Source organism: Poecilia mexicana, unplaced genomic scaffold (genome assembly GCF_051168715.1).
Source record: "Poecilia mexicana isolate PSO_F unplaced genomic scaffold, ASM5116871v1 scaffold_15, whole genome shotgun sequence".
In the NCBI taxonomy this organism is placed as follows: domain Eukaryota; kingdom Metazoa; phylum Chordata; class Actinopteri; order Cyprinodontiformes; family Poeciliidae; genus Poecilia; species Poecilia mexicana.
The window spans coordinates 28,433,692-28,505,780 of NW_028263384.1; the positions used below are offsets into that span (position 1 = coordinate 28,433,692).

Here is a 72,089-nt window from a genome sequence, read left to right on the forward strand (position 1 = left end):
ATTTTAGGGTTTTTGTTGTGGATGAGTTCCCACATGGATTTAGCATCTTGGAAGACAAGGAAACTTTTGAAACCAGATCCCAGAGAGGATAAACTTCAAAACGTCAGATTCATGTTTCCATGGGAACCACATCTTTTTTAAAGATGATTACATCGTAGTTCCACCTCTCTCTCTCTGATCCGCAAGTCAAAATTACTTCATAAAATTGTCCTACAGTAAATTTTAGACTAAATAAATATCATTAAATTGATGTACAAGATTAACTTTGTTAAATGACAGAGCAGACAGTACCACCTGGAGTTATTTAAAATTAAATTTCCAATTCTAGTTCCTACACATATGGAGCTTTCACTGGGAGTCCAAATGTCAGAAGCCGCTCTTCTGGGATTTGATCACTGATATGCTTGAGGAAGTGGATGTTGGTTGAAGGTGTACGTTTATGTTCTTAGGGTAAAGGTTTACAATGCTCTTTGTGTTGGTTTGTTGCTTATTCTCCACAGGGTTCTGAAGCTCATCTGAAACCCAGTCCTGATAAAAGACAGCCCACAGTCTCCTCCCAGTGGGAAGCTCGATCAAAGGAAACACTGGTGTCACTTTGGGGAGGCGTATTTGGTCAAGCACACAAATACATTTTTTTTTATTTAATAGGCGTACAAGAAGCATACAGTAGAAGCATACAGTAGAAGCATACAGTAGAAGCATACAGTTCTATACTTCAGTACATGTACTCTTCTACAATCCAAACTGGTTTCTGGTTGCAGCTTTTCCTACTCGTGTATAAAAGGAACAATTTTCTATGCAATTAAGTCCAGGCAGCAACATAAACATGATTATGTTTCAGCTGTGTATTTACTCCCAGTGTGACCTCTGCACTAAGTCGGTTAAGCACTCGGATATTTGCATGAGGAGAGAAACAATGTGGCAGTCATCTTACAGTTCTTTCTATTTTAGTTTTAGCTTAATTTGAGCTCAGTGTGTTTTCATTAAAACGCTAACATGTAAAATCCTGGCATTAATTTTTTACTTTGAGAGCGTATTTTTCTCAAAGGGATTTAGCTCTTTAACATTTGCATTTTAAGATGAAATTATTGAAATTAATGTGTGAATACAACTATGTGTATTTGAAGCCTTGTTTTCATTAAATGATTGCTTAAGCATCTCCCAATTAATGGGAGCTCTACGTGGCTGTCAGGTGACAAACTGACTACAAAAAAATCCAGTTTTGGTGACAATTTAATATATCATTATTGTTTTTCCGTCTTCGGTTAATTCTAATAATGCCTCACTAGAAATAAGACAGCAACACAACCAGTCACATCCGTCTTGTTTACCTTCAGTGTTGTACCAGTTCATCCTTAACGTGAACTGGATCAAAGTCTAATTCATGGGTAATAAGTTCAAGGTTTAATTGCAGAGGAAAACTGTAGTGATTTAACAATCCCATGGCCAAAATTACAAGATTTGCTTTAAAATGATCAATAATTTTGCACTGACTGACTTGGACCCTTTTGGAATCGGGCAGTTTTTCAGTTTTACTCCGTGTTTTTGACTTTGCAATTACAGATGAAAGTGAAAAAACACAACAACAACAACAACAAAAAAAAACACAACGCTAGATTCAGTCTGCATTAGTGAGATGATAATAAACTGGTTCAAAGTAATCCAGATTACAAATGCAGTCTGAATAGTTTGTTCTGTAATCAAGATTACAAAACATTAAAATATAATAATTGTAAGCATGACAGGACATGTGACCGCCAAGGTAACCACATGAACACACTTAAACGCCGAACAAAACTAAAAAAATGAGCACACAGGGAAACAATCAGCAAAATCCACCAGTGTTGATGGTTGGAGCATGCTGTTTCAGTTCACATTAAGTTTAAATCCAGCATGTAAAAAAACCCCAAAAAGCATTGCTAAATTCAAGATTTTCCAAAAAGAGTTAATGTCACTTATGCCCTTGCTTATTTGAATAGATTTGTGCAGAAAACTGTTTACATATGACAAAAGTGTGAACTACTTCTGTATATAGTGAACAGTAAAATACTTAACACATTTAACTTTGTTCTGAATCCGGTCAAAGAGCAGAGCCAATCGGCATTCTGAGCAAAACATGTGTGTTTTTTATTTTACAATATGAGACTTACTGAGACCTATCACAAAGTTGGAGCTTGTAGTTCAGGTGTAAAACTTTGATATTACAAGAAAATTCATCTACAGTGAGTTTTAAAGAGCTGTAAGTTTATTTCTCTGAGCTGAGGAAAGTTAGATATTGTATTTTACATCTGCTGTGCGTCATATGAACAATAAAAGAACTGAGTAATAAAACTGCAAAGTGGAGAACATGAGCAAAGATTCCAGGATCATCTTTAATGAAACTTTTAAACCCTTCATATAACAGGAGCTTTACTGCATCATATAAAGCAATAAAAGAAAATCTCTCAGGTATTTATGCTTGCAATCATTTTGAACTGTGAAATGTGGAGGAAACATTGAGACGTTACAGTATATTATGGGACAATGTAGTTGGGAAGGCCATAGAGAATGCAATTGTAGGCTGCTGGGGTGAGAGCTGAAGAGTGTTGAACTGTGTTTTCCTTTGAGTCAGCGCTGAGATCTTGATCTGCAAAAAAAAAAAAAAAAAAGTGTCTGGTACTGGAATGATTATGTAAAGTACTTTTCTGGAGCGAAGTCATATATACAGTAGAAATAAAAAAAGGTCTGTAGAAGAGATTAAATAAAACTGTCAGAAAGGATTCAAACTTTTTCCAGCTGTAAAAAACATTTATCCCACACAACTGATCAGGGAAAATATGTGAAACGGTGTGTGCGCATGCTTGATGGATACCTGGCTGAACTACATTTGGATGCAATTCCATCTTTCAGTAACTGTTAAGACGTTTTCAGCATCCAACACCTTAAATTTGCATACTCTTCTCTACAAATGTTTTTATTTTTTACACTGTGAGAAAATCTCTCACCCTCCCACCGTCTTCAGGAGATCTTACAGATTCTCTGTCAATTTTAGTTCTAAATACCAGATAGGCCTTACCTAAAACTTAAAATTTATTTTATAAAGGCATTATTTTGTTGATTTGAAGGTATGCATTTTTATTTTTCTTCAAAGATTTTTGGTTTTTCAAATTAAAGGCACAAAGAATTTTGAAATAATTAATTAAGATTGTTTTGGCAGGATTTAGCAGAGGTCTATAGACCTTTTATACTTGGTGTGATGCACAAACATATAATGAACTAACAGACATGACAGTGTGAGGCTGACTGAGGTTGAGAGTGGAGTGCACAGTACCATATGTTTCTGTGACCTTGTGATGTGACATATCGGTATGCTCCCGTCTCTTCAAAGCATGGATTGCATGGCCAGAGGTCTCTTTGACCCTCAGCATATCTGCAACGAACAATGACACAAACTATGGAAAAACTCTGGAGGGAGAGAACAAAATTATGTGAAAGTCAGAACCCAAAAACCGTGAAAAAGATGTCATAAAATGTATTTTTCTCTTTCGCTTCTGTCTTAAAACTAAAGATCGGGTTTTCAGAGGGAGAATTCACCAATGCAGCATAATCTGAATTTATTTAAATGTGCAGTTTGTAACTTTTATATTTAAAAAAATGTTTTTTTTTTACATATTTGTTAAAACTCTCACCATGTCGTTATGAGACAGATAATCTGTCTAACTCCTTCACCTTTACCCTGAGCTGCTATCGCCATCTGAAGAAATGCATCACTCCTGAATCGTTCCTACCAAGAACAACCAACCAGAGCTAGCTGGAGCGTCTCAGCGCTGTCAATCAATCTCATGTATTCGCTGCTAATAGTGGAGAAATAATTAATTGTCACAGGAAAACCGTTTATCCATCATTGGTGGTAATGCTAATGTCATAAGGTGTGGTTGGTGGTGGTGAGGAGAGACGCTGAGACCCAGGTTATAGTGATGATGAAGATATTTAATGAAGAAGATGCTCAAACAGTCCAAACACAGGCAGCACGGCAGAGACAGGCACACAGCCAAATACCGGTAGCAACTGATCAACAGGACTGGGAGACGAGAGCTAACACAAACCAGGACTAAGCAGTACAACTGGCGCGAACATAAGACACAGTAGTCAAACGACGAGGACCCGACGAGGAACACAGGCAACAGGAGGGTTTAAATACACACGGGGTAATCAAGGGAATGAGACACACCTGGGGAGCAATCAACGGGGAGGACAGGACAGAGACTCACAGGGAAACAGGACTGAACACAGAAAACTCAAAAATAAACACAAAGAAACACGGATCTTGACAGCTAACAAAGGGGGAGTGGGAGGAAAATGAGCAGCGCTATATGAAGGTGTAATTGACAGCGCTAAGACACACCTCCTGGCTGTGATTGGTTGTTTCTAGATAGCACTGGGAGAAGGCATAGGGGTTACATTTTTTCTCAGACTACCTACCTCACACCATATTGTCACGACATTATAGAAGTTAGATCAGGGGTGTCAAACTCAATTTCACCGAGGGCTACTTCAGCATATTGGCCCCCCTCAACGCGCCACATTGACGGTACAAATCAGGAGTGCATCCCTGCTAAAACACACCCCAGACAAAAGGTTGACTTCCCTCATTCAGTTCTGTAGAGGCTTATAATGACTCAATGGTCCAGGAGTGTTAGAGAAGGAATGCATCTAAAGCTGCAGATGGGAGCTCTGGAAAACTAGACTTGGGCAGCCCCAGCATAAATGTATAAAAATACAATGTTAAAAATAAATTAAACACCACCTCATATTGTTAAATAACTGATTTTATGTATTGAAGTTTTAAATATTGCATTTGAGTTTCCATGGCCTATAAAATACTGGGGGTCCACATGTGGCTCTTGTTGTCTCACTGCACCCCAAGAGATGCATAACCTACAAAAACCATTTCTGTCTGGTTTTGAACCAGAGACCTTTTGCGTGTAAAGCAAACATGATAACCACTACACTACAGGAACTGAACTTCTCTGCTTTGTTTCAGTTTGAGGTTCCAAAGTTGATGATGTGAGATGCAACGCATGGAAATTTCAACTGAGGCTTGCACTCAGATGCCTGGATTCAGAGTACAGACCATGACACCACAGAACCCTTGTTGACCTTTAGTAAACACCTGTGATGAATAGAACATGCAAAATCTGTTTCTGTCTGGTTTTGAACCAGAAACCTTTTGCGTGTAAAGCCAACGTGATAACCACTACACTACAGAGACTCATGGTATTTGCAGTGTTCCTGGTAGATGATCCACATTTTGTTAGAGACTAATGTCAACGATGGGCATGGAACAATGTCAAATACTTACAGATCCTCTCAGAGGGCAAAGTAACTTGGTGAACAAACTGTCAGACTTATACTTGTGTCCAGTTTCACATTATAGTCCATAAACTAAGCCTGGGATCAAAAAATTGTATTAAAGATGTCATTAGCAGAGACAAATGGTTCTACAGAGACTTGGCTAACGGGCTATAAAATAAAATCAATACTTACAAATAAAAAATGGTTCAAAAATAAAATTAACACATTAAAATAAAAAATATCTGTGAAATACAATCAACACTTGAAAATTAAAAATGGTTCAAAAATAATATCAACATTTCAAAAATAAATAATGGTTCAAAAATACAATCAACACTTCAAAATACAAAATCTCTGGAAAATAAAATATTATGTATGTTGTTTTGAAAAACATTAGAATATAAGCACCTTTATCAAATTTTCATTGTGGTAAGATCATGTAAGTTCTTCTTAAATCCAAGGAAACTCAACAGTTTGCAAGGTAGGTGAGTTAGCTCAGCAGGTTAGAGCACCATGCTGGCAATCCTGAGGTCATCGGTTCAATCCCCATATGGGGCAATTCATGTCTAAGGTCTTTCAGACAATCAACACTTCAAAATAAATAAGGGTTCAAAAATACAAACAACACTTCACAATAAATAAGGGTTCAAAAATAAAATCAACACTTCAAAATAAAAAATGGTTAAATAAAATCAACATCTCAAAATTAAAAATGGTTCAAAAATAAAATCAATGGTTCAAAATGGTTGTACAGAGTCATGGCTTAAAAAATAAAACCAATTATTATTTTTTTTAAGCGCATTACAAACCTTTGGTTGAAATGACACATTAAATTCACATCTCCATTACAGACCAGAGAAAACTAAAGAGAATGCAACGTTGTGTTAATCCATTTGAGGAGCCGGCAGTTTATCTTGAGGAAATAAATGACGATGCAAAAGTTAATTAGACTGTAACATGCGCAGTCCGCTGCTCAACCACTGCGGACTGCGAAGACTTAGAAACCGCTGGAAGTAACTCATCCAGCGGATTTAACAAATGGAGCCTTCTGGGTGCACGTTACCCAGGAGAGCGGCGCTCTGGAGGAGCTGCAGACGTAACATCTGTCCGTTTCGGAGAAGCGAAACCACGCAAAAAAAAAAAAAAAAAGAAAAAAAAATCCTGGTAAAAGCGCACACCGGACCACACAGGGTAAAACACTCAAAGTTCAGTTGATCAGACAGATCCAACTGACTGATGAATTAGCGCAGATTTTTCTGCAGATGGGAACCAGGAGGAAGTGCGTTCAGACCCCAGCGGATGAAGTGATGCTAATTTAAGTGAAGTCGCTTAATTTAATTTATTAAAAGTTATTGGGACCTCAGTCAGTGGTTTTTGTCACTACGAGAAAAATGTTGATACATTTATCTGCTTAATCTGTAATGGGATCTGGATTCACGGTGAATATTAACTAAACCGCATAAAATGCAACTAAATAGCCGATGTTAATATGATTGTAATTTCACGGATAAAAATAGTACATGACCGATTTTTTTTTTTTATGTTGTCGGTCAAGATAACGTCTAGCGCGACCTGCCGCCCTGACACCAACTCACAAACATCTTCATTCACAGTCTTACTTGTAAATCCATTTTTCTTTTCTTGGACGTTTTGATGTTAGCTTGTCGATGTCTCAGTTTTATTCGCTGGGAAAATCAATAAGCAGCTTGAGGTGACTCTGCTGCTCTCTAGTGGCGAGAAGCCGTAATGTTGGCTGGTAACAATCGGAATGCATTGTGGGAGATGTAGTTTGTAGTCAATTCGTGCTCAAAACCTATTTTAAGTCAATTATTGGCCTATAAAATGCTGGGGCGGGCCACATAAAATGACATGGCGGGCCACATGTGGACCGCGGACCTTGAGTTTGACACATGTGAGTTAGATAGTGCAACTTTAAGGTTTTTACTATTTTTAACCAGGAGTCCTAATAAATATGCAATTACAACGTTGATTGGCTGCAACCTAACACTGAAATCCTTCAAAGAGAAGCTCCTGGGTGTGTGCACAGCGGCAACAGAAACATGAGGAAATAAAGCACAAATTTAACACGTACTGTCCAGCACAGCAGTAAGATCTTGTGCTTTCTGTTTAAGAGTGTTGTGCCACTGGTTGAGGACAATGCAGCCAACACCAGTCAAACTCAACAACAGGGCGGTCTCCAGGGGATTCTCCAAGGTCAGCAGGTCAGCACTGTAGGAGACAAAGGCAAGTTTTTAACCACATAAAAAACACAATGATAATATAGCCAACACAAAAACAAAGCCACTAATGAAGATGAGGGCAGACTAAATGAAAAAAATAAAAATTGGTTGAGAATATTAAATACCTCTTTTGACTTTCATTGTTTGATGGGAGGACTTTCACTTTGCTCTGAATCCGGTCAAAGAGCAGAGCCATGCGACACTCTGAGGACAGCAAACGCCATTATCAGAAAAACTATTTTCAATAAAAAGAAACAAAAACATCACAAATCCTCCATCACCCTAAATCTTAGAGTGAACTAATACGTTTTCACTGCATAGTGTACAAAAACCTGATCCTTTGAGGCTTTTTGAGCGTTAAGGAAATTGAGATAAAACCAATTTCATTTACAGATGGCTAAAAATAATCTAACTGTGCCATGTCCTAATTGCCAGACAGATAATATTGACAGTGTATGCTGTTGAGAAACAGCTGCAATTCAGTCCATGTTGACGGTCACACTATAGTTAGCAGCACTAACGCCAGACTGCTGGGTGGCCCATGTGTCCGGCCTGCGGCAACAAGCCAGTCAGGCCTGACACTATGCCAATCACTCTGGAAAATTAGAAATATTTGTAGACTATCTTTATTTGATGCTGTGATCATTTTTTGAGGCTTTTTGATAGCTATCAGGTTCTAACAGGTAAATCTTTATTTTGAAATCTTGTTTGAAGCTTTGGGACAGAGAGAAATTTTGATTTTCACAGTGAATCTCAATTTTAAATGTTTTTTTAAACATTTCCATGGTGTTATTAAGCTCAATAAAACAAGGTGAAAGTTTCGAGGATGTTTTTTAATTTTTTAATGAACGCCGTCAACAGTTGTTAAAGGGATTAAAAATCTGAAGAACCAAGAACCACGTCTGCTTCAGGTAGTAAAACTAAATGAAAAAACAGATTTGAACACTTCTTGATAAAAAATAGAAGTTTATGTATATTAACATAAAATCTAAACCACAGATGTTTAAATGATGTGCTTGCTAAAAGGACAGATTTATCAAACTGTCATATAAATTCAACAGAAATTAGTCTTGCTTTCTGTTCTTATTTGCTTAAAGCATGTTGCTGTACCAAGTGTTGGGAATGTTTCATCTTGAGAAATTAAGGTTAAAAATATTATAAATCCTTAAATAACTAATTACATGCAGCAGCAACAAGGGCACAAGTCGTTCTTTGCAGATGATAAATCTGTATTCTCCAGTTATTTTTTAGCAGAGCAAACTTGACAATGTAAAGGAAAAACCTCATGTCTTAAAACCACATCAGTTTGACCTTCTGCTTAAAACGGTAAACAATAAGAGGTCTTCACTTCCTCACACCACTAACAAGCATATTTAAAATTTGAGAAATACAATGGCTGGACTTTGCACATTCTAGGGATATTCATGTTTGCATGCTTTATGCACCATGTCAATGTAAGATTGTCATGTCTGAATTAAGTTTTCTTACGAAGTGGAGAGCTTGCAGATTTACTTTAGATTTAATTAGTTCATTCTTTAGCATTCAGTTATTCTATTACTAAACATGAGTTATTTCATTAAATCTAATACATACATAGTTCAGCTAAACTCATCCTTGTTGTTTGCATTATTTTTGTTTATGCTTTTGGTTCATACAGAGCACCTCAAGTCAAGATATTTAATCACTGATCTCCCACATTTGCAATACATTTCTATTGTCATAAACACAGAGGAAAAATTATGAACTGAAATGTTCTGGGTCCAATACCTGTTAGATTGAAGGCTGCGACTTTGGCAGGTGGAATGCTCACCAGCAGTGGATCCATCCCCATGTAGATGAAGGCACTGCACTTGGACAGGACCTGCTCCATCTCGAAAATACTTAACATATGTAAACATTTGTTAGTGGAGAGCAAGTGTCGTTCTACTTTATATGTTACAGATAATCTCAGTAAAAGGTTTCAAACCTGGGTCTGCTGAAGAAGTTCTTCCACAGATGAGGGAGATGATGCTTGTGGTGTTCTAAAACCTCCTTCATTGTTGAAGTCAGTTTGGCCCTTTCTGTGTTAAAAAGAAAAAAAAAACAAAGTTTAGATACAGTACCTTGTATCTCTAATCTGCAAACCACACAATACTGTTTAAATGTTCATGCTTCCAATGTTTGCTTAATGAAAATAACATTTTGAACAAGTTGAGTGCAGCAAATATGAATCTGATCCTGAAGTTGCAAACCTGGGTGACCATTACCCACCAGAACCAGATCATGAAAACAAGTCAAGCTGGTCTCATCTGGCCTCTCAACATCAAGATGAAAAACTAAGGAATTAAGTTACTTTTATCTAATGATGCTCACTACTGGAGACAGAAAGAGAAATTGGCAAATCAGGATGATTTTCAGCTTGAATGACCCAGATCGGTGAAAGGTTGGTTGGAAACTGAAAACATCTTTTTCTGATCAGTACACACAAACATACCCAAGCGCTACAGGTGGCACGAACAGCAAGACTTTTTGGTTTGATTGCTTTTAGTGACTGAAACAGATCAAAGTTTCCAAATTGTATGATCAGAGATTAGAAATGAAGTCAGAGGAAACACAAAGTTAACAGAAATCAGTTTTCTGTGGAGTCATGTCAGACTGCGGCTTTCAGACAGTGAAACTTCAGCAGATAACAGAAACACAGAGCTCATTAAAGTTGCTCTTTTATCTTTTTGAACATTCAGCTTCTGTGATGGAAAATGCCAGATCCTGAAACGCTGGCTAACTTTAGTAAATCTCAGCTTTAAAGTAGGAGTCAACATTTTCTAATGCTAATCACTATGAAGACATCTTAAAATGTTAATTCTGTAGTTATTCTGTCTATCATAAATAGTAGTATGAGTAGTAGATTTTTTACAGCGATTACTCTCTAACATGCTGGAAGATGATGCCTCCGAAAGAAAACACATTCTTTTACAGAGCATACATTCAGACATACACCCTTAGTCTTGTCATAGTGTTATTATTATTATTATTAGTTTTCTTACCACCCTGGCCTTCCTTGTAAGGGTCAACAATATCTTTAAAAGGTATTTTAAGGTAAAAATATGACAAACTTCATTTAAACACTTCATACTTAACACTGAACTAGTTTTGGGGGGTGAGAGACATTTATTAAGCAGTGTATGCTTAATAAATGCATGCATATACTCTGTGTTTACAGAGAGGCAGTTATGGCACAAGCTTGAGGCATTCCAACCTCAAAGAGATGGATCTCATCACCGAAAATAAAAATACTCTTGGAAACACTCAATTATGAAAAAGTTTGATTTCTGGGATGCCAAGAATGATTTTTCCACTGATTATTGAAAGGAGAATGGGTTACTTTTGACATGAGATAAAAAAGATATTGATAAATTGATATTCCTTCAGCTGTTTTTATCATCTTTTGAACAAATAGGTTGGTTGAAGAAAAATGATTTTACTCTAAAAATACGAGACAAACCAATAATTTGGGGGTAAACTGTACATACAACTATATAAGTGTAGATGAAATATTTGTTGGCACTACAACAGTAGGACAGTTCTTTTGATTTATGAACAGCTTCTTAGATGTTTCTGGTATTTTGATAACATATTTACTTGATTAGCGTAAAATGTGAAATCTCACCATGACCCCAATCTTTGGCTCCGTCCAAATCATTTTTGATCAAGTTGGAAATCTGGCTGGGCTTTTTCAAAAATATTTATAGTAAATCCAGAAAGAAGAAACATCTTGGTAAAGCTGAAAGACCACATTAAACCTAAATCCACCAGACAAATAGATGAATTTGGTTTTAAGTGTATATAAAAGAGGGAATTGTTTAAATTTTTCTTGATATTAAAAGAAAAAATGGAAACAACTTATTTGTTCAACTTATAATTTACTGGATGCCTGGTTCATCAAACGTGTGCAAAGACATATAACATGAAAGACAGTAGAAGATGTCTCTGTTCTTCATTCATGCTAAATTAATTTTTCCTGAAAATGTAAAAATCAATATAGAAATGTCCTTACCTTAGAAACATTTCTAAATATAAAGTCACATGTAATGTTTTGTAAAAGTTCAGCTTCATCAGAAAGGATACATTTCAAGTTTGTTGTGTCCATTGTGAATGTGTAGGAAGGCAACACAGGATTGACAGGTGTCTGTGTAAACAACAAGCTATTAACACATACAGCACAAAAACACATACAGGTGGCACAACACACACTGAATTTCAAAACAAGGTATCGACTGATGCATTGCACATATGCACAAACATCTATAACATCTGTCAGTATAACATGAGGCAATATGCAAGTACTACCACACTAAAGGTTAGAGTTAAAGAACTCAAAGGGAAAAACAGCGGAAATGAAAAAACAAACATAAAACTAGTGCATGACATCATTCGTAAACATTCTTTGAGGCTCCAAACAAGATCTTTATGAAAACACATTATGTAATTGATTGAAAAGCTGAACTTAAAAGGCAGGCGTAAGGAAGTTAAATAAGTGGCAACGCTGACAGCAGGGAAAAGTTATATTACTGTCTGTATCTGGCAGGCCTGGATTAATTTAGCAAACTCACTTTGATGGCTTTGCCTTTAACTCCCTTCTTCTGAGCTCCCTTGCCACCTTTGGTCTTGGTCTCCTTTTTGCTGTCACTTTCAACTACAACAAACAGGAAGCAGAGTTAATACACACACTTGTCTGCAGGCTAGTTTACACAGCTTTTGGACAGATTAAAGACGGAAAACATCTTCCTTAGAATGTATTTGCAAAGTCAGTGGCATTTATTTAGGAGTGTTGGTAAAGGTAGTCTGCAGGAGGCTGCCTCCATCTTCCTCTGAAACTTAAAACAGATTCTTCACTTCACTCTTTATATTTAATTTCATTAAAACTGTCTAAATTGTTTAAATAGATACACTAAGAAATGCAATTGTAAAATTTTCTTGTTTAATAAAGTATGATTATTTTTCACTTGTGGATGCAACAGTATAGAGAATACATTATACATAAAGATATAAACTAATAATCTTGTGTATTTAGTTTTATAAATTCCTAAAAGAAGATAGATTTTAGATTGTGCCATCTATCTAACTTTGTGGGAAAAAACAAACAAAAAAAAACAAAATAACAATGACAACTTTGTCATTTATGTCGCATTTAGATAGTGATTGATAAATACACAAACACAGGATGATGGATAAAGCTTGTAATTTTTCTAACTGTTAAGTCACACACACATACACCTTCACTGTTAGCATTTTAAGATCCAAACTTTCCAGTGGTGCAGATATCTGCAGGATGGGAGCTTGTATTCCACCTGCTTCGTATTCTACATCTATTAACATGTTGCCTAAAGGACCTAAAGCATTATGTAAAGCTGTTTCATATTTGGGAAGTGGCTTTACAGAAATATGTCTAGAATAAAAGTTTAAAAACAAACTGGGAAAAAATATTTCGCTTAAATTTAATAAAAAATCACTTCATTAGTCTTTACAACCTGTCAACAAACAACCTGTCTACAAACAGAGATAACAAGTAGCTTCAGTTATAATTGTTCATTTATGCAGTGTGTTACCAATACTGAAAACATACACAGAATGAATAATAACCCTTAAAACTATAATTGGTGTCCAAATAAGCCAAAACATATGAAAATGTTTCGCAGAGATTGCATCAGATAAGACTGAAATGCATGATTGATGATGCTGCAATGTTGCATAATTTGTTGCATTCTCTCACACACAGTCATGTAAATGTGTTCAGAGCATACTTTGCACATGTCAAGATGAACTTCTCACTAAGATTCGAGATCAGTAATTATTCAGCCGACGGTGAAACACTTCAGCTTAGTTTGTCACAGGAGTTCTTACTGGTAGTAATGGGTATTTTAAAGTCCAAAATGTTTTTATACCGAGCTCCCAGTTACTGAAACAAGTTATCAACTTTTTGGTAGTACATTCAAATGCTGATTACTGACTACACAGTCTGAAACTCTGAATCCGATTAGTTTATTCACTGGAACTGTTCTATGTCTAAAAGTAAAGTGAAAACAGTCTCTCTGGGTCTAAGGAGAGAGTTTCTTACAAAATAATACAGTTTATATTTATTGCTTAACAGGAAATACCACGATGCAAAAGTACTATGTCTCATTTACATATTTATTAAGGTTTTTCTTTTCTTGTCATGGTTAAGATTATCAAACAGACTTCAAAATCAAACAAAAAAATGCCTAAATAATTAAAAAATGCAGTTTTCAAATGACGATTTTACTGATTAAGCAAAAAAAAAAAAAAAAAAAAAAAGCCAAAAGATCTCCTGTTTACAATTTCCCACAGGCCAAGCAGCAAACATGTGAGAGAGGAACACATGACCAGGAACCTGGTCAGAGTTAAGGAAGGCATGTCGAGCTAAATGCAGTGCCATCTTGGAAGTGACACAAGCTTCTGAAACTGTGCCAGCATCTTAAACCAGCACTGAAATCTATTCTCTATGTATCTTTCATACCTTTCAGGATTTGTTCTCTACTGAGACGACTGAAGAAAAGCTGCAGAGAAAAGTCTCGAGACACAGAAGCCAGGCCTTCCTTTTGAAGGAGAGGCAGCGCTTCCAGAGGCAACTCGAGCAACTTCCTGTCAGCGAGGACCACCAAATGTTCTCCACTGTCAACTGCAAGAAAAACATTTCAAATATGTTTTATGACTTTAAAAATTGTATTTATAAAGTAGTAACACAGTAGTAACTCTCTGTTGTGACTTTGGCAGAGTCCTATTAGTCATCAACATTCAATGTTAACATATTGGCACATGTATAGCAACAATATCACCTTTCAGATTGTCTTAGGAGAAACTTATTTCACATGATGTTGTATTTGAAAGAGGCTAAATACAAGTGGCACTAAACACTTTACCTAAGCTACATTTTTCTTCTTTTACATGCTTATGCTCGTTGTCAGAGATGGGTGGAGTGATAGTCTGGGACCTGATGGAAGAATAAGGAAGACAAATATTTATATTCCTGACAGAAATGCAGAATAAAGCATTTATAGGGATCACAATAAGCAGAAACAGAAAAATACTCTTTAGAACGCTAAAAAGTGCCAGCAGAACCTTTTCTGAATTTCTTCAAGCTCGATGAATTTTACGTGTGATGTTATTTTATAATACACATAAAGCAGTCATTTCAAAATGCAGATTTTCATGTTGCATTTCAAGAATTTGTTACAAAAAGTTGAAAATGCTGCCAGTCTTCCAAAAATATGGCTCCCCATCTTACAAGCCATAGATAACAGACAATGTAATGTATTCCTTTCATCAGTCATGTCTGCCTTAAACCTGGATGTCACTAAAAGACACAAATGATATTTATCAAAAGAAACAGTCCTCTGATCAGATCTTTTAAAACTATGATGCTTAATCTGGTTAAAGGGTTTGAAAACTTCCCACTGGCACTTCAAGTGTCTTCTGTAAACCCACTTGGACTTTATGAGATTTTCAACCACAGACTTCAGTGTATTTTAATGAGATTTTACACAACAAGCCAAGTGGAAGGAAAATACATGGTTTTCAACAGCAACAACTAATCTGGTGAATACAAATGCACCCGACACTTTTCAGATTCTTACTCACTGTAAATGTTTAAAAGGATGCTTATATTTCCCTAAAATTCACAATTACACAGCACCTTATGTTTGTTTTTCAAATTAAAAACTCAATGAGAAACATTGAAGTTTGTAGTTGTGATACGACAAGAAGTATATAAATATTTTTGTAGGTCACCTGGTGAAAGGGAAATCAAACTGAGACAGAAGAGGATTCAAATAGGCCTCCATTTTTTCTACTATTTCTCCGAAGTGAAGCTCCAACTCTCTGTCTCTCGTCGTGTTCTGTGTGTGAGAACAAGACAGACAGTGAAGGCAGTTTTCTTTATTGTTATTCAGAATTTATTGCTTGTCACTGCTGATTACTATCCTATTCAGCTACATGAAGTTTGGTAATAAAAATGAGCTGTCCCAAGTTTCCCCATTAGGTAAAAACATGTTTGAGATAAGAATTACACCAGAGTAAGCTTGTTTATATAAGGGCTGATCTGTTTAATACACGGCCAAAGAAAAGCCTCAGCGATACCTGATGCACCTCGGACGTCTCCAGCTGGCTGGATTCATCCTTCAGGACTGAATGTTTGTTCTCCAGGCCAAAGACCCGAGTCTGCTCCCTAAGTGCCCCCAGTGCCTGCGGGCAGACTGAAACCTTTGCCACCTGCGAGCGTGGCACCAGACCTGCAACAACACAAGTGACTAACAGTCAGACATGCACACTCACATAAACATGCAGGCTTTGTAATTGGTCCCCCTGAGCTCCGTCTGCATTTCTCTCTCTCTCTCTTCATGTGTCTGATGTTTTTGCCTCAATGCCTTCTCTGCTTAATGAACTTCTCTTTGCTCTCCAGCCACAACACATTCTCAATTCCAACACAGCAGCTAGGTCACATAAAACAATCAATAAATTGTGTAAGCTACTCGCTGTCACATCCAGTGGGGAAGAGGTCAAAGGGAAAGCATGATTTTGTTTTCTTAGCGTACAAAAAATAATTTGGCACATCTTCCTTTGAGATTGTCTTCTTTTGCAATAATTAAAGGATGGAAATTAGGAAACCTGTTTGAGGTGAAGTCTTTGCTTTTGGATGTTCTGGAGCTTTGGTTGTCTCATAGAAGCCCCCATAGAGTTCAGAGCTAAAACAAAATAAAACCCATGTATAAATGGAAATGTTTAACTGGGTAAAAACTGACTTAAAGCAACTGAGAGCAAAAGATTTACCCGTCATTGGAGTGCTGAAGCAACAAGATGTTCATGTTGGGAAGGATGTTGGACAGGATGTCCAGGTGGTTGGGAATAATGGACAGATGATGGAAGGCCTGCATAAAAATGCAATTTCAGGATTTCAGATGAGAAGAAAAATTAGTTTCTATGTGGATGTATATGTTTGGCAAAGTTCCTGCAACTTTCAGTTAAATTCAGGTTTTAGAGTTTAGAGTTAAGACCATAGTAATTTCGTTTTCAATATAACGCGAGAAAAAGATTTAATCGAAGAACAGTTGATCGACAAAAGATGGCTGGTGAAAAAGTGTGCCCGATAACATAACTGTCTTGAGTTATGTGGTGTAACATTTGACCTTTTATTTTATAAAGACTCTTTAGAAATGAAAGACTCTTTTATTATAAATTTTAAAAAAGCAAAGCGAAAGAACAGCAAAGTATATTTATACGTTCCTATAAAATTGACATTAAAAATGTGATACTGCAAGGATTTCACTATCATTAGTCAATAGCTAACATGCATCCTGTTGTGTTTTAAAGTCTGCAGCATCTTTGCAGAAACCAGTTTGTTGACATGACTGAAATTTATAATTAAATATATTTGCAGCCAGTTGGTTTATGTGATTTAAAACCCCTTCTGCAGATTAGAAGCAAACATCATAGTAGCACCAACATTATGCCACCCATGAAGAAAGTTTAGTGGAGTGCGTGTGACAGCATCTATAAATCATGAGGGGTGCTTAGTGACCCTGTACCTTGAAGAGGTGGAGGAGCTGTTCCTCCGATCTTTTCAGCATGCTGCTGGATCTCTTTTCCTGGGAGACGAACAGATTCCTGTGGAGGCTGAGCAGAGCTGAGAGCTGGGACACAGAGGTGTCAGCGCAGGCACAGCTCAGGAGTTCGGCCACCATGGCAACAGTGCAGCAGCTCTGGGAAAAAGGAGTTAGACCAATGATTTCATTAAGGGACAATATGATGCGTCATAACGGCTGTTTGCATTTAATTCAGGCTATATGCATCTTATAATTATTCCAACAATTAGAGACATGTACTATGTGATGCTCAGTCAACCTGCGGCAGTGCAGTACCTGAAAAAGGGCGAGGTATTGACCGGTCTCTGTAGGGTCAGACTGCCCAATACAGTCCAATATATGAAAGGAGGCCTCGGCCAAGATGGCGGAGGGTAGGTTGTGTTGCAGACACAGCCTGGTGGACTCAGACAGGACTTTACTTGCTTCAGCCAGCAGTTCCTGTGCTTCGTCTTTCCACTGCTACATCACAATAACGCCACAATTTCAAACGAAACATGAGATCACCGACCACAGCCACCAAAACAATTCTCAATAAAAAATAGAGACGCTCGAATGTAATTTGGTTGTTTGTTATTTTCTTAAAGTTTTGTATTAAACTCTAGTAGCCTGTCGCTCTACAACACGTCCATGTAATTCTGCAACATTTGGCCTAAGACCGTCTCAGTGCTGCCCTCTTTCTGCATTCTTATTAGTTGTGCAGGAAGCTCTTCTTTTGGTTTTGGGTCTGGCTCAGAGCCAAAGATGTACAGTTGTACAATTGCACATCTGTTAGCAGCCATTTTCATGTGCAAGTGTAAACATTAAGTTGTGGGCCGACAAGACAGCTCATTCTGAAAGGAGCTCAAAATAGGCAAAACTGACCAGACTAAAATCTCATGATCTAAGAATGTGCAAAACATTTAATGAGCATGTGTGTATGTCCCATAGACATTATCAAGGAAGTATAATAGGTCACATTTAAGATGTAGTTGTTAATCTTTGAGCTATAATTTATCCTCCAAAGTGTTCCCACATAATAACTACATTATCCTTTTTTATTCAGTCTTAGTGAGATCAGACGGTTTGAGCTTGAAGATCCCAGATTAGAGAGAAGTCAGAGCTGATGAGGTCAGTTGACAGGAGGCACATACCTGCTGCTCCACACCTCTGTCAGAGGTCGAGCCCGGTTCTTTGCCGCTTGAATCACTGCATTTCCCCGAATTCTCCTCTGCCGTGGGAACAGAGTCCGGCAAAGCATCCTACAGCACAAAGATGTTTAAAAAACACCAGTTTTCATTTTGATAAGAATGCCATCTCCTTTCAAAAGCCAAAATGAAAAGGAAAATCTAAAATCTGACTGCACATGTTTAATATTCACTTACCTGCGTATGTTTGTGCCAGAGAGCCTTCACATACATGGGCGCTCTCTGCATGGCCAGCACTTTCAGGTACCTCCCCTGCAGATTCAGGCAGCGAGCTTGGATCTCCATGTTGTCTGAGGTTTGGAAGTTGAGTGCAGACAGCTGGCTGAGGATCATCTGGCCCAAGGTTCTGTCTGTGCACTCCCAGTCCTGGATAACACACAAGCAAATTAAGACTAAATGTGGAGATGGATCATAACTAACCCAATTACTGTACTTAGATCTGACATTACGGGTGCTCAGAATCTGGCAGAAAAAAATTAAACAGTTTGGAAACAAAGTGCTAGCAACAGGTTAATATAGTTTGGAAGAAAGTCCTTTTCACTGTTTTTAATCAGGGAATAATGCTGCTTTGCAAAGAATCACAGGCATCCTGCAAGAAAAGGTGACACACTCCGAGTTTGAATTCTAATAAAAAAAGTGAAATGTATAAATATACAATGCAATGTTTAACACAATTTAATCTCAGATTTTTCAATGAAAGAATAAAAATCAGAACTAAGGGTCAGGTGTCCTTTTTTCATTTTTATACAACTTTGTGTTGGGCTGTCAAGTAAAATTTGACTGAAAAACTTTGGAGTTTGTCATTATGTAACAAAATGTGAAAAGGCATTTTGCTAACTATTAACTATTATTTTAGAACTATTGTAAGTGTAAACTGACCCTTATGGGGACCTTTTAGCTGAGCGCCAAGCAGGAGCGTATATAGAACAAGGAACAACATGTTTATCTCTTAATGATTTATTCAGTTTCAGAACCAGCTTCAGCAGCAACATCCTAAAGTTGTTTAAAGGCCTTTTGTCTGATTTTATCCATGCCTCACATTATTGTGGATACATTTTAACTACCACAATATTAGTTAGTAATGACTGATTTGCATAAGTGATAAAAAGGGAAAACTTCCAAGATGGCGTATACTTTACAGGCACTGGAAACAAAGGGTAGCTTCATTTTCTTGTAACATGAAACCACAGTAAGAAGAGCTAAAGTTAGCGATTTAAAATAGCTTAGATTAAGACACTGTTCTGCAACTTCCTCTTGTTTTGAAATTTATTCTGTCTGCTCTTGAAAACAAGTCTGAGAAATCAGACAGCAGAGATTATCCAGACCTCTGAATTTCAGTCTTTCTCCAATGTGACCGATTGTTGAGAAAGCAACATCTGTGACTGCTGACCAGCTCCGGTCCTTCTGACCTTCACTAAGCACAGATGTTCTTGACTACCATCACAGACGCGTTTGTGCCCATGTACAGTACAGCCTCATGGAGCCTTTCTGATTGGATCAGTGCATGCATCTCTGAGGCTGGAAAATGTTAACATTTGGTTTTGTGTTTCCATGATCTGAAAGAAACTTGACAAGGGATTTTACTGACTGGTTTGGTAACTTTGTTATTAAGAGTACTGTCATAAGAGTTCATAAGCAGTCTAAACTTCTTGAAGCATTACTGTAAATCATAGGTTTCTTCTACATTTTAACAGTTGTTAGCATTTGTTACTGAGTGTAACTTCTAAATCTCTTACCATTTCTGTGGAACCCGGCTCTGGCGAGTTCCTTGTGAAGTCTTCCAGGATGATTTCAATAGTCGTCTTCTTTAAACGGGCAAAAACTTCCTGTGTCTGATTAGCGCAGATCTCCTCCAGAATTTCCATGCACAACTCTGTCATGTACACTCGCAGGTCCAAAAGTTTTCTTATGGATTTCTGCGACAGGTTGCAACTCTGGAGAGAGTGTGAGAACTAATGTTAAATTCACATCTAAACTGAGAAGATGTACACAATATAACCAATATTCAAATCACATCCACCTGCAGATAACTTAATCTTACTATAAAAGCAATGATGTCAAATATCTTGATGTTATAACATCAAAAGGTGGCTCTTCAAAGCATTGTTTCAGCAAGGATGAACACAAATGCATTCTACACAATTCAGATTTTTATACGAGAAAAGAAAATGAAGACCAAGTATAACTTTTCTTGCCACACGTTTATTAAAAGCTTTGTTTCTTGTCTGTCACATAAAATCTTGATAAAATTGATTTAAGTTTGGGGATAACACATGACAAAAAGTGAAGAAGTTAAAGCAAAATCACTACATATGATTAGACAAGATGGTGATAAATGTGAAAAAACATCCAAGAGGGGACAGATGTAAATTAAATCTAATTTAATCTTCCTCAGAATGATAAATGACTTTGGCACATGCTTTCTGAAGATGGATCAGTAAGCACAAGAAACAGAATTTGCACAGCAGCTTGGTTGCCAATTACGTGTAAAACTGGGCTCTGGCTCCATCTGCTGAAAGCTAAGGGCACAAACATGGCTTCTTTCCACTGTGGCTGGAGAAAATCCTCCACACGACATCTCATCAAAAAATCAATTGAACCAGGATTTGCAGCAGCTATGAGAACTCATAAATCAATCATTTTGCTCCATGATTCTATCAACATTTGACTCAAAGTTTCAGCCAGCAGTATGGCAGTCCATCTCTGTCACAGAGACTCTCAGGAGACTGAATCCACGGTAGATTTTTTTTTCCAGTGCTTGGAAGATTTAAACTTCCATCTGCTGCTGACATATAATACTTTGCAAAGCTTTGCATAAAGGACTTAAAATAAATCACTCAAATGAATTACACATTTTATTTCTTTGTACTAGGTACAAGTGGGTTTCTAAAAGCAAAATAACATCCTTCTTCCAAAACAAGCTCAAGAAAATCTAACTACAATGACAACATTTGCCATCTGCACACATTTTAAATAAGCCAGCAGTCTTCACCACAGTGAAGGCTCTTACTGGAGCCAAACTATCAACCTCCAAAGCTGTTCAGATTAAGCTGTTTGTTAATAAACTTCCCTAAAAGTTAGAAACAATCTGTGAGTTTTTATTATGTGACAAAATCACAGCAGGACCTTTATAGCAGGTCTCAGCTCAAAGGAGAGGACTGTCACAGTCCTACACAAAATGTGCTGCTTATGGGATAATTAACTAGTCCCCATGTATAAACTAGATCAAAATAAATGGTGGTACCAAAACAGTCTTGCAGAAGTATTCATCATCTTTCAACTTATTTACATTTTTGTTACATTACAGACACAAACTTTATTAGGATTTAATGTGAGAAACCAACAAAGAGGTGTAGATTTGTATTTATTTTTGTTTTTTTTTCAATAAACATTTCACAGTAATTATAGACTCTTAGGTATCTATGAGCTTTGCAAATCTAGAAACAGATTTTTTTCTCCATTCTTCTTTGCTAAATAAACCAAAAAGTAGTTTGTTTTCTAGTCTCTAACAAGTTTTGTTTCAGGACTGCCTTGTAAATATCTTAATCCATTTTCCCACCAGCTTTCCTGTCTCTGCTACAGAAAAGCATCCCCACATCATGATTGTGGGGTTGGGTTTCATGGTTTCCAGGGTGATGAAGTGTTTGGTTTCAGTGAGACTTAGCAGAGCAAAATGTTCTGTTGTCGTCTGATGTGGCCAGATCTGATCTTCCACATGTTTTCAAAATGCAAAACAAACTTATTATGGGTTTCTTTCAACAGTGTCTTTCTTGGTAGGTTTGCAGTCATCTTGTAATCTTTACATTTTTCGATAATAGATGGAACAGTCGTGTGAGAGGCTCAAAGATTGGGATATTGTTTTATAAGCTAACCCTGCTTTAAACTTTTGGAAGCACAGGATTCTATTTATGGATATGTTAATAAATGAGTCAAAAAATATTCCTGCAACAGCTTATTATTATTACAGCTTATTATTATTAAAACTCTAAAACACTATAGTTTTACAGTTTGCTTTATGCTTATACTCCAAGTATTTTTAAGGATTTGCTCTCTAAACCTTGTGAGCTAAACATGTTAGCAGCTGATGCGAATCCAAAGATAGAAGGATTCTCCGAACATGTGAGATGTAATCCCTCCCACGGTTTCTGGGAGGACATCATCACCTGGAAAGCTACGTTCTGAGGGAACACTTTATTTACCTCCTGAGGCGAAAACAGCCTCTGAGCACTTAGTGTCACATGTTCCTGCTGTGCGACAGCCAGCTGCATTTGGGACAGGGCATCAAGCAGGTATCGATGTCTCCTCTCTACGTCAGTGACCTTTTTGGCCAGAATCCTGCAGAGAAATAAAAATGTTTCTAGGAAAAAAGGAGTGAATTAACCTGGTGAGAAAGCCTGTGTTGTTGTTACTGTTGCTTAATTAGACAATAGTTTCTGTTTTTTAAATATACACTTTCAAAACTGCTAAAAGTTTCTGTTATGCTGTTCTAACGGTTTAAACTCTTTTTTATATAAGATCCTGGAGGAAATATTCCAGTGAATGAAGGTTTTCAAATGGAACACTGCTCTCATCTACCTCTCATCCACTTGTTGCTGCATTTTTTCCAGTTAGCTGGCTCTAAAAGAGCTCAGGTTTTCCCTGCTTACAAAACACTTTTGGCTGTGTAGAAACATGTCCAGTTGCAAAAAACAGCGTGTAGACTGTAAAGGTACTGCTGCGTTAATTAAAACTACATTTGATGAGCTTTGAGGAACACATTAGCTAAAAACTTATTTTCAAATAACATTTTTAGAACTGTGGAGTCAAAAATAATCAGATTTTGCTTGCAGTTAAATTCAGTTTTGCTCAAAAAGCTGACCAGTGGCCTGACCTCAGACCATATGCACAATTTCTATGTGCCTCTGCTGCCTGTTTTCCAAAGCTGAGCTTGGTGAGACCATCTGCAGACAGTCTGAGTGTCTCACATGCAGCCATTAGCCTCTCAACAACCTCAGTGCCGGACATCTCTGCAGTCGTAGCATTAGAAATGGCTCGAACACATTCAACTGCACCTCTGAAACAAAGCACAACACCCTGAATTATACCATGTTTATATATGAGCATAGTAAGCTTAAACATTCTTAGAAAACATGTTTGAACTTGTAAATGTGTTAAAAATAAGTGGTTCAGATACATTAGATTTGACCTTAAGCAACCATTAGCAGATGCTTATTTTTAATTTACAAATCAGTTAAAAATAATGAATAAGTCATACTAACCACTGAGGCCAAAAGTTAAACACTGCTGAACATGCTTAGAGGTTCGGATTTACCTATTTTCTAAAGAATTGATTGTTGATCTGAGCTCTTGAACTCTGTTTACTTGCAGTCCTGCAATCAGCTGCAAAGCCTCACAGCCTTGTTTGATGATCTGATCAACCTGTAAAAACATAAATATGTTATTATGTGAGACAAGTTTGTAATCTTCAGTCCGTGGGTCGTTTCATCACCTTGGCTTGTGAAGCTTTGTCTCTCAGTCCCATCACAGTCGTTACCCTGGTGAGAGTGAAGTGGTACCAGAAATCATGGTCACCCTTGGGGGTTTGGACTTTATCCAACAGAATCAGAGCCTGAGCAAAGTTCTGCTCCTCACAGGCAAGAGCTGCCAGACCTACTAAACTTTTTGCTTCAGCTCTCTCATCTCCAAGTTCCTGAAAGTGTATAAGTGCAAAGAAACAGTGTTGACCTGTTTTACTGGGATACCGTGCAAAAATGTGTAACAATTAATAAATGAACTCACATTAAAGACTTTAGTTTTCTAAACATTTCACTGAATTATTATGTGACAAAAATTAAAATATGAATTTTTGCTAAGGCTTTTTACTGATTATATTTATTGCAATAACGATAAAGCAGCTTATTGGAAACGACTCGTATAAAAAAGTCATATAGAAAAGGATTTTGGTTACAGATAATAAAATACCTCGATTTCACCAGTTTAATATTTTTTTTAAAAGCAACTTTAAAATTCCATCTCATTTAATGTTTTTTTCTAGATAAGTTTGTAGGAGCTAGTTGTCTGCACAGGCTTCAGAAATAATGAATACTTTATTTTTAACTGATTACCAGAGTGCTTCAGAGACTACAAGCTGGTAAAAGTAGATAGACAGTGAACACAGAAAGGTGATGGTAATCATGGACAGAAGAGCAGAAAATAAGAAAAAGTATTGGAATACATTTTAGTTTTTAACTTCTAAATGCCTGTTTTATTGTGAATTTGCAAATGGAATGGAAAGTAATGGCTGAATTCAAACACAGCTAGTGTTAGCTAATTTTTAAACTTACTCTAGCCACCTTGTGGGCCTCTCCTAGAAGTTGTCTGGTTGACTGATAAAGACCCAAGCTGAGGCAAACTTCTGCTTTTTTCAGCCAAATATCATGAGAACTCACATCTGCACCCAACTGCCCAGAAGAAATGTGTTCATCCACTTCAGCTTTCTGAAAATTCCCAACATGCAGAACAGCAACATTTAAAACTAACAGATGTTTACGTATTTTATATAATCAAGATGTCCAAAAACAACTGAAAGACTTAGAAAAACCTTGAATGGATATTTTGAGAAGCAGCTGACCTGATGGTACACTGTGCCAAGTCTTCTCAACTCTGAAAGAGACACTTCTTTGCGGCACCTGCAGTAATGATTTGAAAAACAGTTTTCAGAAAGATGTTCAATCTTTAAACTTTTGCGTGTGAGTTTACATACTTCATTTGTTCGTTTACTTGGATTTTACTCAGGCTTTGAACCGTGTCCTGGTATGGTGAATGGGATCCAAAACCCAGCTCAACGCATGTGTTCACAATTCTAGTTCGATGCATCGGAAAAACAATTAGAAAAGTAAATCTTAGATATGAGTTGGCTAAATAAGCAACCGAGTCGCTGTAATCCTGGAGCACAAGGAATTGGACTGATTGAATATTTCATGCAATATTTCAGTCATTCCAGATCTCTAATTTTTATGAATATTTTTTGTTGACTTTAACTGAAATAGATATTAATACATCTGCTCTTAGCTGCCTGTGGAGACAAAGGAGACAAAATCTTAAGTGAAAGTCATATTTCATGCATATTTAAATGTTTTACAGCGTCTATATATCAAGGCACAAATTCAAACAACCACTGGTTTTAGCAATGTGGGTTAATAACAGGTTTAGGAAATAAACTAGTCATGCTGTATATAATATTTCAGTGTAATTGATTCTTTTTCTTTGCTGGTTGACTTAAAAATTAAATGGCTCTGATTTTCATCAGGATTATCACACTTACTTTAAAATCTATAGTTTACAGATTACTACAAAGTTTAGCTGATTTTCCTAATATTTTAGTGGGCTGGCTAAGAGCACCTCCTAATCTTCTTACTTTTCCGTCCGAAGCAGCAACACTCCTGTGTGAGTGACTTTCTCAGCATCAGCAGATCTTATTTACCTAAACAGCATGTAACGTTAGCTAGGTCTGTGTGCTAAAATACCTGGGTAGTATATTATAAACCTGCATAAAATATGTTGGCCTTTATACATAGCATTCTCATATAATTTCTAATATATCAGAGAATCTTATAGGCTGTTCAATCTGATCAATAAACAAAAACATCTATGAATGTCTGAACTTTTCGCATGCCCTACTGTCCAAAAGAAATGTTGCCATTTTTTTTAACACCCAGTAAATAAATTTTTAATGTCCACAGCAGATGTTGTCCCTTTTATTGAGACTTTACCTGAGTCTGTAGAGATCAGAGAGACTCCTCCTCTCAAGCAGGTCAAGAGAAATAATCTCAGCAAGGTGCAGTATGGGCAGAGTGAGATGGTCGAGAGACAAAGAACAAAGCTCTCTTTCCAGCCGCCTGAGATAAAACAGGCTTAGATTCTTCAGAAAAATACACAGCACAGAAAAATAAGGATTTAGAATCAATAGTCTTCCATCACAAACATATGAAACATATCATTTTATACATGGATTCATATCAGCTAAACAAACTTCCATCTATCTGATGTTGTTTAATGTCAACATGTTGATCAGAGTGCATTACAACAAGACAGAATGTAATTCAGAGGAACCTCAATACAATTAAGCACTATTTTTATGTTGCAAACATAAGAAGTTTGAGTGCTGTAAAGATTTTTGCAAGACAGTGCTGCCTAAAAGTAAACCACAATGTTGGCTTTTCTTTAAAATATCTACTGTTAAAAATAAATCTGAGTCAACAACACGTTAAAATCTGAAAGTGTCCTACATTACTGATGTACCTGGTTTAAAAAGCTGCATTTGTTGATGCAATGGGGACTGTCGGTGGCTTTGAATATCTGTCGTATGTACTCAGGACAGACATAGTGAGCCCATTCTTTCAGAGTCGAAGGAACACTTTCATCCACTGTAGGCATTTCTTCGTCTTCTGTCGAGACATTCTGGTCACACAGAGAAGAAAGACAGCTGACACTTATCTTTATTTCTTTTTGTCAAACATGTACCTACCGAGATATAAACAAACCAAATTATTTAAATAAACGATAATATTGTTTTGAGACAATTTTAAAGTAATGTATTGATAATGGCATAATAATGCAAATTCACTCTTTCAAACACTGATGAACTTAAATTTGTAAAGAACACTTAACACTGGAAGGTATTTTAAATATTCAAAATTAAACACAATGACCAAAAACAATAGATAAAACAAAATAAAAAACGCACACAAACAAAACCATAAATAGAATGGATTATAAAGTTTCTGTAAACTAAACAATCCTTCAAATAATATCAGTCTTCAGAATGGAAATTATCAAGGTAATTTAATTCATCATGAAATTAATTGTTTATTGTGACAGACTTAAGTATATATATGAATTAAGTAAATTCAGTGACTTACTTCTTTGTCTTTATCTTTGTCCCTATCCTTGTCTTTACCTTTGTCTTTGCCCTTTTCTTTGTCTTTGCCCTTGTCTTTGCCCTTGTCTTTGTCTTTGCCCTTGTCTTTGTCTTTGCCCTTTTCTTTGTCTTTGCCCTTGTCTTTGCCTTTGCCTTTGGCCTTGTCTTTGCCTTTGCCTTTCTTGGATGCATCAGTGGGAGAAGGGATTGGCTCATTCTTCATCATCTCACTTAAAATCTCAGAGGCTGTCGCCAAAGAAACCTGCCACAAAATATGATGAACTGTACATGTGACTCATTAAAAAAATAACAAAATTAGCTTAAATGTTTTTGGTTGATATTTACACTAAGACTATAACAGAAGTGAGCGAGAAGTAGTGAACCAAGACTAGACTCTACTCTTGAGGAACCCCATAAGTGAGAGGATCTGTTGAGGACTTCCAAAAAAATGGTGGTAAAAATATGGTAAAAATGGTGACGCAGTACCTGCCATATCTGAAGAACGAAGGTATAGGCTTGAAGCAGGTTTTGCTGATGCTCAGGTGAAGTCCTGTCCTCCATGATAGCGAGCAGCGTGTGTGCCTGTGTCAACTGGTCAAGTGTGCGCACCTCCTTCAGGCTAGACAAGTTTTGCGTGAACTGTCCATGGACTCCAATCAAGGACTTGGATTGCTCTGTCTTTATGTGCTTTAGCACACTTTCATCTATATATGGAAAAAGATAGTGAATTAGAGCTTTGCTGGGTGCTGGAAACATACGTAACCTGAGACGGCTTTGTTATGATAAAGAGGAAGATGACACAATGAGTCCAACCTGGTTCTGCTTCTTGCTTGGGTTCCAGATGTAGGAGGATATCTATGGCCCACTGAACCGGAAGTTGAGCGTCAGATTTTGGGAAGTTGTGAGAGTACAGCCACCCTCCAAATTCAAGCAAAAGGTTGACCTTTTGCCACTCAAACTCTTTGCTCTGTTGGCAGAATACAAAATGACAATTTTACTTCTGTACACCATGAATATTTACTTTGTAGAGCCTATTTTTTCCATTCAAAAGATGCAACTTTATTCCTGTTCCAGACTAATGCTACAATATATTTTTCTACACTTAAGTGCAATGACATGGCAAGTCCACATGATGGTGGTAGAGACTTTTTATCCTACTTTAAAGAGGCCCTTACTGTCAGCATAAAAAGAAACGGTATGTTGTATTATACCCAGTCTTTAATTGAATAATGATAACCGTGTTTAAAACTTTTCAAAGATCAAAGCAGTCTATCTGAATTCATCTGATGACATTCATTTTTGTTGCTCAGAAAAAGAGAAGCGATACCGTGAGTCTTCTGATGGCGTTCTGGTAGCAGGTTAGCTGTTGCTTTAAAGTGATTCCACACAGAGCCGCCTGGTGCCACATCGCTGAACAGCACTCTTCTCCCTCCTCGTGTAACATCTCCATGTCAATCTCTATGCATTCTCCCAGGCGTACTTTAAGCAGTATGCGAGTTTTGAAAAGTATTCTGGAAAAACAAACAGAAAGACAATCAAGAGCTCTCAGGTTTGTACAATGCCTCTGGTTTTGCAATTTAATGCATTTGTAACTTACAGCCGATGCTTGCTGGGAGTCATCTCACTTATAGTGTTGTCCAGCAGCTTTAGAGAACGTGCAAAGTCTTCTTTGTCCATGTAGATGGAGACCAGCAAACGGATAATGTTTGCTCTCAAACAGAGTTCTTTAGTATCTTCTGAAAAAACATAAAATAGCAACAGATGTTTAGAACATGCAGTTCTAAACATCTGACTCCACAAATCTGATTTTAAAATGACAATAATAACAACGGCATTGTTGGAAAAAAACCCCCGACATCCTCACTTGGAATCATTGTGGTAGCAGCACATTTCTTTGGAGTTTCCTCTGTTCCCAAGAAACAGAAGAACAGGAAAGCTTTTCTAACTATAGACTGAAAGTTGGATTCAGAGTAGGTAACTCGGGCTGAACCCGTATGCCACAATTTTAAGAAATGTTTTTGTCATAAACCTTGAAACATGTCATAATTTTCTTTCAGTTCCGCAATGATGCAGTGCTATCACATAAAATACGAATGGAATACAGTGACTTTTGTGGTTGTAAAGTGAAAAACTTGAAAACAGTTCAAGGCGTAGCAAGACTTGCTAGCCACTCATAAAAACAAGCCCCCTATAGGTCACTTAGAGTTATGATCTTTTCATCTGTCATGGATTAAATCAGCTGAACAAATTGAAACTCCTTTTAGAACTAACTTGTTGATCCATCACTAGGAATCCCCTGAGGCATTTCCCTCACGGTCCATGATTTTCTCTTGCTTTTCTGAAGAGAGAGAAGGGACAAATTTACACGTATATCTGGAAAGAAAAACAAAACACACGACTGTACTGTTTGGCTGTGGATGAGCTAATGCTGGACAGTTATCTGAAATTCATTGAGTTTTTTCTTAAGGCATACAATTAAGAAGATATATCATGTACGTTAAAAGGAAGTGTATCAAAGCAAGTGGAAACTTAACTTCAGTTAATGGTTTATCTAGTTATAGTGTCAATATTCTTTCTTCATTGAACTGTAATTCATAATGCAAAACAGCTTTAAATGGCCTTCAGATGACGTGCCTTGCTTTTCCCTGTCAGGCAGGTTAATTAGGTGGTAAAAAGTGGCACTTAAGAAAAAAGCACCACAGAGGAGCATCTTTCTAAATTCTCACATTAGCTTCTATAATTAAAGATTTTAAACCATTTCTCAGTTGAATGACTTCAGCCTCACATGCTGAAGAGAACACACTCAGAAGTTCCTCTGCGCCACACTACACAACTTTTTCATTTGTTTTATTTCACCATCAATTTAAGATAATAGAGTGGATCTTATTGCTGCTATCCAGCTTAAAAGGTTATACTTGAGTGGTAATTTGCAGCACTGATTTCATTTCATAGGAATCATCTGGATGAAATTGCAGCTGCAAGTAGGAACAAATGATTAAATGGGTGAAGCATCAACTGACTGTTTTAATAAAAACAATATTTCTAGCTCTTGAAGTACTAGATTGCAGTTTGTGATTTTTAATGTTTGAGTTGAAAGGTTTTTGTATCTTGCAATGATGCAACATGAAATTTCAATGAATTTAAAAATCAACAATTGAGTGCATAAGTTACTTTCTCTACACTGCCACTAACATTTGAATAAATGTTTCCACTAAATTGCAGAAAAAAAACTGTTTTATCATAGTCCTGATATTCTGGCAAGATGTTTGACATGTCCTTTATGATTGGCTTACAGGTCAGCATAATTCTTAATTGTTCCATAGCTTTGTGGTGGATGTGTAGTTGGAAAAAAGGTGTAAATTTCACAATATTTTACTGCAACATTGTCGGGTACATTGCTGTTGTGATACTTCTTTGTCATATTATTTTTTAAAACTAAACAATCTACAGATGAAAGTTCAGGACTCTATATGAACTGGTGCAAATTGTGATGTTCACAAGGTCAATTTTCTCTACAATGGCAGGAATTTCAGTGGCTTGAACTGCGTTACAGCATGAAAGATGTAGAACGGTGGTCCTGGAGCTCTTTTATGCCATTATAATGCAAAATAGATATGCAGTACTGAGATAGTGGGATTACCGATTTTCTTTCATCTGAGGGTGATAGATTTGACCAGGAAATTAAGAGTTGGAAACAGTTGGATGTTCAAAAAGGATAATGATTCCAAACACGCATAAAAACTGTTTGGATAATACTCAGTCCATGTCATAAAACCAACCAGTTTAAATAAACTGTCAATTGTGCCAAGAAAAATCCAGTCAGAAGAATAATGGTGACTGTAAAAAAAGGTTTGCTTGAAAACTGATACAAAACATTTACTCAAATATTGAGGGAAGTGTATGTTTAAATTTGAACCTGTAAGTCTAATTTTACCACTGAGTGAACTAGAGAAAAATCTCAACCTACTCAAGCTTGTGGTTCAAAATCAACCAACACTGTAACTTCATCTCTTCACATTCAGAAAACAGCAACTAAAAGCCTTAGTGACATAAGAGCCCAGCTGAACGTATGCAAACTTCTGACTCAAATTGTGAGCAAGAGTACAACGGAGATGAGATACACTGGCACTTTTCCTGATATGAAGTAGGATATTAAGAATCTTCTCCAGGTGCTCCTTGAGCCACCATTTGTCCCGAGGGCTCTGTGTCAGCGGCAGACAAGCGTTCCAGAAATGCCCAGCAGCTGTGACACACAATTCTTGACTGCCAGTTTTCTCTGCGAAGCTATGAAAAAGGGAAGGAGAAAAAAAAAACAGTCGGATTAAAGCTAAGCCTGAGGCATTAGTCGACATATCAATCTATTCTAAACAGTACCTGACACCGGACAGAATCACTTTCAAAGCTTCCCTGTATCTGTCAACATTTCCACTGCTCGTGCAGACGAGGCTCAAACCCCTCAAACAGGCTGCACTGCTCAGCATCTTGTTCACAGCGGTCTCTTCATATCTAGAGATACATGGCAAATAATAAGCTAACAATTAATCCATCAGTCAATGAACTAAACCAAAGAAACATGTAAACTATCAGGCAAAACTTAAGTCCAGTTGCAAGCCCTTGTTTAGTGTAATTCTCCTGATGTGCACAAGATGTCCTTCTTTCCCTCAGACAATCCCAAGGAGAAAACGTCTCTAGCCTTCATGAACAAACCTGGTTTGTATCAAAGGCCTTTTCTCTACAGTCTTTCTGAAGAACTGTGAGAATTAAAAACAATAACTGCTCTGAAATAGCTAAATCTTTTTTTATTATTGATACAAAATATAACTATTTACATGGATTAAACCACTGATTCTTAAAGTGTCTTGAGATTACTTCTATTATAATTTAGAGCCATCAATACATAAAGTGAATAAATCTGACTTACAGAAGACAGGGCGCTGTAGTGAGACTGTCTTCTGCAGCCTTCTCCAGTTGCAAAGCTTTCTCTGTGCAGAGTAACACCAAGCTGTGGTCCTGGGCGCTGTGACAGAAGGCAGCCAGCTGGCACCACACCTGCAACTCCACCACAGCATCGAGCCAGCTGCATTCAGACGCCATGCCCGCCAGCTTCAGGTGAGGGAAGGAGAAAAAAAAACAGGGAAAAGGTAAGAAGAGGTTCAGAGAGGAAACAAGGGAGAAGACGTGACAGAAGGGAATATAATCAAACTGAAAGAGGAAGATTAAAATATGAAAAAAGAGCAAAGGAAGAGGATATTAGAGGAAATCTAAAGGGCAAATGTAAAGGAAATGAGTACAAACTAAAGTAAGAAAGAAATATTTAAGCAATCAAGTCTGATACAAAAGTAGGAGGCCAAAAAAAAAAAAAAACTAAAATAAAACCAGTCCACATCTATTTAATATGCATATAGTTGAAAGAAATTGAGGAAAAGGTCAAGTTTATTTTTGGGTGCTTTAATTTGGAGGTGAGTGTAAAGCTGCTGAAATCTCCACCGGATCTCAGATCATGCATGCAGCTCTCAGTGCAGTAGAGAAACTCAAGATACCTCTGAGATTTAACACATATTTTTACCGTTGCTCTTAATTAATTAATGATTCTTCATTTTCATTGATTTACTTTGAAGATTAGAACGGCTGATAGAATGAATGTGTCTTAGGCTGTGTAAAGTTGTCTCTGCAACAACATAAATAATATTATAGAATTAAGCAGGAAATAGGAAAACTGAAAGATTGCCTTCTTATTTGGCAGGAAGGAGGATATTAAAAAAATCCAACAACTTTTGTTTCTGAAATATGAAATACTTTTAGTCAGTAGTGACTGAGCTGAGGCTATATAAAAAGTATCTTCTACTTAAAACAGTCTATAAATCTAAACTCTGTGTGGCATCAGTTGCTGACCAGTTACTGTCTTTATTGGAATGTAAGCAGATTTCTTTAGCTTGTGATGGTGGATTTCTCATGTGAAACTCATCAGAGGCGAGAGTTTTCTCTTTCAACTGAGCTCTATCCTAATCAATGTTTGCCAAAAATTTGTGCAAGAGATTTCCACTCTGCTTTGAGACAATCCGTCACTTACTTATGCAGGAGGGAAGGGCTACATTTATGATATGCAGCAATACTTAAGAGGTACATGCTATGTCAATGACAGCTGGTTTCAGTCAAATAATTAATCAAAATAAAACTGTGATTGGCTGGTATATGCGAATCCCATGCAAAACCTGTACAAGCATTAAAGCAACCAAATTCTACAGCCTCCGTTGATAAATGAGAGCCAGCTTCCACAAAATAAGAAAAATATAACTAGAGAAAAAAGGACTGAAGAGGGCTGCACAACAGGAAATAGATTTAAAAGAACAGCTACATAGAGAGAGGAGGGCCAGAGAGAAATGAAAGAAAGATAAACATAAAGACAGAGGAATAATGGAAATGATTAGGGAAATAAATCGGAAGGAAATGGAAAAGGGTTGATGTGTAGACCTTTCAGAGAAATTCAATTAGCATTAAAAAAAATAATGTAGCGCTCATATTATGACAAAAAAAAACCCCTCTTTTAATCAAGACAGGAATATCATTTCTCAAAGAATTGACACTTTATGAGAAACTGACAGATTCATAAGACTCATAAGGTTATTGAAACATCTGCTGCTGCCATCTGGGTATCAGCTACAGCATGAAAACACAGACAGGGAGGTACATACTGTGGAGAGACTGGGAACTGAAAAATCCATAAGCTTTGGATGCCTATTGCAGTTAAGCATTTCCAGTCCCACCAGCACACGACTCATCGCCGCTACTTCCTTATTATCACTCTGCAAACAAGAGGGAGAACAGCGCTGATTGCTTCAATTCAGTCCTCTGTTAAATATGCACCAGTCTCTTAGGTGTGATTTCAGAGGAGTCCACAACCTATATGTAGATATTACTGCACATAAGACTGAAACTTTGGGTAACACTTTATTTGAAGGGGGTGAATAAGACTGTCATGACACTGTCATAAACATAACACCTGTCATGGACATGAATAAGCCTTCATGAATATTTATGACTGTTGTCATAAAGCGTCATTCGGTAAATTATGACACTTTTAATACAAAGTTGACATTATTCAAAATCTCTTTGTTATGACAACTTGACATTAACCAAGAAATCATTACTGATATAAATTTGTTATAAAAGTATTACTGATTGCACTTTAAAAATTAGGTAACTTTATGTTATTAAAGGTAAAGTTTAAACAGTAATGATTTCTTGGTTAACAACTCAATTGCACTTTTTAGCACCGAATGTAACTGTGCTCAGGCCTGCACTGGCTTTCTACATCACCATTTGTATTAATCTGTAGATATCCAGTCCATAAGTAAAATCAACTATAATACATTTGTAATACAATTTACATTTAGAAATTTCAAACATAAAAACAACCAAAACACAGTCATTAATTATAAAAAGTTTGAAAGAGAAAAGCTTCAATGTCCTTTTTATGAGTTTCTGTGGTTTTCAGGGCCCTCAGGAGGCAAATTCCAGGAAAGCCCATCAGTTGGAAGTTCAGTCCGGATGCAAAGAAGGGATGTGGTGCAATTCAAGTCATTTCTTGAGGAAGGTGGAAGTATTATCTTAAATGCACTGGTGAGTAAAGGGGCAAATCTCATATTGTATTCTGGCAGTGATCGGGAGCCAGTGGAGGGACTGTAAAACTCGTGTTATGTGATCATATCTTTTGGTTATGGTGAGTAGTCTTGCCGCACTGATTTGAATGGAATGTATTTTCTGGATATTTTTATTCAAAATTTCTGCAAGGAGTTGCAGTAATTTAGTCTGGAAGAGATGAAGGGATGGAGCAGTTTTTCAGTGTCACGCTGGCTGAGTGAAGTATAGAGACCTGCAATATTTTTGAGGTGAAAAAAGAAAGGTGGGTAATATAGGAGTTGAATGAGAGCAAAACATATTAATGGGGCTTTTTTTTCCCTGAAGAGGCACAAAGAGCATTAGCACATTTTATTTTCTAACAAAAAAAGCTTTAAACATGCACTCTGAAGTTCTTAAAATGGCCTGAAAAAGTCGTCTCTTAAAACAACATTCTCAATTCCTGACATGGCTGTTCACCTGAAACCAGAAGTAGTGAAGCATTTTAGTTTTGCCATTTGTGAAAAAGCTAGAAACACAATTTTGGTTGGATCATCTGGAAGGCAATGCAGTCAGAAGCAAATAGCTCTATAAGTTCATTTTATACATAGCAGTACATAGACTGCTTGTAAAAGTCACCTTTTGCACAAAAATCTCTTTGGTTTTGTTCTCAGGAAAATTACATCATGTATTTAAAAAAATCTATGGATTATTCGATTTTTAATGCATCTTTACAAATGTAATATTTATAGAGTTAATAAACTGTACACATCATACAGAAAAACATCTTTATGTGTTCTAGAGACAATATTTTTGTCATAGAGCATAACAATATTATATAATATTTTCAACAGGGTCAAAAATACACCTCAAAAAATTGTTAAAGCTGAAAGTCACGTTCACCTTGATGTCACGTATACTGTAAAAAGATAAAAACGGTTCTTAATTAATTGTTTTATTCTTAGTGCAGAAATGAAAGTGAATGACAGTTTGTTTGAAGTAGATATGAAAGCACTAGACATACAGTTTAAAAATGGCATCACCATATCTTTTAATCATCTCTGATTTATAAAACAGACATAAGAACAAAACTGTCAGTACTTTGATGCTTTATGTATAACTAAAATTTTCGTTTCAAACTTTGAACAATTCATCTAAATCATCATTTAACATATTTATCAAAAAACACAAACAATTTCACAGCATTTAAAGCATTAAAGACGTGTCTGAAGCTGAGATCTGACATTATTTTAGAGTCTTCTGGTGACATTAAATGTGTTTGGTTTCCAATAAACAAAGGAGAATTTAAAGAAATGAAGTTAAACAGTGTAAATTAACTCTGAACAAATGCAGTCAGACAAACTAATGATACAAACATAAAAGCACATTTAGAGATAGGAATACAAACATCCATTTAATTTCTGGTTCATCGTAATGTAAAATGTATTTACCTTATTTAATTAACGTCCATATAAAGTAAATTTTTTCTCAATAAAGTTTCTCATGAATAGAAATGCATCTATTAAATGATTTAAAATTGCTAATACTGTTTTGATAAACAAAAGCCGTTACAGTTTTTTGTTTGTACGATGCATTCTCTAAATTCAGTTTTTTCGTGTAAATTTTGTAAATAAAACTAGATACAAAAACCAATCAGCTAATTTATATTTCATCATCCATTATTGAATGATGCTGAGGAATTTGCAAACCTACTTTTTTTATCTGTGGATAATCTGACCCAGTTTGACTGATGAATTAAATTCAACTTCATGTGGTTAGCTTGGAGAGTTTCATATTCCACAAGAGAAACCTGAATATAATGTATTTTAATGTAGAACTTGTTTGCTGTAAATGAACTGTAAATAGTCAAGATGTAGTCAAGCGAGTATTTTGACATTAATACCTATTAACAACGTCCACTAGTCTGAGACTGCACTGTAATTTGTTCTGATAGATACGTCCATGATCGTGATTAAAGCATGGAAGACAATGCACATCAAAGGTACCTTATCTTTGAATATGTCCAGCTTTACGCCAATCTGCTGATGCAGGAGCTGCTTTATCTGCACCCATGAGGTTAACGCCAGTTTTCTCACTGCAATTGGAACAGTCTCCCCAGTCGTGTCACCACTGGATAGGCGGAGGGCATACTCACACAGCTAGAAGAAAGTGCAGAGAAGACAACTGGGGCTCCATCAGTGAGAACTTTGTGTACTTTATACTCACTAAGAAGCAAATGCAGTAAAAAATAAACGGCATTAAAAAACAAAAACACAGAACTGCATCAACCTGCATCTACTCTTAAGATATTCCTGAATACGTTTTTAGTCAGTAAGTAACTTTAGTTAGAATATGCCCTTGGCCAGTAGGCGACCTGAGGACCTGTTGTGACCTCATAGTGACTTCTCATGTGGTATTTCACCAATCCACATCAAAATACACCACAAAGGCCCATTTCTACGTTCTCATTATAAGCAGGCATGATGAAATTCGGTTAATAATTCAATGATAAAAGCTCTTTCATCTTAAGTTCGAGCTGATATTCATAGAGGATTTCCAGAACAGAAAGGAAGAAACCAAGTTTAACTGGCAACAAAGAACAAGTCAAAAATTTGACTTCCAACAGATTCATGTAGGCTTATATGCATGCATGTATGCAGGCTGGATGAAACACAGCATTTAATACACTCGAGCATACATCCAGATATTTCTGAGGTGATTCATCATCTCTGCTATTCTTAAAAAAAAAAAAAAAAAAAAAAGTCTTGCTTCCTGAACAGCCCTTCTCTAAACCCTAATGCTGAGAACTATTATTTTAGTAATTAAGAAATCTATATATTATAAGATAAATCAAGCAATCCAATAAAAAATTCTTGTTTTGCAGTCGCTACATAAGCTAGTAAAAATATATGAAAGAGAAATGCTAGTAAAAAATCCCCATTCCATTCTCTTTTTTTTAATAAGAAAAAATAAGATTGTTTAGCAAGTCAATACAATTCAAACATCTTTCCTAGTTTCAAGTTTGAAGTATGAAAAATATAATAAGATATTATAAATATCTTATTATAAAATAGATATTTATAATAATTTTTTTAATGTCATTTACACTTCTCGATCATCAAGTACATGTAGTATTAGCCAAAATGTATTTCTTTGTACACATATGACAGATTTGGTACAAACGATCACAGATAAAAGTTAGGGTTTTTTTGCAACGGGAACAAAAACGTCACCTGTTATCAGCCACGAATGAGCTTGACGCATGTACTGCATGTTTTGTGCAGAGCATCGGACAGTGGTGCCCAAAGTCAGCTCTGGAGGCCCGGCATCCTGCATGTTTCATTTCTCTCCCTGGTTTAACGCACCTGGATCAAATGATGGCTCATTAGAGGCCTAAGAAGAACATTGACATGCTGAAAAGGTTGTTACTGCCACCAGGGAGAGAAGTAAACCATGCAGGATGCCGGGCCTCGAGGACTGACTTTGGGCACCACTGATCTTGGACGTGCTATTGTAAAATGCCGCTTTGCAGTAAACCACAGAGGTGTGTTATCTTTTTCATTTTATTTCATTTAAAGTGATCCCACACTTTTTGTCTCTTTCTTGGTGGCGCTTCTTTTCTGTCCCTCACCGCCTCCCTCCATAGCTGCTCACAGCGCTATGGAGGGAGTATTGAGCTGGACTTTGGAACTATGCCGTAGTCTTTACATCACCCTTTTGGAGTTCAAAATTTTCAACTTATCTTACACTAGCAGCAAGTTATATCTTACATTTATATGTTAAATATGTTTATTATTACCATTCCATTTTTGAGATTCTAGTCACACCTACCTCTAATGCCTTCTTTACATCCTTTAAGCCAGCAGCCTCTGGGGTGCCATGTTTTGATCCACTGTGTCTCCCCTTTGCGCTTGACCGCACAGAATCACACACAGGCTGGATCATCAGCCCACGACTTACAGCATTACACACCATTACACACATGGTAAGGTTACTGAGGGAAACAGCACAAAGAATGCCCCAAACTCACATCATCTTTTAAAATAGGCAGATTAATAGAGATTAAACACCAATTTATTAACATTAGTCAAAACTATCACTGAACTGGAGGAAATTTTGTCCCATTTTATTCACCTAAAAATAATTATTATTCTTCATCTGTGATTAAAAACACCTATAAAAACAACTGTTTTTATAGTCAATATTGATGAAGAATTTGAATGTTTTTTTTCAGCTGAACCACTCTGTAAAGAGTTCATGACAAAAGAAACTTATTAAAATCCACTGAATAATTAATATGTGCAGTCAATCGTCTAAAAGATGTCAAATGATGACATCTTTCGAATACTACACTCATGAATGATCGCATTTCATATGAAAAGCAAGTGCTCAAAATTAGTCTTTAATTTGTTGAGGTAGTTTGTTTTTTAATCTCTGACATGAAAAACTAAATATTTTTGCAACATCAAGTCTATCTGAACTATTTTATGTAGAAGCATCGTATTTGCTTCATATATAATTTAGAAAGTTGAACTACCTGATATCTTTCATCCTTAGGAGCATGTCCACTAGATTTTGAAAGGTGGGAAGGAGGAGTTTGTACTCCTCAGCAGCCAGCATGTGAGTGTTATAGTTCCACAAGTAAATGGCTGCATTTTCTACTAGACAATGCTCCCCGATCTCCACCCCGATCTCTCCGCCCCGCAGAAAGCAGCGGGTGGCATAGGAAGACAGACTCTGGATCCAGTCTCTGTAAATGAGTTCAACACGTACAGCTTATAGTGGGGCACGAGATGAAGAAAGCAGTTAGAGAAGAAGAAGAAAGGAACAATGATTTCTTATGAGTTGCAAAGAATTTTAAAATAAAAAGGAACAAAAAATAATGCGCAACAAATTCTGACGCTGGTTGAACCTTGTTAAATGTCTGAATTTGTTTTCTTTTCTTTTAAGGACAATAGGGGAAAAAATTATGCATTTACTTTAGTTGCCAACTGATAAATATTAACTTACTTTAAACATCTTGCTTACCTTACAGCTTATTGATTACGATGTATAATTCTAACATATCATCTTCGACTTAGCGAGGGCTGATGTAACACTATATTAATTTTGTCACTGCAGCACATGCGTTATTAGAAAGCCAAAATGGAAATGTATTTTTACCAATAATTCTGGGCTATACATAGTATTAAATTACTGGTTCTTAAATGTTTTAACCAGAAGCAAAACAGCAACCCCATTCCAGAGAGAAGTATGCAGATTTTCAACACTGTGAAAATGCATAAAATTTAATAATTTCAGGTACTGAAAAACTATAATTCGGCACAGAAAATGTTTTGCAGGTTAAGACGATGATCTACTTCCACTTGGTCTTTCATGACGTGAGAAGCAAGGAGTCCTTTATTAAAAATGTAATGAGGAAGTGATAATGCTTCTTACAACTTGTAAATTTGGAGTAAAATATTTGTATTTTGGCTAAAAATGGTCATAAAAAGAAGAGTTTTTGAAAAGTTTTGAATTCACATAACAAAATATAGTCCACATCAACTGGTAGCCCTAGTTTTAAACGTGGGCTGTGATCCACCGTTCCTTCCTGCCATACTCCTTTCAGCAGATGCATTTCTGTTTTCCAATCACACAACTATCCCTGTTTTTTTAGAATTCCCACCAATTTGCTCTGGTTGCAATTAAATATGCATAAAAATTGGCAACTTTTTATCTAAATGCATGTATTTGTATTTAAACAAAGCCAAACTGCATCAGAGCAGAGAGTTGTTTTGCTAAGTAGAGCTATTTTCAGAGCAAATCTAAGTGTGGTTTGAGAATCTGAAGGTCTTGCAAACTTGCATTTAGCCACATGAATTTGCCCCATATCATTGTTTCCCAATACAATTTTAAACTAGTAAACAAAAATTTATATATTTTTAATTTCACCTGTAAAGAATCCATCTTTGATCGTCCTCAGCAACCTGCACCTTCTCTCCCTGTGGCAGCACAGCTGGACTGTTAAGATGCACTCCCTCTTCCAACAGCTGTTGGACGGTGGCCTGAGTAAGACAGAACAAATGTGTTTCTCTGGACTCAAAACATGACATCAGAGGTGACATACTGTTACGAAATCGTCACAATAAAAAAAGATATGAATTCCCACTGTGGCTATGACAACGTCTCTAGAGGCATTACAGCTTGCTGCATAGATCAAAGGAAAAACAAAAGACAGGACCAATGACAGACAATTTAGGTAAGAGTGTTACTCATCATCAGAATAAAATTAATGAATTATAAGCAAATTCCCCAGAAAAAAAATGATCGTGTGTCATAGAACAAAGCAAAAGAAACATGAAAGAGCAAGAAAAGACACTACTGTGTGTGTGTGTGTGTGTGTGTGTGTGCGTTTGTTTGTAATACCTTGTGGGGACGATTTTCCTGACATATGCTACGTTGTGGGGACCAATCGCTCCTCGTGGGGACCTGAGCCTGGTCCCCACGAGGGGAAACCCTGTTTTTGGGTCAGGGGTCAGAGTTAGGGCTAAGGTATGAATTGAGTTTTGGTTAGGGTTAGGTTTAGGTATGTGATGGTTAGGGTTAGGAAAAGGGTAAAGGTAAGGTTTAGGCTGTAGAAATTAGTAGAAATGAATGGAAGTCAATGGAAAGTCCCCACAAAGATAGCAAAACAAATGTGTGTGTGTGTGTGTGGGGGTGTGTGCGCGTGTGTGTGTGTGTGTCAGTTTTGGCAAGGTCATGTCGTGGCTGTGCATGGGTGTCTTCATTTTCTTCAAAGTGCTGTCAAGTTAACATCTCTATAGGATTAATGAAGACTTAAGGCTGCAGGCTTGATGGGGTGCAGGATTACGCAGAAAGACAAGCTCGTACGACGAGCCCAACAACTTCTGACTCTGACCAATCTCTGTGCAGCCCCACGGGCTTGTTAAAAAATAATCCCATAATGCATGAATACGTCCCTGTGGAGCATTTGTTGACGAGCTAGAGCAAAAGAAGTAAACATAATATTCTTCTAAACGAACAAAGTCTAAATTGTGTGTTTGGAAACATAAACCACTCAAAATAGATTAAAATATTAAAATAAACATTAAAAAAATAAAGTAGAAATTTGATAAACATCTACTAAACTTGACAAAGAAATTCAGGATTGTTTTATATCAAATTAGTTATCACAGAAAATAGAAATGATATATAATGGAGCTATTATTTTAAAATATGAACCTAAACAATTAAGGCATATGAAAAGCCACTCAGTTAGTTGAATCTGAGAACACAGTAATAATGTGCCTGATTATCTAATTAGAAATGCCGCTATGGAACAAATCCAATTATCCGAAGAAACTCCATAATAAAATAATTATGCTATTAAGATCAGAAGCAGTATATAGGAAGATGACTATTTATGCTAATAAAGACAATATATCACTCCTCTAGGTAAGAACCAATCAAAACCACATATTTGAAAACACACCTCAGCACTGATGAAGCAAATTTCTGCTAAAAGATGCAATAATTCCACACTCTTCAGGGTTCCACTGCAAGGCTGTGAAGAGCTTCCTCTTATGGAGGTTTTAGATTCTGCAGAGTTAAAAACATTCTGGATGTGAATCAGAGACAAAACATTTTCATCAGTTAGAACAAAAATATACTACCAATTTCTGTCCAGTTTGTGAAACTGTCCATTGATCCAATCAGTTACTAGACTTTTTACAGCAAGTTGATCTATAAACTGGACAGAAAGGGAATTCATTCTACAGCAAAAGTCTTTATATACTTAATCTTTCAGTTCTCTGAAAGAATTGTAATGTAATAATTTTCACTTCAACTATAAGACAGAACATTACATAAGAATTATCTTAATTAAGGACTTAAAGTGCATCTGAATAAATTAGGTTGGATGATTATGAAAATAAAACAGTAGAGACTTTTGAAAAGGAATTTAATTCATAGGTGTGAATATATTGTGGATTTTGTCAACACCACACAGTGTAAAAATTATACAAAATAACTCAAATATAAACACACACTAACTAAATTTAAACAGTTCAGCTTTATCTGAGGGAGATCGGTTTGGTCAGATGGTTATAGTTCAGAAGCAAATGGATCCAGCTGGATAACGATCTAACACATGAACCAACTTTGGATTTGAAATGGTTCAAGCAGGTTAACACTGAGTTTTTGGAACAACCCAAACTGAATCCTGTTGAAAACTGTGGATTACGCTCAAAAGCTGGGTCAGAGCCTCGCAACCAATGAGCTTAAATGAATTCTCCTAATTCTGCCAAGCAAAGTGGTCAAATATCCAGCAGGCATTACGCTGGAAGCTTGTTGATGTCTAAAAAAGCACGTGTTTGAAGTGCAGCTCTACATAATATTTTTTATAAACATGTAATTTTGACTCTGTTTACAATAACAAATTAAATCATAACAGTTGCATGTTGAATCATAATTATTCGAAAAAAACAGTTTAAAGTTCTAAATAAATGTATGTATGTCCATAATGAGTGGATTGAGACTTAATTGGCAGGAGTTTCATCAACTCACTGTTGGTCTCTGCACTCTTCCCTGCTCCGCCATCATAAAGCAAACAGAATCGACACGCAGCCCGGCACACGTCCCAGACCTCCAGTTTCCTGGCCGTCTTTGCTAAAGTTACCCACAGCTTTACCCTGAAATAGTGAGAAAATAAAAAAGATTTATAAATGATTAGTTTCTTTATATTGAAAAGCTGAACTGTACATAAAAAAACAACATTTTTGGATGTCTATGCATGCTCTTAGGAATAAGCTTGTTTAAAACCCCTTTACTGCCATGATGATGTCGGTATCTTCATGGATCCACTGACTTACATGGAAGCATTTGAGGGTGACAGTTAAGTGGTTAAAGACTTTCAAGTTAGTGACAGCAGAATGGACAGAATAGTTGATACTTCACTGTAAATGAGAAGTGTTAATGAAACAAGAGCTTTCACTGCTGACTGCACCAATAAATTAAATACTCATTTGTATCTCATGTACAGTAATAATGTAGGGATTAAAATTCAACTAGCCATAAACGTCTCAGTCTATAGTCAATTTTCCAGCTGAGTTGCAGGAAGTGTAACAATAAGTAAATAGTGCCGTACAAAAATATTCACACCACTTTTTCACATTTTTCTATAAACAACTACAGACAGACACATTTTACTAAGGTTTGTGGTAGCAACTCAAAGTAATGTATAACTGTAAAGAGGAAAAAAAAGTGATGTTTTCTACAAGCTTTAAAAAATCTGAATATAGTAGCAAGTGTTTGTCACTAGTGTTCACTCACTGAGTCAACACTTTGTAAAACCTTTTGCCACAGACAAGTCTTCTTAGATATGTCTCTACTAGCTTTGCAAAAAATGTTTCCATGTTCCTCTTTCAAAATGGCGTAAGCTTAGATAGGCCAAACAAGAGAATACGCTGTGATCTAAACTATTCCATATTAGTATTCAGGGTAACATGCAGTGCTGGTTTTCTGCTACATATAAACTTTAAACAGAGATCTGTGAGATGTTTAAAGCCTGGGATACTGTTTTGTAATCTAACTCTGCTCTAAACTTCTCCAGAAGTTTTTCTTTGACCGGTCTCCCAGGTTCCTTGGTGTTTATGATGCTGTTTGCTTGCTGAAGTCCTTTAAAAACCATGTGAGGCCTATGCAATAAATAAATAGCATAAAAGTGGACTCTATTTATAAATCAAGGTGACTTCTGGTGGTAGTTTTTGCACTGGATTTTCTTGAAAGAGCAATAGTAAACAGTACAGGATGTTTGCTTTTATCTGATTGATTTTTGTTCGTAATGAAATCTTATATCTTTTTGTCGTCTTTTGTTCAGTTGTCAACAATGTGTCATTTCTTATTGTTATAATATATAAAAATTTAAGGAAAATAATGAAAGTTTGTCTTCTGGATTGGTGAAAAATGTGAAAAGGTTCAAGAGATGATGATGAGAAGAGAAGAGATGTTCAGTGTAAAACAAATCCCTATTTTTTTACACTGAAAAAAATAGGGATTTTAATTCAGTTCATATTCTTTCTAGTCATTGTTACTAAGTGGAAACACACACCTCACTGTATTATCTGTGTCTTCACTTTGCCTGTCCAGATAATCATTCAGCTTCTCCACACAAGTAGAATGATGCTGAGCCTTAGAAGCAAGCATAGCTAGCGGGTCAGGTCCAAGACTTCCTGCAAAAACTACACAGTGGTTGTAAAAGAAAAAACTCTTATAAAACTGGAAAGCCTTCTGTATTGTCCAAAACATTGTTTCATAAGAAGAAAAAAAATGCACATTCACAATGACATGATTCACAGACCTCAAATTTAAAAAGAGCTCTTGAAGGGGCAATACAGATTTGTGGCTAAATTACAAGCTGCTAGTTATTAAGTCTCTCAACTCTTGAGGGCTTCATCATGTGCTGGCTTTGAAGGAAAGAGCACAATGATTAAGTGTCTTCATTTAGAAAGATGCCTGAGGTTCCTCCAGAGCAGCAAGAAGCTCCTCTGGGGAGCAAAGCTTTTAACCCATGCCTGAGGAAAAAGCCTTTTGACTCACTGTCAAAGGCGAGTACTACTCTGGGCCATTAGGGCTGCTGAGTGTTCAAGTCGAGCTGTGGACCAGAGTCTGGATGAGGCAGAGATCAAAGGCGCTCCCAAAGCTCACACCCTTCTGCTCCCCAAATTTACTCCCTACAGTTGATGGGGACTCACTCTGAGTGCTGAAAGACAGACTCAAAGAAATCACATTCGAGCTGTTAAGCCTCTCTATTTATAAATGTGTCTTACCCTTTTCAATACAAGAGATGCATTGATCTACATTGGACTGTAAACCAGCTTCTAGTTTGCATGTAAGCAACTCTGCCTGTTTTCTTGCCACAGCATCACGTCCTGTAACCTTCCCTCCAGGTGCATTTTAAATAAGAGCTCAGTAAGCAAAGCTCCCTTCTTTCAAGCAAGATAAAACAGTGATGCAGTATTGCAACATGTTTTCAGGATTTAATATTTTTTCTCTGAGAGGGAATTGAAAAATTTAAGCTAGGTGTACACAGTCTGTGACAGAAGATCCCTGGTACAGATACGATGTGCTGAGACACCTCTGACTAATCTAAGTCATAACATAATAGGTTCTGTGGAAAAACTAATTTCTCCTGTCAAACATTCACTTCTTGGTAATAAAACAAATGTGAATAAAAAAAGTTAAATTGTGTTTTATCTATGCAGATTGGCTGTTCAAGAATTAGCAGAGAAAATGGCAGAGGTACAGCAAAAGCCCAGTGTTGCTCATTGTACTGTAAATCATGTCGCTGAATTTGTTTCCATGAGTTTTCTACATCTGCCTCACTCTGTTTCTGACTATTTTTTGTAAATGATGGAGAATAACAGTGTAAAAAAAACACAAGCTAAAACTGTTGTAGAAGAATCTGTAGCCCAGCACTGCTTTACCTATTTTTAAATTATTTGTTCATTTTGATTTTAGTACTGATATTATCCCCACAACATGTGAAAAGCTTTGATTGTAGTATAAAAGATGATGTACATGTGGGGTAAAATGGATATAAACATACTGATTTAAAATAAAACCCTGAGAAGGTGTGGGGGAGGGGCACAAAACAATGAAGCACATTACTTAAGAGTGAAATCAAAGAAAATACATCTGTACATTTTGTGTGGTGGTCTGCATCCAGGGCCGTTTGAAAGTCAAAGGGAGCCAAAAGAAGACCAACAGACACCAGAAGGGGACGTCTGTCTGTGCTCTGATGGGGCGGAATGTCCCTAACCTGAGAAAGAAAGGAAGAGTTGGAAATCAGGTTTAATTGGTAGTCAGCTGCTTTTTCTATCGTCCCCTGGGCCACTTCTCTTACACCCAGCAGAATTAAAGCTATTAGGCATTTAATTTAGACTTGATAAATATCACCTTCAGTAATGAGCTAAGTAATGAAACAGATGGGGAGAAAACCTGCTGCATAATCTTAGCTGCTTTGTCCAGGGGACAGGCAGGTGTTTGGTAGGGGGTCCGTCTGAGCTGCAGGAGATGAAGAGCAGATGACAGGCGTTCTCGGTATGTCCCACTGTCCAGCAGCAGGGCTTTCTCTAGGTGGGACAGAGTGGCTTTCAGATCCCCCTCCTCCTCTTCTATTGCTGCCAGCTCTGAGTGGACTTCGCACCGCATCTCCAGCGACATACTGTACAAAAAAATGTTCAGCAACAGCTCATTTCTTGGGGAACTGAAAATCTGTGGGAGTTTTGCTTCTCAAAACTGAAATATTAATGAACTATGTTGATTCTCTGATAAACACAAAGTGACAAATTGCTGGCTTAAACTCAAAATAATTAGAACTGACGACTGCAGAACAAAAACCTGACCAAATTATATTTTTAGTCCCCATCAAAAATAAATCTGATAAATCTGATGCAATTTTTCATGATGAATAAATTATTAATAAAACAAATAAATGAGAGGATATATTTTTTACTGAAGTTAAAAGCTAATTTAAGATGTAGTTAAACTTTAACTAAAACACTTTTTTACGAAAATGTTATCCCTTCAACATATGATCGGATGTGACAGTAATTCAGAAAGACATGAATGTTGTTCCGTGGAGCAGCATGAAAGAAAAACCAAATATGATACTACAGGATAATGATCCCTTCTAAACAGCTGGACTGGCCAAGCAAGGCATACAAAAAAACTCCTATTTGGTAGTAAATTAATGTATTTTTTGTTTTAAAAAAATAATATTTTATATATTTCAAATGTAAAGTACATGAAAAACAAAAGTTCTCAATAATAACAAGCTATTTGGGAGGCATGCAAGAAAACACCCCAATTGCAAACTTTTGGAGTTTGCCACACTCCATATTAAAACTATTACCTTAAGTTAGATTAAAATAAGATTATGTTTTTTGGCAACAAACTCATTCCTACTGCTAAGTATTTTGAAGGATTTGTGATGATGTGGTCAAGTTTCTTTCCCAAAGGCTCTGGGACCCTTTTTGTAGTGCAAAGCATCATGAAAGCTTTAAAATACCAGGACATTTAAAAAAAAATACCTGGTGGATGCTGATCTATATAAATCACCACAGTGACCACAGCTCCTCACTTCAGCTTTCAATTGTTCTACAGTTGGAGCAGTTACTGAACTCTTTAAAATAACCTCAACAGTAACCAAATGGTATCTTTCCACCACACACAAGGATCAGGATGGTAAGGTAAAAAAAAATAAAAATATCCAAGGCTGTATGTTAGAGAACTCCAGCAGAGTCTCTATAGCTGCAATTGATTTTAAAGCCTTTCATACATTTTACCAAGTTCTGCCAACTGCTGTAAAAGGCGCTGCAGGTGTAACTGTGTGTTGGAGGAGGGTTATAAACCTTTGTGTGTACTCCAGAACCAGGGCCAACTTGACCAGCGGCATCTTGATGCATTTCCTGAGGTTGTGCTGCAGGAGTGGCAGGCAGAGGTGCCACTGGGAAGCACACAACGCCTGCGCAGCCTTGGGCCTCCCTTCCTTCACTGCAGCCTCCAGCCACTGATCCAGCTTCTCTATCTCCTTCAGGCGGGCCTGTGGGAGAACACCTGCAATTGAGGATTTCTCCTCTGGCAATGACAGCACAGCATTTCCATCATTTGGCAACTAAATCTAGATTAAATTGAGCTCAATATGCTAAGTAAGACCATTTTTAATAAGGTCAGTTCTTCCAAAGGGGAAAAATGGGCATGTGACGGAGGTAACTCTACACTTACTGGCACAGTTGGTAGTGATGTGTAAAACTGAATAAATTAATAAATCAGCAGCTTAACTCGACAATGAAATAATTTAGAAATATTCAGCCTTGACAACTTAATACAGTGAGGAGAAATTTCTACTTCAATAGTTGTTTAATACAACGCCAGCAGTGCCAAACACCCTGCTGTTAATCCTTTGTCACTTTCCCAAATGGGAGAGCACATATTCTCCTGTAACATTCGACAAGGTTGAACCCACAGAGAGAGGGATCTTGGGCCGTTCCAGAGTCCTGGGTAAACTGGTGCATTCTTGTCTTTACCTCAACCCACTGGGTTTCTTTAGATGACCAGGGTAGGATAAGGGTGTAAGAAAATGGATGGATGGGTTGTACAAAGTATAAAAAGCAGGGGTCCTAAGAACTGATGTTTTTCTCTACTACATAAAAGCGACATAACTGGCTTTGAAGAGTTTCAGGATTCACTTTTACAAATGGAGATCCTCAGAATAGAGAATGATTCATCAAGACAATGGGCCATTTGCATACAATAACCAGTGAAAATCCATGGATAATAACTGCAGTAGATGATTTAGCACCTCCACACTGGCTTTGGAGTAGTTATTCATCTTTGCCCTTTTCTTCAGAAGGTTAATTTCACAGTTGACACATTCCATCATTATGCGTTGGTCAATATTCTAAAAAGACAGAAGAGTCAATTAGCCTGGGTTACTGTTCAGCACTGCACAAAGCATGAAGTGGCAAATCAAAAATTTCTATTAACATTTTAGTCATTAAAGGAACGTGCCGATGTAGTGATGTTTGATTGTGTAGAATGACTGAAAGAACAGAATTCTTTCCAAAGTGACCTCTTTTTTTATTTGTCACAAGCTAAGATAACTTATTCCATCTGAATGGCTGAATTTGGTTTTATGAATAAATTCCCATGTCTCTCCGATTTGTACAGTTACACGTGCTTCTCCTTACCTGAGGTTTTAAAAAGAATATTGGACACTTACAACTTCTTCCGCCAACTTCAGCTGTTCCCAACAGTCAGCAGCTACTTCCTGATCCTTCACTTGCAAGGACAGCAGAGCCAACTCCAGCAGGAAGGTAACCCTGCAAATCCCAGATAAAAAACATAACGTATATGATTCACGACATTTGAATAGCATAATCTGAGCCATGCTCGTCCTCTAAATTGAAGGTGTCTGGTAGGCGGAGGTTTAGGAACAAAGGGGATTTGACTGGGACACTTTGGGTCACGAACCTGTCACAAGGCTGGATGGGCGTTGGGATCTGCTCAGAGCCAGAATGCACAGACGCACCACTCACTTTGGCTGAATCCACAAGGAGAGAGAAAATCTCCCTCAGCTTCACAGAATCCTCCTCCGTCAGCATTTTCTCATTTCGTTCCTTCCACCCACTGCAAACATCAAGAGAGCTGAAGGTCTGCATGCAATATCACATGTATATGTATGCATCTAAGACCATGCACGTTTAGCACCTTCATCCCCTGTATGGTGCGAGTGATATACTTACACCATACATTATATAAATCCAAGGCAAACAAATACTATATGGAGCACCACCTGAGTAATGCTGTTTACGTTTACTGCTGAAATCAAGAGCCATAAGGAGCTTTGACATGCTGAGTACATGCCCTTCAGAGAAGGAGTGGGGGTTGGGTTACGCACTACATGGTGGCACAGTAGATGATAGGCTATGCCTTCACTTAACACAATCATCATGCCAACATTTAAACTGCAAGCCAAATTAATCTCTTCTTATTTGAGAGAAGAGTTTGCTAGCGCAGTTTTCAAGACTGAAGGGCCAACATGACTCCAGCTGCTTCTGTATATGAGTGATATTTTCACTGATTTTGAAAAAGAAACCTGTGTCTACACTGTCTGTGGGATTCCAACCGAAAATACTATAAAACCTATGGTGCAGCAGCAGATGGAGCAGACTCTATAGGGTTCCAGAGCAGTGCGGAAAAGAATGAAATTTGATTTCAGTAGATTTTAAATCTGGATAATGATGGAAAAAGACAAAGTGTAAAGTCCCTAAACCCTTTACTTAGTCCTCCTTGCCCTGTGTCTGCCCATGCGCTCTTCCTCCCTCTCCTCCAGTTCTGTCAAAATGACAGACTCTATTCTTACGTTTTGAACTGTTGGATTTCATAAATAACTTTCAAGCTGGTACATTGACTGTTGATTTTACGGAGCTTGTCATCCTGTAACAGTTTCTCCTGGACCTAAAGAGAAGAAGACATCCCATCATCACAATATGTTTGACTGAAAGGTGTAATATTACAAACTTTATTATTGCTATCAGATTTAATATTTGTAGCCAAGGATTGTCTTTTCCCTTCTGGTTAAAATAAATAACAAAGATGTTACAGCACCACCACACGTATAAATGGGACCCCTGCTCAACAGTAGGTGATAAATAGAACATGTTTCTCTTTTTCCAAGCCGTGTTGTACAGCTGCTTTTCAAATAAGTTTAACATAGCAGCATCATGATGCTTAGAAATTACAGTCAACATCAATGCATATTAATCAACATGTCAGAGTTAGCGCAACAGCCAATTTTCATCTGTTGTCCTAAGAGAGGTAAGAGCAAGAAGCATCCCACAAAACAACTTAACCACTCCACTTTCAACAATCTGCTTACCTGTAATGTATAAAAGCCTGGATAGAGATATGGCGTATGTGACTTGATGAACTTTTCAGTAACTTTGGCATAATGTGCAGCGTCCTCCAGTTCTCCAGAATCCAAAATACATTTAATCAACTGTCTGCATAGAGAAAGAGGGCAAACCTCCTCATGTTATGAGTGTATTAAAATCCTAATATGTGTTTGCCAAGTTATTTCTCAGATATTGACAAAAAAAATTGTGCTGCATGGACACACAGTATTTGGCTACACAAGCTGCTCAGGCTAGTTTGGTATAAGATGCTTTTGATATCCTTGCTTTGGCGTTTTTCATGGATGGAACATTTTCTTCACCGAACAAAGATGAAACAAACATTTGGACCCAAGGCATAAAAGGAAAACATGATTTAACAGCTTGCATCAGAACAGATTGTCCTCTTCATAAATAGAAAATGACAACCAAGTACAGTAACTGGGGATGCCAGAAGGCTGAGCTAGTTAAACAGCTTGGTGTGTCATCTTAATAAATTGTGCATGAGTGTGGTCGGATTCAAAAGCAGACATATTGGTGAAGTCAAAGTCACTTGCATCATGAGCTCTGCCCTCCAGCTGTGGTCCTGGTCATCCACCTCCTCCAAACTTTTCACCACCTGCTTTAAGGAGGGAACCAAATGGTGACACAGTCCAGGCTGAAGGAGAGGACGCACTCCCTGAAAGTAGAGAACTGAAGTGTTGAAGACCAAGAAGTGGGTGCTGTAAGACACAAACCATATACAGAAAAACAAACAGAACACTGAATTATTCATACAATACTCTTGCCACCAATTCCATCTTTTAGTACAGCTCAATTCAGACCTAGTGTCAACTGTGTCTGCAGAAGCCCTGTGAATTTCTAAATGTGAGTGCATTAATGATCGCTCAATGAGCCAGAGGAGCAGGCACAAGAAACAGTGTGAAATTTGAGGCATGTTTGAATTCAAGGAGCTGTTCTGGAGAAAATTCAGTGAGAAGGGTGTTTGAGTGCTTCTAATTTATTCACTAGAGAGTGCGTAGTGCATTAATCTGAGCTGGATGTATTAGATATGTATTCCCTTTGGTGTTAATTGGTAATACTCATTCAACCCGTTTATTGACAGGTTATGAGTTAATTAGCAAGGAGCTCCAGCAGCGGTTGCTCACACAGGCTGACCCGAGTCTGCAAAGAGTCTTTCACAGTAACAAGAAGGCAACATATCAATTACAGCTTCTACTGTTATATTTATTTTAACCATCCACTCTGCACAGTTTCCTTAAGTTACTTTTAATGTTGAGACGACTGGATTCTAAACAATAGTTCAGTATTGTGCTTTAACAGTTTACAAATTAAACCTTCAGAGAGACTGTTGATGAGGAGCATACCGAAACCAGAAGGCTGAACACTTCTGAGTGGTAGCATACCTTGGGTCGCTCTTAGCAATTTCAATTGCTCTCAGAAAATCACTCGCAGCCTCCTTGATATCTTTCTGAAATATAAAATAATTGCAAAATAGGGAACTGTCAACATGTCACATAAGAAAACCTAAAAAACACCTACAATAGAGATGTCCAACCCCCAGTCCTTACCGGCTTGTGTCCTACATGTTGCAGATGTGTCAACAGATCAACACAGCTGATTCAAACGGTTGAATCAGCTGTGATTCAGCCGTTTAATTAGCAGGCTTAACCTGCTAATTAAACCAATTAACAGGTTTCAGAGAGGATGGGAGTCATTTACTGGATGCCAGTGTGTTGAATGAAGGAAGAACTAAAACTTGCAGGACATTTGCCCTTGAACACTGACATTGGACACCACAATAGCAGACAAACAAAATATTCAAAGAAAAATACTACAAGTTTTCTAAACTGAAGTAAAAATAATAATGGATAAAGGTTTTAAAAAGGTAAAAGTCTCCACTATTTTATTCATGATCCATTTCCCAGTACCAGCCTACGGTTCCTGTTCAGGGTGTTTTTAAATGATTGGTATCTGATTCCCTAAAACTGAACTACTAAAACCTTCTGGTATAGTCAATTTAATGTCGTCTTTACCTCTAAAATCAGAGAAGCAACTTTCAACTGTGTTGTTTGCAAAACTCTGACAGAGAGACTGTTATAGCTGTTTCAGTTTCCTGTCTGTCATGATTGGCGCTTTGTGCTCAGACAGCTGGAACACCAGTCATTAAATGTACAAACACCGATATCAAAGTGATACATTTTCTTAAGCAGGAAAACAACCATTCATGTAAGTTATGTCCGAACATGACTGAATGGAACCACATTGAAATATGTTACGACTATAAGTCATCTCAAAACAGAGATTAATAATGCTAATATTAGCCTTCTATGCAGTAAACTTCTGTTGCTACACAATATAAATCCCTGTTGAGAAAAACAGATGCTTGAGACACTTCAAACTGATAAAAGATAATATATCATTTGGCTACACTTTAGGATTACTGTGTTGTTAAGCATTTGGTATCCCACTAGGATTAGCTAATACCTAGTCATAAAGGACTTGCATCTGTATTGGAAATAAAACATCTTGATCGGCACCTGCTTACATTTGGTGTACCTCAAGATAAACCCTGCATCTATATCACTCTGGAATAAAAACCCAAACATGAACAAACATTCACACATAGTCATGTGCCCAATTTACTGTCCTCACCACACTCTTTGCAGGAGACACAAACAGAGACATCAGCTGGCCCTGGCACATGAGAGCTCGACAGAAAAATTGGTCATGAGGCGGATCACCTTCAAAGTACATATTTAGACATTCAAAGCATATCTGCACGTGCTCCATCTGAAAAAAGAAAGAGAAAGATGAACACTCGGACAAATGCCAAAAAGTTTAATGTTATATGTATTCAGAAAACCATGAAAATCAGAAAGTGTTGTTTAAACTTTAAATTGAAAAATCAATGCAGTGCAGTCAAGAGATATCAACCTACACCTTTTGAATTTTTATGTTTATATTTACATATTTTCTGCTAAGAATTGTTTCATGAGAAATAAAAAAGTAGTCCAATAGTTTAAGTGTCATCAGAGTCAAAATGAAAAACAAGTTGACAGAAAACTTACTTTATGAGATAGTGAAGAAAAAAGATAACTAGATATTTCTGTTTTTCATTATTGACGTGTTTTGTTCTTACTCAAAACAGTTAAATTTTCAAAGTTTCACAAGCAACATCGAATGCTTAAACGATTCAACAGAGCTGGGTTCTATTAACAATGAAACTGCTTAAAAACATACAAAAACAAACTTTAGACTTCACTTACTCCCAAAACACTCCCAGACTATGATCACAACTGTAATCATTTGCATTAAAATTCAGTGAATCTTAGTTAACACAGGGATTTTTAATATTTATCAACATTTTACTCCACAAATCTTCAAGAAAAACATATTTTATAACGGACCAAACTTATTAAAAAAGTCCTGACTTTATCAGACTAACTTTGTTCCTCCTTGAGTCTCATGCTATCTCACTATAGCAGGAGTGTATGTGCACCTTGACATCATTTGCAGTCAGATGCAAATCTTTCAGTCCTGAGGGGTGCTCACAGCATCATGTCTTGCATGACACTTCAGTAGTTATGTGTTCTTTTCAACATAAAAAAAAAAGCACTTCTCAAAGCATTTTGTGAGAAACTTCAGAGCCGGTGTTTTTCTTATCCACACTTCACACCTTTATGCCAACATACTAACAAAATATTTACTCTGATTGGTGGTCAATCTGTATTTAGTGGTCCATTGGCAATTAAAGCAGATGTTGTTGGTTCTTTTGAAAGTGTGAAAATGTGCCAAGTCCCGCTGGAAAATGAAATCAACGTCCTCATAAAGCTTGTCTGAATAGGGGAACAATCTCCACTAAACTCTTGCGTGGTTTTTTGTTGATTTTTTTTTTTACTTCAGCTGGTAGTAAAATACTTCACCTGCAGAGCATTTTCCGCACACATGACATACAGCTCTGGAGGAATGCGTGGTCCGCTAGCCTCAGCTGATGTCGTGTCTTTAATCATACAGAAAGCAGACTGAAGAGCTTCGAAGTCTGAAAATGTAAAACAAACACCGTGAACTTATATCTCCCACTTTCCATACCTTTCCATATTCACAAGACAAACCTTGGCTCTCCTGTACTTTCACTAGATGCTCACGAATATCGAACTCCATCGTATGGAGAAAGTGTAGACGTTGAGGCTAATTTAACACGAGCGTCTGGACTGAAGTTGGCTAATTATCAAACGAAACACCCGCACTTGATTTTAGAAATTAACCTTCAAGACTTTGAAGTTTCTTTCTAAAAGTTTCTAAAACTGCGAAACAATAATAATGTTGTCGGTTTTTAACTAAATACATAAACAGTTGTTCAAGTTCTGCACTAAACGATTACTTTGAGTATGACCCATCTCCAACCGTTCCTTAGTTTGTTGCTGGGGAAGCGTTGCTAAGAGACGTGTTACGTAGCAACCACTGTCCTGCCCGAACTTCACCTACGGCACACGAAAAGGCCATAAAGCTCTCGCTCTCTTTTTTTCTCTTTCCGTCTCAATCTCTCTCATCTGTGTCACCATTTGTGCCACTTTCAGTGCAACTAAATGATCTTGGATGAGCATCTGGAATTCTTCCTGACAATGCAAAATGTATTGTCAAGAAAATGAAAACAAAAACACAAAAGACACAGTTTGGTAAAGAACCTCTTCATCAATATAGTTTAAGTGCTTCTTCACTTCAAAGTGCGTCATTGGAAATCAGGCCACATAATGTGCAAATATAATTTGCTTGGTCAAACCACATTCTGCTGCTGATGTGACAGGAGACAAGCAAGGCTTGCTGTCCATGCCCTGTAATGGCCTTTAGAATTCTAGTTTAAGGTCTAATTGACAGAGGCATGTGTTAGCTGACAGTATTTTAAAGCAGCATGGAAAGATCCTCTGTGGCTTTCAAGCTAATTTATTAAGCAGTTCATCGGGCACTCTGTTTTGAAATACATACAAAGGGAATGTTTTCTGGATCAAATTCAAATGTTGTTATTCTGAAAAAGGTTTTTTTTTTTAGTTTGTCACTTGAGCTGTTCCAAAGACACAATTTTGAGATTGTGTTTTTTCTGTAATAATTCAATCTATATTATGAAACATTGCAAGCAAATGTAACTCTACATTGCCCAGCTATTGACTGTAAAGGAAAATACAGCTCAAGTCAATTCCCATTTTCTCACAGTATGTGTATAAAAATATTGGCCATTAAAATTAAATACATGTTTCTCCAGAACATTGTGACTCATTGAATTTTGTCTGTTTTCTTTCTTTCCTGTAACCATAGAGAGATGATCTCTCCACCAGCCTTAATTTACTTATGGGAAACATGTTTTAAGTGAAATAGTCTGCCAATGGAACGAACACATTTAATCAGAATTAAGGAATTATTTACTTAAAACAAGCTCCCATATCTTGCTGTAAAGTTACTTGTAAGTTAGTTTTGCCTTATTTCAAGTGTACTGAGACATTTGTGCTGGAGACAAAAATATTTTGTGTGAGTTTTTATTTTTGCAGTGCAGGTTCCAAATTCCTGCCAATTTGATTACAGTATGATTGACAGGCTATTTATATTTGTGCAATATACTGGATTTCCATCAGAAAATTCATAATACTCTAACCAGCAAATCTGGGATACACAGCTGGTGCTGTATAATGACGAAAATCACACTGGATGCTTTTTTTTCATGCAATATTTTATTACAATCCAGATATCCTGCTGTAGATGGGAGTAAATTATGAATCACATTACATAGCCTAGTGCTCTTTCCCAGCACATTTTAAATAATTTTATAAATAAATCCTAAACCAAAGTCTAGATGAAAGAACAATACCAATGTTTGATTGCTTAAAGCATGTTGCAGGAAAGCTTGTGTCTATTTTTTGAGGACAATACATATTTGAGAGGATATGTGTAACAGCTCAGAAAATTACAGTTGTGGCATTTTACTGTGAACAATTCCTGTTTTAATTTACTGTCACTGAAGCAGCTCCAGGACTGGCTCATGTTCACAAAGAGAGACTTAACCGTCTTGGATTACACACAAATAACAAGCTGGGATTCTTTTCAGAATTTAATTTAAGGAACTGAAGAGTGAGCTAAAGTTCAAGCAAATGAATGAGTGTTCAGCCACAGCACAGTAGCAGATTCCCATTCAGCTCTTTATTGAACAGTATGAAGTTGTTTTTTTTTCTGAAATGCAGAATGTTTGTGTCTTATGTAAATTAGGATAAGAAAGTGAAACGGTGTGTTGAGATGATACACAAGCTGCGTCTCTTATCTTTGGTCCAGTGCACATACGCAAGCCACATTTGGTTATAATATTACCACAATCAAAATTATATTAGTCGGCTGCTTTGCACAGAAGTTAGACGTAGAAACCCAGGAGGATATAAGCTTCTGGATTTCAGAAGCACATACAGATACGATCCATCAGAGTTTATATGTTTGCTGCTTAAGTGAATTATTAGAACTCTATAAAAACTGGAAAAATGTTTAAAGGAGGGATTTATTAACCCATACGCTACATGACCAATCTATTTTAATCTCTGCACAGTGTTTTGCAGAATACATTTGACCTTCATATTATTTTGAAACTAACATCTTTGAAGTTATAATGTATTTCCCTTCCATTCATCAGCTTCAGATCATCAGCTCCTCTTAGAGTGGGTGTCATTTCATACATACATATCCTCCCTTGTTTGCCTACAGGTAGCCTTAAATGCATGCACTCATTTATTATGAATCAAAGCCAGTGTGCGGCAATCTTGTATGCTTCATATCTACACCCCCCATTTCCCACCCCACCCTCCAGCCACCCAGTGGGGCAGTTTTGAGCATCTATAAAGACAAATCCCCACAACACTGCCGTATGTTTACGACGTTAAATCAAAAGGATCCAATAAAATATAGATTAACTCTCAAGCTGTCATCAATATTTAAACATTTTATACATGCAATACCCGTATTGTAAGAAGAGAAGGCCACCATTAAACAAATGCAATTGACACAGATGTCTTGTTTTAATGCAAACATGTAGAACTGCTGCAATTCATTGTTTAAATGTATCTAAACAAACAGCTGCATGATACTGTTCTTAGAACCGTCTCACTACCAATGGCTTAACTATACTACAGATCTTGATTGCACATGTAATCAAGAGCAGAAACAGTTTTAAACCAGTTTTTTAAGCTTCTTCTGGGCCCACAATGGTCATGTTTCATGTGAGCAGTGTTTTTTTTGCTTCCATCTAATTGCTTATTAAAGACACTGCTCATGGTCAAACTAATAATAAAAAAGTAGTACGGCACAATCATATAGTTTTTTCTGTAAATGTTCTTTAAGGCCATTTTGTAGAGTGTATTACACAGTCAGCACAAAATCGTAAGCAGAAATGTTTGCTTAGAAATGAGAACAGATTGTACTGGATGGGAAATTAACACTATGAAGCATGTGAAATGTTCCTCATGCATAAGATACAGGAGTTGTTAAATGATATGCATGTACTCCTAAGTAATGCTAAGTCACAACAAAATAAAAGCCTATATTTAATGCCTTGCTGCTTCTCCAGACATGCTCTAAACAAGCTGTATGTACTGTACTACTGCATAACTTTAACCCTCTAATTTAATCATTTTGACATTTGAAAGTAATCCAGTCAGTCAGAGGTAGACCGTCAGACATGCAGTTTCTTATCTACAGCAGCATGTGTTCAAGCAGTTAACGAGGGTATTGACTTAATGTTCACACTGTTATTAGAGATGGCGGATGTCACTGATTTGTTTAAACAGCAGCAGTGTGGGGGCAGGATTTGATGGCTCCCTGGATGCATACTTAGTAAAAACTGTCATGGTGCCCAATCTCTCACAGCATGCAGTTGCTGATTTTGTTGCACTCTAAAAAGATTTGTCATTTACATCAAATAGAGTGTAAGCAGGGCATTACTCTACTGCATATTTTCACCTATACATGTGAAATGTATGTTGTAATGTAAAGGCAAACTAAATCTATACAGTTCATTTGAGAAGGATGGCAATATTTCAACCTTTAGTTACAGTAAGTACATAAATATTTGGTTATTTGCACTTTGACTGCATTCTTTTACCAGCCATCAGTGAGTTTCAGGTAAAAATCCGTCTGGATTGCACGCCATTTTTCCACATTGTTTATATTATTAGCTACACCACAGTTCCTTGTTTTTTATGTCTTGTGTCTTTAAATGCATGTTATGACTATATCCAGTGAAATAAACTTTTGATATTCATACACCAAATCAGTAATTTTCATTAAAAAAAATTGCTACTATGCATTACAACAGATTTCTTCTACTCTAATAATCTAAAAATAGCAAAGACTCTTTTCCATTTTTCTTCCACCAAGCTCTCTGACTTTTGTAATAATTATATCTACACAGACCTGCAAGATTGGAGCCTGCTTGGCTTAAGGACTAGATGGTGTGATTGATTTTGTTAAGGGCCAACACTTCTGTTTAAAACTCATAGCAGAGAGGCATGATGTCTATTGTCATTAACTGTAGCATCCTGTTGACAGGCAACAATAAACCACTTAAAGAAATATTAGTTTCTACTTTCTAAGCTCTGCTTCTTGTTGACACTAAAGTTCGACCCAAACGAAAAACATAACACATACTGTATTTACTGTAGTGTCTTTTACTTTGGCAATGTCTCATCACACTGGCTCAGTTAATCTCAGTTCTCTTTCAGTTGTTCCATAATAATTTGATAAGATCAGTGAGATGGGATTGATTTTTGCAGTGACTGACTTTTACTGTTATTTGAAACAATTGAAATTAAAAGTGTTAAACCTGAGAAGGCTGATAGTCTGTTTCATGTCTTGGCTGTTGGATAGATAGTTGTTGTTGTGTTTAGTTCTTTCTTACTTCAACTTCTCAGTACTTAAAAACTTGCAAATATTTACACTGAAAAAAAGAAAATGGACTAAAATGAAGAGATTACAAATGCTGACAAGGGTGAGAAAACAAAATAAAGCCTGTCTGACAACTGCTTTAGAGGGAAAAACTGTTTAACAAATGGGACCTGAACGCATCTGGGTCTAAAAAATGTCAATTACAGTCGGATACGTCTTCATAGATAGACAAATAGTAACAAACAAAACAAAACACAAAATATCTGATCCATTCTGTCATGGAACTGGAAATGAAAGCCCCAGCGTGCCTGCACCTGCAGAACAGACATCACTATTATCACTACTGGCAGCAGTCCAGCCAACACCGGCGGGAAACGCAGAAACAACCCAAACAAAAGCTCATCTGGAGCAAAGCTGAATTAAGTCGTCTGGGTAAACTGTATTGGTATGAATTTAAAACTGAAACAATTCACAAAAGGATTTTGACTATTTGGTATACATCCTGAAGCATCCTAAAACTAAAATACCTGCCAACATCTATGCAGTTGTGAACCTTCTTAGCTTTTAGCTGAAGTGTTAACTTTAATTTTGAGGTAAACACATTTAATTTAATCTTTAATCTTGAGGCAAATAGATTTAAAGCTTGAGAAATGTTCAGAAATCTCTTGTTTTTACAGACTGGAAAGGTAAATAATTCACCATTGATTGATTGCGATAGATTATGAGACTGGATGGGATATGAACAGTAACATAACCTCATTTTACTTAACATCAGTACATTTGGCTTTGTTATCGTTGACTAATATTTGTGAAGAGAAATACACCAGTGGCTGGCATCTTTGGGTAATTGTCAGGAACATTGAATTTTGTGTTTTTTCTTGTAAGAATTTTCTGTCAGCAATAAGTATTTTCACACAAATTGAGGTTAAAAATATATGGACGATGCTGACAACTGTAATATGTATAAAACGTTTACAGTGAAGTGCTTTCCTCTGTGATCCTAAGATTTACAGCGGATAACAGGTTTACCTTTACATAACCACTTTAGGTGTTTATGCTGGCATTCAGGGGACTTTCAAATCCCTTTTGAATGCAAATTCTTCTCAGTTGGAAATGTCAAACGGGTTCCATTTTCAGCTAGACAGGTAATGTTGAATAAATGGTGAGCAATAACAACAAGAAATCTGGCTTTAAGCAGACTGAAAGAAAAATGATCATTTCAAGTTCCAGAAATATCTGGATCTAAGAATATGTGAAAAGTGTGCTGTCACTCAGAGAACTGCGCACCTGGCTAATGAAAACCACCTATTTCATGATCCCATTTTGCTTTAAGTGCTTTATTCATCTCAGTGTAAACATGTGTTGATGTGTCTCTCCTCTTTGGTCTCTCTGAAGCAGGTGCAGGTCCTGCCAGGATGTGGAGGAGGAGCAGCCGGTGTCTGGAAGAGTTGGATCAAAAGCACAGGGACTCTCACTGATATTTAATACTTTGAGAAACATCCCTGATGTGAGGTACCATGGTAACCAACCAAAATCTCATTCATTACTCATTTGATCTTATTAACTATTTTTACCCTCATTAAAAAAAAACAAAAAAAAAACAGTCATGAAAATACCTGAACAATGCAGCACAAGCAACTGGTTAAGAAGCCGTAACAGTCTAATTTTACAGCGCTGTATAGGATTGTTGACAAGCCACGCTGATGACAGAGTTCAGATCACGGTCACGTTATTAAAGCAATTTCTGTGGGAGCTGCTCCTTTGCTCCCGTCTCGCTCGCTCTTCACTTTCTCCCTTCACTTTCTTTGATGATAAGCTTAAGTAATGTGAAGTTGAAACACAATGCTGTGCTGTCACAGCAGAAATGATGAAAAGAAATGTCAAAAAGGGGCTTTTGGGTCAGATATTTAAATTATATATGAGATTAGTAAAGGAGATACGCATTTAGTTTTTATTGTGCATGATATTTTAGTGGCTCTGCGCTTTCTGGGCTGCTTCTTGACTGCCTGTCCAACAAATTGGCTTCAGCCTCAGGATCCCAGTGGCTTTATTTAAAACACAGCAAAGGTAAACAACACAGCAAGAAAATGAAACTGGATGTTACTTAACAGACGCCACCTCCATTTTATCTGTTAAAAATAATGTTTTCTAAATAAAGTTTTGACATTTTCAAGACATGCTCAAGTTGAAGAGGATGCTTGATGTATGATGTCATGAGCTCATCTCTGGCTGCAGTGTCTTGTCTGATAATGCACAGCGTTTCCCAAATGCCTCGCAACATCAAATGTATTTCAGCAATCATTCCTGGAGGATTACTGTGGAGCTTAGCCGAGGAATCTGTTCCTTGTTTTGCAGTCTGATAAAATGCAAACAGGATTGTTCACTTTGCAACCATGTAGAAGTGTGAAGGGACACATTTATGACTGCACTGAAATTACAGTGCAGTGAAATGTATTTCCCACTGACAGATTTAATCAGTTTTAATATTTTATTGCACTTAAATATACAAAATTTAACAAATTTAAAACATGCAAAGTGTCTGTGTGAAAAATTAATTGCTGAACTTAAATCTAATTGAAAACATTCACATTCTGAAATTCTGTGGGCTGAATTAAAACAATTCTGCAAAGAAAACTAGGCCAAAATTCTTCCACAGCAAAAATATTTAACTTTTTCATTATTATAGAAATAAACCAATTTGACCAACTGTTGGTTATTTTAATGAAACCTGATGTTTTCATTCAGATAATCCTCCCTTTGTTCTGATGGGAGAACCAAATCTTTTCCCTTCCTCTTGTCCATTATTTTCTTTTCCTATGAAAGGAAGCAGCATAAGCTGACTGTTCAGAACCAAAAGCCAAACAGATGCTACTAGCATTGCAACATTAGATTAGCTTGACATCACAATGTGTTTATCACATTCAAAGAATAATTGTACATTATATTCTGTGAGGAAAATCATGTTAAGTGTATGAGTAAGAAATGTTTTGTTCCTTTGGTTCCTTCGATGCACCATCTCCAGGATGTAAATGTTAAATCCTCAGATACAAATTAGCAGTGGATTTTCACTTTTTCGTCCAATCACACAATGGTTATTGGACCCAAACTAAGAAAAGAATATATCTTCCCAGAAAATGTGTCAAGAACAAGTTGTCCAAATCAGGACTGCAAAAAGAGAATAGCATAACTTTTGCTCTTGCTGCCTTGATAGAGAAAAAAACATTTCACTATTTTTGCAGAGTAGGAACGTCAAGCAAGGGGCACATATTCTTAACCACATAGTCAATAAAAATGAGATAAGACATGTATTTCAACAAATAACACACAAAAAAAGGTCTTGCTGCCAAAAGTCCATTATCAAAATCCCAAAAATCCAAACTGAAAGTCCAGTGCAGGCAGCAAACACTGGACTGAACCCTCCAGATTTCTTGAGACAGCTCCTTTCTGGTTTCACTCCTTTGAAGATGTCTCCTAAAAAGAGCAGGAGGGTCAGAGCACTCATGAACTGGTGAGGGAGAAATTGTTTGTCAAGCTCTGGGTACGTTCTCCCGGGGTAGAGTGCTGGTCTCCCCTCCCACGGGTTGCCATTTCTTGATGCTGCTGCTTTCCTGATTCTGTTATGCTCTTCCTCTGATATCAATCATTTTAGCTTTGGCACCTGCATAGTTTAGGAACCATTGCAGAGTCTGGACTCTGTATTTTTAAAATGTCAATACATGGTGCCGAGTCTACAGTAGAGACTGACACTTCATTAATAAAAAAAGATTTCTGTCATGTAGCACTATTCTGGAGGATGATGGATGACATTTTCTCAGCAGAGAAATAAAATCTAGTGATTGAGGAAGATGCGAACAGCCATGTGGTTAATGTGACCTGCTGCCAGCAATGGAACGAATGCATCGGTGTTGTAGCAAATAAACACAAAGTTTAATCATCTCCTTCGAGCTGCTTTTGTTCTGCTCATGCTGCATTTATCTGTCAGCCACACACCTAATCCTGCACATCACTTCACCTGAATAAATCAAATACCTGACCGTTCCTACAGGGAGAGTTAGCAACTGCCAGTGCTTCAGGGAAGGATTTATTGAATTGACAGTTTCCTTCTTTGTGTTGAGAGCAAAAGAAGAGCAAAAACTGAACGAGGCGTCATTTCTCCCATCACACCGCCTTCAGGATGGTCCCAGCTTTTTTACGGTTCACATATCTTTTCTTTCACCAGACTGAATATCACAGATTAGGGCATTTCCCTCTAAACTCGCAATCTCACTTGGGGGAAATACCTTACGTAAGGGCACAGATGGACTGTTACGCTCCTGAAAATGAGTCTCATGTGAGCCAAGACATCAAGATCTACTTAATGCAGGCTTTGCCCAACCTTTTAATTTCATCCAGTATCTCTCCTTTATATCCACATCTTGAATATTTCTGTCACTCAGTTTGTCATTTGCAGGTTGCAGGTGTCCTGAGACATGGATGAACCTCTTTAAAAAATGAAAACGGCTTCCTTACGTCATTGGAAACGTGCTTGGAAAGTGTTGACTGCCTGCTGTATTCTGTCACACTTGCTCATTCTGTGTCATGAGGTCATGCTGCCACTCTGTTATCGCTTCATTCAGTACATGTTTGGATCAAGGTTTCTGATAGAAAAGTCCACTCACAACCTGAATAACATTATTTCTCCAGTGCTCTGTTTACAGAGAATTCCTGCTGAACGAGAATTTTGATAAAAAAGAAAAAAACATTTATATTTATTGCTGAGACGGACTTTAAACTGACTCAGCTTTTTTTGCCCTCTTTACTTCACAGCCACTTCAGAATGTGAGACATGCACCCAAAACCCCACAGATCCTGGGGGCGCAGTTCTCTGCTTGATCTGTAAGATGCTGTGGGAAGATATTGCCAACACCTCCTGTGAACAGACAGCCTCTCTGCAGCTTACAGCAGATGCGGAGACATCAAACTGAAAACACTGCTGGGTGTTGCCTATTAAACATATATTGTGTACTTTAGCTTTTTTATGTCGAACCAGTATGTGCTATCACAGCTGTTTTCCATTTCAGTTGCAGAGAAAGGGATGTTTTGTTGCATAAATGCTTAAATGACTTAGATTTCAGGGATGGTATGAGGAGTTCTGGTGTAATTCAGCTCTGATGTAGTGATTTATGTGTACAGTTCGTCCTAGAAGCATTTCCTATAAGCTATTGTCTCTGCTTTGTTCTGTGATGTTTTTGTCCTTGGATTCCTGATGTAGACAAGTTTCATAACCAGCAATAATTCAGAGCATCAAGTGAACAACCAGCAAGGACAAACATCATCTTCTGTTTACATCAGTGATTTTTTTTAGAAGCAGTGAAGCTGTGCAATGAAAAGGTTACATGCACTTTGCAATGGTAATGTCCTGGACGGATGAGTTGATGTAAAAGTTTAAAAGGAATGCATGCATATCACTTTGACATCACCAGAGAAACTCAGCTTGTGCAAGTTGAGTCAGAAAGCACGCTGAAGGAGTCTGTGCAGAACCACTTACTCAGAGATTCTGTTGGTGCTTCATTGAACAGCTGAGTCAGGATCTGGAAACCTTGTTTATCTCATCATACAAACGACTTCTCAGTCCTGAGAACAGCTGTAAACAGCATAATGGAAAGGCATTGTGATGTCTTGCTAAAGATGGAATATCAGGAAGAGCAGGAGCTTCTTAAAGAGACAGAGGCCAATTTCAAGGCATCAAATTGCAAAGTCAAATTTCTTTTAAGTCATCTTTGATATATGCAGCAATTTTATAACAACTAAATTTAATATATTTACTTGATTGTGACATAAAACTGCACCATGTGGCTGGAAAACACATAATACGGCCTCTTTAAATGCAGCTGCATTCATAAGGAATATGCATTTGTTAGAATCAGTTGAGTCATAAACAACCACAACAAGCTGGCACCTTATTTTTTTTCTGATAAACATTTGATTGACGATCTAAAATGTTTCAATTTGACCAAATCAAAAGAAAATCTGTACAAGGTCAAATCATTTTTCACAACATCAACATTGAGGCACCTTTCATATTCAGAGTTGGTGAGTAAATGTGTATAAAATAGAAGCAAACATTTCAGTAGTCTGAATATCTCTTTTTGCATTTGCCACTCAGCCCATAGCAAATCCCAATTTCTCTTCTGTCATTCTCCCTCCTCCCACCATCTCTGTCCTCCTGACACACAGCATCACCAGCACATATCAGCTTCTGCCCACTACACTCTCATTCTCTCATATTACATATTCTCTCTGCCTATTACACTTTGAGTTTGAAGCAGACACACACACACATATTTGTGTTGCTATCTTTGTGGGGACTTTCCATTGACTTCCATTCATTTCTACAGCCTAAACCTTACCTTTACCCTTTTCCTAACCCTAACCACCACATACCTAACCCTAACCAACCAAAACTCAATTCATACCTTAGCCCTAAATCTGACCCCTGACCCAAAAACAGGGTTTCCCCTCGTGGGGACCAGGCTCCGGTCCCCACGAGGAGTAATTGGTCCCCACAACGTAGTATATGTCAGGAAAATCGTCCCCACAAGGTATTACAAACAAACGCACACGCACACACACACACACACACACACACACACGCACACACACACACAGAGAGAGAGAGAGAGAGAGAGAAACAGCAGCAATGCACTTGTTTTAATATGTTATTCAAATGAGAAAGCTACAGGCGTTAATGTGAGGTGTACTGGGCGGTTTTCTGCCATGATTCTTTTCTAATCCCAGCCCTCCTACTGTGCAGTGAAAGAAATGCTTATGCACTAAATGTGGTCATTAAAACTAGAGAGTAATATTACTGTGTAGCTGTGATTCTTCATTTTGCTAGGCTTACATATCCAAAAGAAAGTCAAGCAGTTTGATGCTAGTCTTATTGTTTGACAGTAAGTGGTTACCACAGTTCCAGCTGCAGCAGAGCAATCTTTCAAGCAGTCAGTTTGTGTTTGGTTTGGTTCACTGTTATTTTTATCTCTTCTTTCAAGTCCTTTATTAGATTGTTGGATACTGTGGATCCAACTTCTGTCAGTCAGAGAAAAAAAAACACACCAGAGAAACAGTAAAACATACTGCCCTGTCAGTGATTTAATTGAAACATCTCTCTGAAATGGGATGATGGTGTGTAATACGCAGCAGTGCTGAGTCTGAAGTTTTGCCATCATGTTCAGTTGCTCTTGCTGCAAACACCTCAGTTTGACCCAAATGTAAAGCAAAAACATGTCACTTGAGGTAACAGTCAGCATTTGCTGCCACTTTGATGGATGAAAAACTTGTTTTTCCCTCTTTAAAAAAAAGAAGAAAGAAATAGTTGAACCATATGAAACTTTTTTCTCCAGAGGTACTTCTAATATACATTAGAGCTAAAACTCTTGTGGGATACAGAGGAGTAAAGCTAATAAGTTGGCAAGAGTGGTGGAAGCTAGACTGAGGTGAGAAGTGAGCATTTGTGAACAGAAATACACTTTTATGCCAAGAAAGAGTATGACAAATGAAATGAAAAGGATGCTGAAGGAGAAGTACAGAGAAGGCTAGAGGAGCTGCATTGCATCTGATTTAGAAAAAAGTGCATAACAGGCTGCCAAGAGCGGAGATGTGGTATTACATGAGGAGGTATTGCATGTTGGAGTATAGTGCAGGAATTGTATGAGAGCTTTTACGCATCTCGAGAGTATAAGTTTTGTCCATTTTCTCCAAAAAATAAAAATCAATGAGAATATGTATAGAAATGAATTTTCAAATCACGCCACACTCTCTGTTGAGTTCAGGTCTGCATTTGACTGGGTCATTCTTATACATGAGTATGCTTTAATCTAAACCACACTAGTGTACTAGTGTAAGTCTACCAGTGATTTTCCTAGGATAGGTTTATGTTTCATCTTCTCATAAACTCTGACCAGTTTCTGAAGAGAAACATTCTCACAGCATGATGCTACCAACCCCCATATTTCACCTGAGATATGCTGCATACAGTATGAGTTACTTTCTTTTCCACTTCCCAGTTGTGTTTATTTTTTATATCAATCAAAACAAAATTCCGCAAAACTGCAAAGTTCCGCAAAATATTCTGAAATTGGTGGTTGTTCAGTGATAAAATGTGACAAAGTCACTGCAAGTCAATTAATGCAATGAAAATGCAACCAGTAAAATGTGACACTCGCAGCAATCCTTTCAACGGAAGCTAAACTGAAAGAAACAAAAACACTAATTAAACATTGTTGGAGAGGTTATGTGTGTTTTTAATGATTCATTTAAGGAATTTAAGCCCTCTTGCTTTGGTGATGCTTCCACACTCTGAACAGTGTTGTGACTGGGGATTTGAGGTTTGACAAACTTGAAATTGGGTGGAGAATATCAAACACAGAGGAAAACTCAAGGTTAGACCTGATGGATTTTTACTGCCTCATGAGAATATGACTTCCCAGCTTTTTTTGTTTCCCTGTTTATTTCCAGCGTTATTGTTTTTTTTGGGGTTTTTTTTGCACATTATTACTAAGTTGTGGATATTTAGATGTTTCTCTAGACAGAGGGGTAAATTAATGTGATGGGAGAACTAAGAACTGTAAACCACAATATTTTTCAGCAGCATCCTTCAAACTGATTAAGAGCACATTAATGTAGGATTATGAGTCAATCCAGAAATCACCAACCTTGAAAGAATTAAGTACCACATCATGTTTATAAAATGTCTTAAGTGTCAGTCACACACTAAAGATCAATTGTAATATCCAAATTCACTGATTCCTACAATTCATGCGGATATTTTCTAAAATCTACAATGTTAACAAATAGCAGAAATTTGGCTTTTCAGTTCTAGACTGCAGTGACTTACATCCTTAAAACAAACAAAAAATAACATATTTTCCATTTATGTAAATGTTTCCTTTGTTATAGAGACACGGCCATCAGAGAGCCTTCTGCAAATCTGCAGTAATATGTACCCTCACTCCAGCAGCAGCAGCAGGCTCAGAAAAATTTGAACCTTAACCAATCTACTATACAAGCAATCATCTGAAAGAACAGAGAAGACAGAACACTGGCTTTGATAGATCATGAAACGTTGAAACAAAAGTCGTCATCTGCCTTTTTGAAAGTCATTTCTGCCGTTTCAGTTGTAATGGGGGCATTCTCATTTAAAACAGTGTAGTTGATGGGGCTGTACGGAGAGCTCTGACGGTGATTAGCAGCAGTAAGCTTTTCCCCGAAACCTGCTTAACTGCGCTTGGCTCTGCAGTGTTTGCCGGATCTCTACGCCGTGCAAGTGGGTGGCTGTATTTGCGCTGACGGATCGCAGTGTGTGGGAGAAGCGCAAGAGAGTGATTATTTCTGAGAGTCTGTTGGCATTTTGCCTTCCTCCACTTCTTTTTCCTCCTCCTCCAGCGTTACTGTGTATTCCTCCTGGTGTCACAGACCACAGCTCTGCTTGCCAAATGGCCCTGACTGGCTGTGTAATGCTGCAGGCAATCTGCTCTTTATTGCCATGTTTTTGTGTTAGACACACACAAACACACACAGTTACTCTATATTACGTTTTTATCACTCTACTTTTTAGAAAATATTGCCCTTAAAGTTTGAACTTTGATGTCAATATGATTTAAAAGTCAATCATTGCTTGGGTTTACGTCAAAAGTTATGATATTGCAACTTTCAAAACAAACAACAACAAAAAAAACAGTATCTAAGTTATTGGATCTGCTATTATTTTGAGTCCAACCGAAAATAGAGCCATCAAAAACTAACAGTGACAAGTTATTAAGGTTTCTCTAAACAACAAGACTGAAAAATCTGTCAGAGTCGATGGAGAAAGAGTGGAAACTAGAACTGAGTGTTTACGGCTCGTTACTTCAGACAGTTTGTGGCTGTGGTGAAGATAGGAGCTTTTTTATGCCAGAAATGTTCACACAAGCTGTTAGAGGTCCTGATCCCCTGTTTTACACCTCGATCCACCATTTCAAATTCCACTCAAGCCTCTGTTTGTCTTATCTCTTGTTGTGATAGAGACGAGTGGGTTTTAATGATAAAAAGAGCTTTACTTTGGCACCAAGTTTCTGTTTCTGTGAACATTTCCCTAGTAGTCTGAATCTATACTGATCAGGCATAATATTAAGTGGGGAATACTAAATATAATGTGTTATCCACTGTGTTTTCCATTGACCATATAATTGCACAGGTTGATATTTTGAAAATAAATATGGTTAATGAAAACATGCCAATTTCAAAAAATGTTTTCTGATAAAAAGTTTGGTGCTGGGATGAGGTGGTACTTTTGGCAGTAAAACTGCAATGGAAACACTTTTTTCTCATCACACAAGTCACATGATCAACACCTGGATGTTGCCACTGACACAAACCACAAAGAAGAAGATGACAGAAAAACGTTGGAGAATAGGTGTGGAATGTTTTATAACTTATTGCCTGACAAAGTTATTCACATGTGATTTTAATTGCATTTATTATTGAATGGAAACACCACAATTGCTTAATTGTTTTTTTTTTTTACATAAGTGGAATACCAATTAGTTTTGCACACATTTGTATTGGAAACATGGCTATTGGGACGTATTATGAGGCAAACACATGTTTTTTCCTTGGAAATTGAACACAGACAACTAATTAAAGAATTAATTAAGCGGAAAACTGTTGATATTTTGCAATTCAATGTTAACGTAATAAGACAGAAAAAAAATTCTGCTTTACTATCTTCCTACAAATTCCTGTCGTCTTCTTCATGTTTTTAACCAGTACCAGCTCCAACATCCGGTTGTTGATCACATGATGCACGTGATGCAAAAAAGAGTTTTGCAAAATTAATTAATTTCTTTCATTCAGAATAACTACTTTATCCTACTGCAAAAACCTTTTATCAAAAATATTGTGTTTTCAAAGTAGCTTTGTTTCCCTTAAGCAAATTAATTTTCATAATTCCAATTTACGGTATTTTCTGATCAATGAAAATGCAGTTTGTGAAGAACTAACCTTCCAATCTGGTAGGCAAATGGAGAAGTTGCAGAGGCTGCAAGATGTCTGCCACAAATAAGCAAAAGCAATCAATAGTAAAAACAAAATTAAAGTCAATGCTATACATGTATGCCATGTGTTATATTGTGTGTACATGCATACCAATCATGCATGCACACACATGCATTATGACCTGACCAAAGGAGAAGATGGTTTCATTTCCATTCCAAGTCCAGCATACCAAACAGAGAGATGAAGGGCAAGGACTACAGTGAATGTCAGCCAACATTCAGGATGAAACACGGAAATCCTGGAGGACATTAGAAGATGAGCCACAGTGATGAACTACTAAATGAATGTTTCAGGGAGCAGAAACACGATTCTAAGATACACAACATGTTGGACAGCAACATGCTATTCCAATGCCAGACAAAATCTTCAGCTTCATGCAGGGAGGGATGCTGGTGTTGATTTTCATTTCCATTACCAGATGTACAGTATGATAGCTACTCACATACCATCCTCAGGAGATCTTTGGGCAAAACCTACAGAGTGATAAGAATCCATTTTACATGGTCTGAATCTATTTGGATCAGGTTTTCTGTCCAGTTTGTCTCCAGCAGAATCTTCATAAATTAACATTCAGTCCTTTCCTTTCCATCTGCATAGCAAAAACTCTCTCTGGTCCTTCCTGCAGTTCTCTTATATTGTTTTTACATTTTAATCATTGCTGCTGCATAAGGAATGTTAGCTTACATTAAAAATTATGTATTGAGAAAACCAATCTACCGAAGATCCTTTTCTCAATCAGCGCTGTCCAGAGTTCTTTG

The 72,089-nt window shown here is 37.1% G+C and overlaps 1 protein-coding gene across 1 annotated transcript; it reads right to left on the reverse strand.

Moving 5' to 3' along the window:
- Positions 1-2,261: 2,261 nt before the first annotated feature.
- On the reverse strand, positions 2,262-55,815 carry cfap46 (cilia and flagella associated protein 46). Its single transcript, XM_088013471.1, has 60 exons — positions 55,461-55,815; positions 55,272-55,387; positions 54,001-54,138; positions 52,752-52,816; positions 51,899-52,067; positions 51,333-51,452; positions 50,817-50,911; positions 49,925-50,080; positions 49,674-49,773; positions 49,254-49,352; positions 48,304-48,494; positions 46,889-47,114; positions 46,592-46,709; positions 45,000-45,129; positions 43,395-43,581; positions 42,384-42,509; positions 40,844-40,956; positions 39,447-39,659; positions 38,741-38,903; positions 36,916-37,068; positions 33,985-34,095; positions 32,214-32,395; positions 31,667-31,798; positions 31,416-31,576; positions 30,564-30,568; positions 29,564-29,630; positions 28,893-29,028; positions 28,620-28,803; positions 28,106-28,259; positions 27,779-27,996; positions 27,410-27,554; positions 26,674-26,816; positions 26,145-26,293; positions 25,136-25,234; positions 25,004-25,061; positions 24,717-24,869; positions 23,882-24,082; positions 23,705-23,811; positions 23,264-23,446; positions 22,593-22,728; positions 20,130-20,327; positions 18,571-18,759; positions 18,340-18,447; positions 17,486-17,665; positions 17,153-17,326; positions 16,398-16,495; positions 16,236-16,312; positions 15,717-15,859; positions 15,360-15,466; positions 14,492-14,562; positions 14,089-14,250; positions 12,164-12,246; positions 11,679-11,739; positions 10,598-10,630; positions 9,541-9,634; positions 9,342-9,454; positions 7,700-7,778; positions 7,427-7,563; positions 3,311-3,409; positions 2,262-2,626 (listed from the first exon to the last, which is right to left on the reverse strand). The coding sequence occupies exons 1-60, from the start codon at positions 55,507-55,509 to the stop codon at positions 2,514-2,516; spliced, it is 7,770 nt and encodes a 2,589-aa protein (XP_087869597.1). The 5' UTR covers positions 55,510-55,815; the 3' UTR covers positions 2,262-2,513.
- Positions 55,816-72,089: the final 16,274 nt, after the last annotated feature.

Coding starts and splice junctions, on each gene's coding strand:
- cfap46 (XM_088013471.1), bottom strand. CDS start 55,509: ATGGAGTTCGATATTCGTGAGCATCTAGTGAAAGTACAGGAGAGCCAA. Junction 49,774..49,924: donor CCCATCCAGCCTTGTGACAG/GTTCGTGACCCA, acceptor TGGGATTTGCAG/GGTTACCTTCCTGCTGGAGT. Junction 24,083..24,716: donor AGGCCCACAAGGTGGCTAGA/GTAAGTTTAAAA, acceptor ATACACTTTCAG/GAACTTGGAGATGAGAGAGC.